This window comes from Zophobas morio, unplaced genomic scaffold (genome assembly GCF_036711695.1).
Source record: "Zophobas morio isolate AGI-343-1 ecotype UQ-CSIRO unplaced genomic scaffold, CSIRO_AGI_Zmor_V1 ptg000030l, whole genome shotgun sequence".
NCBI lineage: Eukaryota > Metazoa > Arthropoda > Insecta > Coleoptera > Tenebrionidae > Zophobas > Zophobas morio.
The window spans coordinates 4,429,099-4,499,300 of NW_026972135.1; the positions used below are offsets into that span (position 1 = coordinate 4,429,099).

Here is a 70,202-nt window from a genome sequence, read left to right on the forward strand (position 1 = left end):
TTCTTTCATCAAGTTCCATAAAAACACTTTCACTTAAAGCTTCCTCGATCACTTTTCCTTCATTTATAATATATCGTTTTTTAACGTTCCTCAAGTACTTCAAGTGATGGGTTGCCAACACTACGCACTTGTCTTTCAAGTACCCCAAAATGCACTCATTGAAGATGTGTTGCGCCACCCTGGCATCAACAGCGGCTAGAGGATCGTCTAATAAATAAATATCAGCATCTCGATACACAGCTCTGGCTAAATTTATCCTCGATTTTTGACCTCCGCTCAACATCACCCCTCGTTCACCGACGAGAGTTTGGTCACCGTTAGCGAAAAGAGACAAATCGTGTTCCAAAGCACACGCTCGAATCACTCTGCGATATTTCTTCTCGTCTTCTTCTTCCCCGAAAAGAATGTTTTGTTTAATGCTTGCGGAAAAAATCCAAGCTTCTTGGGACGCGTACGAAATTTTTCCGCCGACGGCAATCGAGCCTTTTGCTTTAATTTCTTGGAGGATGACTTGCAGGAGTGTTGACTTCCCGCTTCCAGATTTTCCTGATAATCCAACTAGATGTCCAGGAAGGGCTGAAAAGGTGATATTTTCCAACACGGTGGAGGTATCGAAAGTCACGCTGACGTTGTTAAGATGAATTCCATAAACAGTTGGTACAAAACTTTGGTATGATTTCGGACTGCAAGTGTCAGTACTTTTTGATGGCTTTCTCAAAGAAGTTTTTTTGTATCCCGAAAGAAGAAATTCTTGGATACGTGCAACGGAAGTTTTAGCTTCTGTGCAGTAAGCTAGAGCCCACTGAAAGCGTAGCATACCTACAAGATTTAAGTTTTCGTACAGACTAATCAGAGGAAAAATGTACTCAGGTGTTAAAGACACCTTAGTCAAAATGGCGCCCATTACGCACAAAAAAAGTGCAATTTTCGTAACATACATCCTGATAGTGCTGTTATTAATTGTCAATAAATTAGCTTTAATGAGTGCCTTCATTTCAGATCTACAAATCAATTGTTAATTTGGAGATGGTATAAGAACACACAAACATTACCTCCTAGCAACTTTAACAAGTATAGAAAAAGGTGTTTCCCACGTGTACATCTTCACTGTTTGTATTCCACCGATGACGTCATTTACTAAACGAATCCTGTCGTCGCTTTTCAAAGCCACTTCAATTTTTCTCAAAAACATTTGCTTGAAAACAACCACTAAAACATTTTTTTCAGTGAAGATACTACAAGTTCGAACTACAGACACTGTACGAAAAAGAAGCCAACAAGTACCGCAGTTCCTGTAAGTGCTGTGGATCCTAAAAGGGCGTTAATGTAATAGAGAAAAATAAAAAATTTTAAAGGTGCAATCCACAGGTAGTGACCAAAGTTAAAAATTTCATTGAGTCTGTTTACATCATTAAATAAATTTATTACTAGTCCCACAGAATTTTTTTTAAACGACTGTCCCTTCATCTGGAGACAGTTTCTGTAAATTAACGAAGAACAAGCAACTCTAACTTTGATTCCGAAAGAACTAAACCGCAAGTAAATCCAGTGATAAAATAAGACTTGTAGCAGATTTGATAAAGCCATTGCTAAAGTAACCAAATAAATTTCGACCCCGTCGAAGCATTCTTGTTTTGTTACGCAATTCAAAAACTTCATCATGCAATAAGGTTGCAGTAACCTGAAACTAAGACGTGTTGGTGACATTACGTTAACTTTCGAGTCAGCTAACATCACTCCAAGATCAACTGGTAAAAGTATAATGCCTTGCAGTAAATATTCTTTACCAAAGGTTTTTAAAAGAGCTCTTGTTAGTGACGGGTGATTTTGATAGTTTTCTTCTTGCTTCCAAAAAAATTCCAACTTGTCTCCGAGAGCTGTAGCTTTGTGTTCCTTCGCAGCTTCGTACAAGTTATTTTCAGTGAAGGTGCGCGAATTTAATAAAATTGGTAGTTGCCAGCTAAGAAAAGATGGAATTTATAAGGTTAAAATGCTTTTTTAAGTAAGGTACCAGAATAGAAACTGCGACAAAAAATTAGACCTGTCCTTTGGATGGATCTTTTTTTGCCTTCTTTTTTCTTTTTGCTCCATTTCAAGGTTTTGCTAGTGCTTTTACAACTAAATTGTCACTCTAGATACAGTTTGTTGGAATATTCGTAGTAATAGATATAGGAAAATTTTGCCACGTAGTTATTTTAATTACACATTGTTAGAAGTATGATTCTGATAACACACGTTTCTTTAACTGAAGACTCGTGTATTTTAATTAACTGGTTACATCACTTTCATACTCATAATAACGTACTTGTTGCACAATTAGTGAGTAAAATGTCAGTTTTTAATGTCACTTTCAAAGAGAAAAACAAACATAAAACTAAGTTAAAAAACGGCCAGGGTGTGTGCCCTTATCATGATATCAAAAGATTAATGTCCACATTGCCTGATTAGTAGCTTACATATTGAGTTTTTTCTGTTTCAGTAAGTTGTTTAGTGAGTATATCAGTTTTTGTTAAGTACTATCAGCTGACTTTTTCCTCTGTCTCTTATTATTTGTTATTCCGTGGCCTCTCTTGCGCGTCTCATGTTAGTCACCTCGAAGGGCCCCTAGGTGTGAAGTTTGTGTCCCAGTCTTATCCTGTCAGCATTAATAATTTACAAAATGAGTGTCTGTCTTAATAATTGTGGGGATTTTATTAAAGCTAGCGAATGCTCAATTCAATGCGATGTTTGTCAGGGTCAGTTGCATTGGTTTATCAGAAAACGAGATGAAAATTACCAGAAAAACATCTAAATTTATAAAAGTGATCTGCAATTCTTGTAATACTAATTTGACGCAGTTTAAAGATCTGAAAGAAATAATTTCGTCGCTTAAAACTGATTTCGAAACATCTTTAGCAAGTCTCAAGAGCGACTTTGAGTTAAAATTAAACGAATTAAAAGCTTCTCTGACCGAAAAACAACAATGTTCAGGAAGTACAAATTTTGAAGATGTGGTGCAGGAAATCTACGAACGTCAAAAACGCAAACAAAACATAGTAATGTTTAATGTTCCGGAAACTCTCGATGTCTCATTTGAAAATCAAAAAGAACAGGATCGTATTAAGGTTACCAATATTTTAAACGCAATTAATCCCAATGTCTCTACAAATGAAATACGAATACAAAGGTTAGGGAGACTAGATCCAGTCAATCCTAAGTCAAGGGTAATAAAGGTTACCTTAAATCAAGAAAACGACGTCCATCCTATGATAAAAAATGCGAAAGCTTTAAAAAACAATGAACACTTTAGAAATGTATGTGTTGCTTTCGATAAAACCCCGAAACAAATTGAGCATTATAAGCGTCTACAACAAGAATTACAATCTAGGATCTCGAAAGGCGAAAAAAATCTGAAAATAAAATATTACAACGGTGTCCCGTCCATCGCACGTTCAACCAAGTAATACGCCCAGTTATAACTTGCTTCATTGCATTTACCAAAATGTGAGAGGCCTACGTTCAAAATGTGTAAATTTCTATAATAACGTCTCATCGTCTGATTTTGATCTAATAGCATTGACTGAGACATGGGCTACTGATGGTTTACTCTCTGATGAACTTTTTCCCACTCATTTTTCTGTTTATCGCACGGATAGAAATTTGGAATTAACTGGTGTTTTTACAGGTGGCGGAGTACTCTTAGCCGTTAACAATTGTATTGACTCAGTTCAGTTAAATCTATTTGATATCAACGCCCTAGTTCCTACGGTTGAAGTTGTTGGTGCTAAATTAACTGGAAATAACAATTGTAAACTTCTTGTATTTGTAATTTATATACCACCGTCAATTTCATTCCAGGATTTTGAGTTATTCTTTGACCTGTGTAATAATTTATCCTCTATAGAGAACGAAAATATTGCAATAATGGGTGATTTTAATACTCCGAAATTCAGCTCGGTCTCAAATGACCGTCAGAGTATTATTTTAAACAATTTTAGTCAATTCTATAATATTATCCAATTTAACTCCATACCTAACGACCATGGGAGTATTTTAGACCTAGTGTTTTCCAACAAATATTGTTTAGTTGAGAGATCTGACCATTCTCTTGTTCCGGAAGACTCTTACCATCCTGCTCTTTTAATTAGCTTAACATTTAACTACACGAAACTTTCTCATTTTGCTGTAAATGATCAAGCCAAAAGTTTTAACTTCAAGAAAGCTAATTTTCAACATTTGTACAGTTTATTACTTTCGACTGACTGGTCATATCTTACTAGCATAAACGATGTCAATACTGTTTGCTCGGAACTTTATGATATTTTAAATAATGCTTTTAAGGAAACAGTTCCAACTCATAAATACATAGGTAGACGTCACAAGCGTTATCCTCCTTGGTTCAACGGAGTAATATTGTTTTATCTACGTAGAAAATCCTCAGCGTTCAAAAATTATAAAAAATATAAGTCTTCCTATTATCGTTATCTGTATGAGGAATATCGAAGAACCACTAACAATCTTATTAATCAAAGCTACATGAGTTATTTGAGGAACATTGAACTATCCCTTTCTAAAGATCCTGAAAAATTCTGGCCACTTGTTCAAAGTAAAAGAGGTACCTCTAGAATTCCAGGTATAATGAATTATAACAATACAGAAACCAATTGTCCCAAATTGATCGTTGACACATTTAGCGATTATTTCAACTCTGTATACGCAGCTTCAACTCCAATCAATGAGCCAGAATTAACGGACGTTAAAACAACTGGTGTTTCCTTGATTTATATATCAGAGAGGGAGATCCTAGAGGCGCTAAAACATTCCAAAAATTCGTTAAATATGGGATTGGATGGGATTCCATCATTTCTCCTCAGAGATTGTGCTCATATATTTGTAACACCGTTACATCATTTATTTAATTTAATTCTCAGTAATGCAACTTTTCCGGACGCTTGGAAGAAAGCTTTAATTTGTCCAATTCTCAAGAAAGGAAATCCAGCCGAAGTCACAAATTATCGTCCCATCTCCTTATTAAGCAACTTTTCTAAAGTGTTTGAATCGATTATATACAAGAATATTTATTGCAAGGTCAAGCAGTACATTACGCCTCATCAGCATGGTTTCATGAAAAATCGTTCCACCGCTACCAATTTGGCATGTTTCACTCAATACCTCTCTGAAGCTATTGACCAAAAACAACAAGTTGATGCCATATATTTGGATTTCCAAAAAGCCTTTGATCAAATTGATCATTTCGTTATTATGCAGAAATTGTGTCATTATGGATTTTCGAACTATTTACTTGACTTGTTTAAATCCTATTTACTTGGTCGTGAACAGTATGCTAAATATCGTGGTTTTATTTCTAAGGTTATTAGACCAACTTCTGGAGTACCGCAAGGGTCCAATTTAGGCCCACTTTTGTTTTTGTTATTTATCAACGACATTGTAGACACGATTCCTTCGGAGAAATTGCTATTTGCAGACGATGTGAAACTATTTCAAATTATACGCTCTATCGACGACTGCATGATTCTTCAAGCCAGCTTAATAGCTATTGGAAATTGGTGCATAAAAAATCGACTCTTCCTTAACATTAGCAAATCCTGCAGCGTTACGTATACTAGAAAAGTGGTTCCAAAGATTTTTTCATATGCTATTAACGACACAGTAATTAAACGTAGCGATTCATTTAAAGATTTAGGAGTTTTGTTTGATACAAAATTCACTTTCATAGATCACATCAACGATATTGTCGCGATGGCTTTCAAAAATTATGGGTTTATTTATAGGAACTGCAGAGAGTTTTCCAAAATTGGAACTTTACGTACCCTTTTCTTTTCATTAGTGAGGTCAAAACTTGACTATATTGCCTTAGTTTGGTCACCTATATATCAGCACTTAGAATCGGTGCAAAGGACATTTTTAAAATTTCTCTCATATCGAATTGTCTATCCTGTTCGAGGTATAGATCAGTCCCTTTTATTATCTAGGTTCGACTTCTTGTCTCTTGCATCATGTAGAAGGATTATCGCATTAAAGTTTCTGCTCAGTTTGGTCAATAACAATATCGATTGTAATTACTTACTTAGTAAGCTGAACTTCCTTGTACCAAGAAGTAACTCAAGACAATTCCTCATGTTTTATTGTCAAAGGAAGAGAACTAATGCGTCAGTTAAATCGCCAATTAACTTCATGTGCGAATTATATAACAAAATATCTGGAAGCTGTGATCTACATGCTGATTCATTTCACAAAATACGAAAGTGTTTGTTGGAGTGTTCGTTAGAATAGTGTTGGAATTTTTTAGTTTAATTTGATGCCTTGTGCGAATGATTGTTTTGTTTCTTATTTTGTAGTTTTAGGGTATATTTTGCTGTTTCCCTGTAACTGGGTGTATTACCTGTTGGCAATAAATATATTATTATTATTATTATTAGGTGAACCCATATCTGAAGTTGCGGATTGAATACTTAAACCAATTGAAGTGGCTTCATCAAAATATTTTGATTTTCTTTCTAATGGCAATTTTAATACTAGTGTTATTGTTACACTGTTACAAATACTCATACCAATTACCTAAAAACCATGTATAACCCTTTGAACAAAATAGAGTAGAAAAACTATGTTCTGAAAGACAACGTGGACCGCCCTGATCATACTACAGTGCTAGATTTAATGAACTGTTGAATCCTTTTTTGTTACTAAAAATTGATGAAAATAAAACTGTCTAGATAGCTAAGCAAATATAATTTACTATTATTACAGAAAAAAAATTCACTTTTCTACATGTCGCTGTACAGCTTGAGAAAAAATTCCATGTTGATTTATCAACAATTCCTCAGGTTTTCCAAACTCCACAACCCTACCATCATCCAAAACTAATACTTTATCGGAATCCATAACAGTATCCAAGCGATGTGATATCACCAAAATTGTGCAATCCATAAATTTTTCATGAATGGTGGCCTGAATTGCTTCATCAGTTTGCAAATCAACGTTAGCGGTAGCTTCATCCAAGACAAAAATTTTAGTTTTCTTCAACATCGCTCTCGACAAACACAACAACTGCTTCTGTCCTACGCTAAAGTTGGTACCACCTTCGTCCACCAGAGTCTGAAGACCCAGTGGCAAATTTGCTACAAACGCTTTCAAGTTGAAAGCCTCCAAGGCACTCCAAACTTGATAATCACTAAATTCGTCAAACGGATCTAAATTTTTTCTTAAAGGACATAGGAATAATATCGGATCTTGTGGAATGATGGTGATTTTTGATCGCAAAACATTCAGCGGTACGATTTTGGTGTCTACGTTATCTATGAGAATCTGACCTTCGAAATGCGTTAAACGAAACAGAGTGGACACCAGAGAGCTTTTTCCGGCTCCAGTTCTGCCAACGATTCCCACTTTTTCCCCTGGGTGAATTTTAATCTGAATATTTTTTAGTACTAAAGGTTTGTCTGGAGCGTATCGCATCGAAACTGATTTAAATTCGATTTGTCCGACTTGGGGCCACGATGGTGGTGGTACGAAAGTACCGTCGTCTTGTTCTTGCGGCAGTTCTATGTATTCTAGTACTCGTTCTACACAAGTCATGTTGGCACTTAATTCGCTCCACGTTTTCATAACGTATTGGATTAAACCTACCAAGGAATTTGCTTGACTGACTGCTAAACCTATATTTGCTACCGATGTCTCTGAAAGTAACATTTTGTGGACAAACTTCTAGTAAGCACCACGTGGTACTCACCTGTGTTGAAAGTTAAAAAACTGAAAGTCACAATTGTGGAATATATGAAGCATATTAAATCGATCCAAAACGCGTAAGTAAAAAACAAAGACTTAAATAAGTAGAAAACAGAGGAATGAGTGTCTAGGTGGTATTCGAATTCTTCAATTAAAACTTTTTGTTTGTTAAAAGCTCGTATTGTTTGAAGTCCGCGCAACGAAGTAACGACGTAAGTCAGAATAGGACTTTTAGCTGAAACATTACTAGTTTTATAGGATAAAAAGGGAGCTGTCAACTTACAGATTCCTTCCAGCTTTCTTAGATTTCTGTTGAGCGGTTGAAAGAGCCAAGTGGAGAAATAAATCAAAGGAATGGCTGCCAACGTTGGTAATATTAACCAATAATTTAAAATTACTATAACTATCACTGTTCCAAGTGCGTCAAAGGCTGTTCTCACCACTTCGTGCGAACAGATGGGTACAATTACATCAATGCAACCCACGTCTTGCGAGAACCGGTTAAGAATCCTTCCAGAAGGATGCTCGTTGAAGAATTTCACCGGAACTGCCAAAATTTTGTCCAACAAGGAATTGTGTAAATTTTTTGATACAGACATGCAATGTGTCATAAATATCACAGATAGGGTGTGATTAAGCAAGAAGAGAAGAACAATCAGAGACGCAGAAACATATAAGAAACTTTCTAATGTCAAGTTAAAAAAATAGAACGCCTCTGTTTTGTTTGAAATTGCTGGAAAAACAACAAACACAGAGATGAAGCAGCTCAAGGACTGAGTTAATAAAAGTAGCATGATTATCAAACTTGATCGAATCCAGTGGTTTCCAAAAAAACAATACTTCCTGTAAATTTGTTGTGTGCTGTATTTGGTTGTAGCACTTTCAGAAATTTCGGGAGGCAAATTGTGAGATTTGACAACGTCTTCTTCGAGTGTTCCTTTATCAGGTTCCATAAAAACACTTTCACTTAAAGCTTCCTCGATCACTTTTCCTTTATCTATAATATATCGTTTTTTGACGTTCCTCAAGTACTTCAAGTGATGGGTCACCAGAACTACGCACTTGTCTTTCAAGTACCCCAAAATACACTCATTGAAGATGTGTTGCGCCACACTGGCATCAACAGCAGCTAGAGGATCGTCTAATAAATAAATATCAGCATCTCGATACACAGCTCTGGCTAAATTTATCCTCGATTTTTGGCCTCCGCTCAACATCACTCCTCGTTCACCGACGAGAGTTTGGTCACCGTTAGCGAAAAGAGACAAATCGTGTTCCAAAGCACACGCTCGAATCACTCTGAGATATTTCTTCTCGTCTTCTTCTTCCCCGAAAAGAATGTTTTGTTTAATGCTTGCGGAAAAAATCCAAGCTTCTTGGGACGCGTACGAAATTTTTCCTCCGACGGCAATCGAGCCTTTCGCTTTAATTTCCTGGAGGATGACTTGCAGGAGTGTTGACTTCCCGCTTCCAGATTTTCCTGATAATCCAACTAGATCTCCAGGAAAGGCTGAAAATGTGACATTTTGCAACACAGGGGAGGTATCGAAAGTCACGTTGATGTTGTTAAGATGAATTCCATAAACACTTTGTTCAGAACTTTGGTATGACTTTGGACTGCAAGTCTCAGTGGTTTTCGATGGCTTCCTTAAAGAAGTTTTTTTGCGTCCCGAAAGAAGAAATTCTTGAATGCGGGCAACGGAAGTTTTAGTGTCTGTATAGTAAGTTACAGCTACCTGAAAGCGTAGCACGCCCATTAGGTTTAGGTTTTCGTATATACTCATCAGAGGGAAAATGTATTCAGGCGTTAAAGACACCTTAGTCAAAATGGCGCTCATTACACATAAAAAAAGTGCAATTTTTGTAACATACAACCTGATAGTGTCATTATTAATTGTTATTAAATTAGCTTTAATTAGTGCCTTCATTTCAGATCTACAAATTTCTTATCAATTCGGATGTATTAAAAGAACACATAGATATTACCTTCTAGCAGCTTTAACAAGTTTAGAAAAAGGTGTTTCCCACGTGTACATCTTCATTGTTTGTATTCCATAGATAACGTCATTTATCAAACGAATTCTGTCGTCGGTTTTCAAAGCCACTTCAATTTTTCTCGAAAACATTTGTTTAGAGACAACCACTAAAACAGTTTTTTGAGTAAAGATACTACAAGTTCGAACTACAGACACTGTACTAAAAAGTAACTAATAATTATCGCAGTTCCTGTAAGTGCTGTGGATCCTAAAAGGGCGTTCATATAATAGAGAAAAATAAAAATTTTTAATGGTGTAATCCACAGGTAGTGACAAACGATGAAAACATCGTTGAATCTGTTTACATCGTTAAACAGATTTACTACTTGTCCAACAGATTCTTTTTTAAACGACTGTCTCTTCATCTGGAGACACTTTCTGTAAATTAACGAAGAACAAGCAACTCTTACTTTGATTCCAAAAGAACTAAACTGCAAATAAAACCAGTGAAAATATAACACTTGCAACAGATTTGCTGAAAGAATTAACGAAGTAACCAGATATATTTCGATTCCGCCGGCGCACTCTTGTTGTGCAAAGCAGTTCAAAAACTTCTTCATACAATAAGGTCGTAGTAACCTGAAACTAAGACGTGTAGGTGACATGCCATCAACTTCAGAAACAGCTAACATCACTCCAAGATCAAATGGTAAAAGTATAAACCCTTGTAATAAATATTCTTTACCAAAGCTTTTTAAAAGAGCCCTCGTTAGTGACGGGCGCTTTTGACAATTTTCTTCTTCCTTCCAAAAAAATTCCAACTTGTCTCCGAGAGCTGTAGCTTTGTGTTCTTTCGCAGCTTCGTACAAGTTGTTTTCAGTGAATGAATACGATTTTAATAAAATTGGTAGCTCCCAACTAAGAAAAGGCGTTGTGTATAAGTAAAATATTTTTAAAGTAACTTACCAGAATAAAAAGTGTGATAAAAAATTAGACCTGTCCTTCGGGTGGGCTTTTTTTTGCTTTCGCCTTTCATTTTGTTCCATTTCTATTGTTTGCCGAGTGTTTGTATTTTACAACTGAATATTCAAGCTAGACACACTTCGACTATTGGAAGTAGTTGTGATAAGGATACTTTATCACGTAGTTATTTTAATTATACGTGTTAAAAGTATGATAATGGCAGTGGCGGCTCGTGGTGATTTTTGATGGGTGGGCAAAGCATTATAGGTAGGTTATAACATGTATGAAATATATATATGTATAATTAATCATTTTTGTGAGAACGTGTTTTTGTTTTGGTGCTGCATGTCAATCAATATAATATAACAAATATTTTATGTATATTACATATATATTATTTTATAAATGTTACTTACAATGTCGTTCAGCAAGAACCAACGAGAACGTCGTAGACTCTTGCTAGAAGAGGAAAGCGGAGCAAAAAAATGGTTCAGCACATAAATATATTTGTTAGGAGTTTATAGAACTATAAACTCAAATAATTATCCCAACATGTAAAGATTTTGAAATAACATGACGAGAAAACGTTAAATTTTAAATCATTGTAAAAGCAAAATTAAAAATATCAAATGAAACAAAAAATAAATTCTCAAAATACTAACAAAGTTAACAATAACAAATAAAATAAAAATGATACCAAAATAATCGTTCTGATTGGTTTTAGAAAGACCACTAATTACCAAAGACTCCTCCAAAAACTTTACTTTAAGAGAAATTTACGATTCATCTTGTCCCCGAAATGTATGTTTTTGTGTAGCCAAGAAAATTATCATATCGAATAAATTAAAAAAAAATATTCTATAGTTTCACTTCGTTCTCCAAGTAATTTTCGTTTATTCAGATTGGTCATGTTTTGTTCGTAATTTAATTTTATGTTAAATAGCAGACAGTTCCAACAGTTTTGTTTGTTGTTTCACTACCGATCAGCCAATAGGTAATATTTATTGTCCGAATTTTGATTAAAGCCTTTATTACTGCCACGAGAGTTTGTGATGACCAATTGTTTCATTTCGGGACATGATCTTAATTTATAAACAAATAATTCATAAACATCAAGTTCCATACTACTGAATTTATTTATTAAAAACAAAAACTCAATGTCTTTAATACCTTCTTTACCACCTCTCTAATTTTATTTGCAAGCTTACAGTCGGATTTGCCATTAAAAAAAAATTGCTAGAAAGTACCTACTTTGGTACCCGCTTAAACGTTTGGTAATTTGAATAAGCTACATTTTATAATCAAATACAGTATCCACAACGCAGTTTCTGATCTGACTGAATTGAATTGAGTCGTGTCTCCGACGAGGACGAACCATGCCGAGTGCTTCCGATTTTCAGGGTGGATTTGCCCATCCTAGAAGCGCGTAACAAACCTGTGCGGAAAGTCTGAATTAAATAATAAATTAAGCGTATATTTAACTTTTGTTGACTCTGCTACAGTTGTATTTATGAAACAAAAATGCATATGTAATAATAAAAAAATACACATGTCAGATACGTACTGCAATAATAAATGTATTACTTATTCTCATCATTGGTTATTCGGATTTTTAAGTTTATAATTCATTATAAAGTTTACACGGTGTCATAACACAAGAATATGGTTATTACAAATTTTCATTTGATATGAAAAAGTATTTATTAATTATTATGGTGTTGTTCTTTTCTATAACAATAGTATTCAAGAATTTTCGCATAAGATTATTTTCCTTACTACCTTACCCATATTTCAATAGAGTAATAAAAATAATTACCTCTATACTTTTACAATACAGAAGAAGTAAAAAAATCGAAATTAATTTATTGAATCCTTGAATCGAATATCGAGAGATCCGATTCTGCAGCGTTTGAGATATACGTTGACGCCAGGGCGTCCTGCCCCGCTTGAAGCAAGAAAACAGGGATATGCAAAGACGTGCGTTTCGAATTCTTTACTCTCAATCACGTATATAGAAAACCGAACGTATGACGTTGCTTACAATCAAGAGGGTGGACCAGGGTGGACTAGCCCATCGTCACATGAACCGAATAACGCAAAGATCTGACGCACTTTTTTACAACTGCAATTTCTCAGTTGCGGAAACTGAAATAAACCCATACTCCGCCCCGGTACGACGCCTATGGGTTCTCTAGAATGTGCGGGTGAGTCATTGTCAGTCAGGACGGGCGTGCGACGCTAGCATAATAAAAACAAGTCTGTAGCAAGTTACCGGAAGTCTCGATTGCGACGTCCAGGAAAGTCTCGGAGCTGCCTTCGAAAAGCCTGCAAGCGGAAGTCGCGATGAATATTCGAGAAAAACCTCGATCGCAGAATTATGGATTTAAATAGAGGCCACCTTCAGGAACGATTATTATTATTCAACCAGTTGAGTCAAGAGAGTCCAGTGAAGTTGCGCCGGAATTATTTGGTACATAATCGCTGTAATAGTTAGTCGTGTAAATTCGAGTTATTAAGAAATAAATTGTTGAGTTTTACCCACGTCGACTTTATTCACCGATCAATGTAACAATATCTGTAAGCACCAGCGAGCTTTTCTCTCTCAAATTTAAAACTCGGTGTTAACAACCAGATATTTAACAGTCATTATTCATGTGGAAGAAGTGGCAAAAACGTGATGACCGGCCAATGTCTCTTTAAAGTAATAAACATGGGCAAAGTTACATTTTTAGATATACAGTGTTTTGTGAGTTTAGTTAAATTCGTATCTTTTTTTACAACTAAATTCCTCTCTTCGGGTTACGACGATTAAAAAAAATCATCACAATTGAGATAGGGCGGGTGGGCGGGGCTATATTTTGACATTTTTTTCTTAATACATGGAGACTTATTTCGTCAACAAGAAACTTAAAACATGTCTAAAATGGTAAATTTTTGAAGTAATCAACTTAAATCCTCTACTTTTCTTCTACATATAACCCCTTTAAATACGGCACGAGTTGAACATCAAAGTTGCTATCGACGGCAACTTCTCAACGGAGTTTATAAATGACAATTGTCAGCTCTAAAAGAAACAGCACTGTGTCGGAAACTCCAACGTCAACCCCAAGTTTATAAACCTCACTTTACGCAGAGTAGCTGTTTTACTGATAATGGAACAAAATCACTGATGATGTTTACGTACTGCTTTAAAATTTTGAAGATAAATATTATCCCTTTAACTACACGTTCCCTCATATAAGTCAAGGATAAGTATATAGATACTGGTTAGCAATTAATTTATTTGAAAGCACTTACTTTAATGAGAGTTATCTGTATTTACAATTAGTTTATTTTACGTACTAACACACCAGTTTTGAAAATGCTTATTAATTCCCTAACTGTTTTCCAGTAGCTCCAAGAATTTCTTCAAGCTACCGTAGAGTTTTTCCCAACCTTCGACTATAACAATTGTCCAATGGCTCTTCTCGCCTATGTTATCACTGGGCTCGTTATTTATGCGTGTACAATTGTACATAATATTCTGCCCTCGTACTGCCGCGTTCTAGATCGACCAAATTTACTGACCATGATCTCTCGATATCAATAAACCACCCAATAAAGCTCTCTGTTTTCGGTTATATTCGTAAAGAAACTGTCCGTACTTTCCAGAACAGGATAGATAGATAGATCTTGATCTCTTCCACTTTTTCTAGTTGTTAAAATTGACGTAAGTGTTTGAAAACAAAATTGTCTATATAATATGTATTTAACCAAGTACAATTTATTACTGAACAACAAAATATTTCTGTTTCAATTTTCTATATTTCGCTGTAAAGCCTGAGAAAAACTTCCACATTGGTATATCAATAATTCCTCAGGTCTCCCAAATTCCACAACCCTCCCATCATCCATAACTAAAACTTTATCAAAATCCATAACAGTATCTAGTCGATGTGCTATCACCAAAATTGTGCAATCCTTAAATTTTTCTCGAATGGTGGCCTGAATTGCTTCATCCGTTTGCAAATCAACGTTAGCTGTGGCTTCATCCAAGACAAAAATCTTAGTCTTCTTCAACATCGCTCGCGACAAACACAACAACTGTTTCTGTCCTACGCTAAAATTGGTACCACCTTCGTCCACCAGAGTCTCAAGACCCAGTGGCAAGTTTGATACAAACGCTTTCAAGTTGAAAGCCTCCAAGGCACTCCAAACTTGAGAATCACTGAATTCATCAAACGGATCTAAATTTTTTCTTAAAGGACCTACGAATAGTATCGGATCTTGTGGAATGATGGTGATTTTTGATCGCAAAACATTCAGCGGTACGATTTTGGTGTCTACGTTGTCTATGAGAATCTGACCTTCGAAATGCGTTAGACGAAACAGAGTGGACACCAGAGAGCTTTTTCCGGCTCCAGTTCTGCCAACGATTCCCACTTTTTCCCTTGGCTGAATTTTAATCTCAATATTTTTTAGTACTAAAGGTTTGTGTGGAGCGTACCGCATCGATACTGATTTAAACTCGATTTGTCCGAGTTGGGGCCACGATGGTGGTGGCACGAAAGTACCATCGTTTGGTTCTTGCGGTAATTCTGTGTATTCTAGTATTCGTTCTACAGAAGTCATGTTGGCACTCAATTCGCTCCACGTTTTCATAACGTACTGGATTAAACCTACCAAGGAATTTGCTTGACTGACTGCTAAACCTATATTTGCTACCGATGTCTCTGAAAGTAACATGTTGTGGGCAAAGTTCTAGTACGTACCGCGTGGTACTCACCTGTGTTGAAAGCTAAAAAACTGAAAGTGACAATTGTGGAATATATGCAGCATATTAAATCGATCCAAAACGTGTAAGTAAAAAATAAAGACTTAAATAAGTAGAAAACAGAGGAATGAGTGTCTTGGTGGTAATCGAATTCTTCAATTAAAACTTTTTGTTTGTTAAGTGCCCGTATTGTTGGAAGTCCGCGCAGCGAAGTAACGACGTAAGTCAGAATAGGACTTTTGGCTGAAACATTGCTAGTTTTATATGATAAAGAGGGAGCTGCCAACTTACAGATTCCTTCCAGCTTTCTTAGATTTCTGTTGAGTGGTTGAAAGAGCCAAGTGGAGAAATAAATCAAAGGAATGGCTGCTAACGTTGGTAATATTAACCAATAATTTACAATTATTATAATTATCACTGTTCCAAGTCCATCCAAGGCTGTTCTCACCATTTCGTGTAAACAGATCGGTACAATTACATCAACGCAACCCACATCTTGCGAGAACCGGTTAAGAATCCTACCAGAAGGATGCTCGTTGAAGAATTTCATCGGAACGGCCAAAATTTTGTCCAACAAGGAATTGTGTAAATTTTTTGATACAGACATGAAATGTGTCATAAATATCACAGATAAGGTGTGATTAAGCAAGAAGAGAAGAACAATCAGAGACGCATAAACATATAAGAAACTTTCTAATGTCAAGTTGAAAAAATAGAGCGTCTCTGTTTTGTTTGAATTTGCGGGAAAAACAACAAACACAGAAATGAAGCTGTTCAAGGAGTGAGTTAATAAAAGTAGCATGATTATCAAACTTGGTCGAATCCAGTTGTTTCCAGAAAAACAATACTTCCTGTAAATTTGTTGTGTGCTGTATTTGGTTGTAACACTTTCAGGAATTTCGGGAGGCAAATTGTGAGATTTGACAACGTCTTCTTCGAGTGCTCCTTCATCAGGCTCCATAAAAACACTTTCACTCAAAGCTTCCTGGATCACTTTTCCTTTATCTATAATATATCGTTTTTTAACGTTCGTCAAGTACTTCAAGTGATGGGTCACCAGAACTACGCACTTGTCTTTCAAGTACCCCAAAATGCACTCATTGAAGATGTGTTGCGCCACACTAGCATCAACAGCAGCTAGAGGATCGTCTAATAAATAAATATCAGCATCTCGATACACAGCTCTGGCTAAATTTATCCTCGATTTTTGGCCTCCGCTCAACATCACCCCTCGTTCACCGACGAGAGTTTGGTCACCGTTAGCGAAAACAGAAAAATCGCGTTCCAAAGCACACGCTCGAACCACTCTGAGATATTTCTTCTCGTCTTCTTCTTCCCCGAAAAGAATGTTTTGTTTAATGCTTGCGGAAAAAATCCAAGCTTCTTGGGACGCGTACGAAATTTTTCCGCCGACGGCAATCGAGCCTTTTGCTTTAATTTCTTGGAGGATGACTTGCAGGAGTGTTGATTTCCCGCTTCCAGATTTTCCTGATAATCCAACTAGATCTCCAGGAAGGGCTGAGAAGGTAACATTTTCCAACACGGTGAAGGTATCGAAAGTCACGTTGACGTTGTTAAGATGAATTCCATTAACACTTGGTTCAGAACTTTTGTATGACTTTGGATTGCAAGTGTCAGTACTTTTTGATAGCTGTCTTAAACGAGTTTGTTTCTGTCCCGAAAGAAGAAATTCTTGAATGCGGGCGACGGAAGTTTTAGTTTCTGTATAGTAAGTCACAGCCACCTGAAAGCGTAGCACGCCTATAAGGTTTAGGTTTTCGTATATACTCATCAGAGGGAAAATGTATTCAGGCGTTAAAGACACCTTAGTCAAAATGGCGCTCATTACACATAAAAAAATTGCAATTTTCGTAACATACAACCTGATAGTGTCGTTATTAATTGTTAATAAATTAGCTTTAATGAGTGCCTTCATTTCAGATCTACAAATCTCTTGTTAATTCAGACGTGGTATAAGAACATACAGACATTACCCTCTAGCAGCTTTAACAAGTTTAGAAAAAGATGTGTCCCACGTGTACATCTTCACTGTTTGCATTCCACAGATGACGTCATTTATTAAACGAATTCTGTCGTCGGTTTTCAAAGCCACTTCAATTTTTCTCAAAAACATTTGTTTGGAAACAACCACTAAAACATTTTTTCAGTGAAGATACTACAAGTGCGAACTACAGACACTGTACTAAAAAGTAAGTAATAATTATCGCAGTTCCTGTAAGTGCTGTGGATCCTAAAAGGGTGTTTATGTAATAAAGAAAAACCAAAATTTTTAAAGGTGCAATCCATAGGTAGTGACAAACGATGAAAACATCGTTGAATCTGTTTACATCGTTAAACAGATTAACCACTTGTCCAACAGATTTTTTTTTAAACGACTGTTTCTTCATCTGGAGACACTTTCTGTAAATTAACGAAGAACAAGCAACTCTAACTTTGATTCCAAAAGAACTAAACTGCAAATAAAACCAGTGAAAATATAACACTTGCAACAGATTTACTGAAACAATTAACGAAGTAACCAGATATATTTTGATTCCGCCGCATTCTTGTTGTGCAAAGCAGTTCAAAAACTTCTTCATAAAATAAGGTCCCAGTAACCTGAAACTAAGACGTGTTGGTGACGTGACATCAACTTCAGGAACAGCTAACATCACTCCAAGATCAAATGGTAAAAGTATAAGCCCTTGTAGTAAATATTCTTTACCAAAGCTTTTTAAAAGAGCTCTTGTTAGTGACGGGTGCTTTTGATAGTTTTCTTCTTCCTTCCAAAAAAATTCCAACTTGTCTCCGAGAGCTGAAGCCTTGTGTTCTTTTGCAGCTTCGTACAAGCTGTTTTCATTGAAGGTGCGCGATTTTAATAAAATTGGTAGTTGCCAGCTGAGGAAAGGTGGTGTTTATAAGGGTAAAAATTTTTAAAGTGAGGTACCAGAATAGAAACTGCGACAAAAATTTAGACCTGTCCTTTGGATGGATCTTTTTTTGCTTTCTTCTTTCTTTTTGCTCCATTTCAAGTGTTTGCTTGTTGTTGGTGCTTTTACAACTAAATCGTCACTCTGGATATAGTTTGCTGGATTATTCAAAGTGGTAGAGACGGAAATATTTTACCATATAGTTATTTTAATTACATATTGTTAGAAGTATGATACTGATAACACATGTTTCTTTAACTCCTCTATATCAATTAACTGGTTACATCACTTTCACACTCATAATAACGCACTTGTTGCACAATTAGTGCGTAAAATGTCAGTTTTTAATGTCACTTTCAAATAGAACAACAAACAAACATAAAACTAAGTTAAAAAACGGCCAGGTGTGTGCCCTTATCATGGTATTAAAAGATTAGTGTCCACATTGCCTGATAAGCTGAACCCATATCTGAAGTCACTAAAAGAATTTAAAATATCTGCAAGAATTGCTCCTTTGGTACTATCGCCAATGTGATAATATGCTGCTACTTGATTTCACCTAGCATTGGTAGCAATTCTTTCATGCTTCAGTAAAGTAACACTACCAATATTTGTTCCACTTTGGATGTAACAATCCAATTAGGTTTAATGTCCATTTCGTTCACTACGACCATACAATCTTTGCCGAAATTTTGACTCAACATTTCAGTCTTAATTTTCATAAAATCAACTTCATCTAACACTATTCTTTCGAAATTTTAAGCTTCCGTTGTCCGGAAATGGTAATCGCACTTTTTGCAATAGATAATGGCCACTAGATCCGCATGCAAATTTAAGTCCAAGGGTATTGTTACGGCTTGAACAGAATATTTTAATTTTTTTACCTTTAATAAGAATTGAATTCCTATAAATGGTAATTTTAATTCTAATGTACTTGTACACTGTTGTAAATCCTCATACCAATTACTTAAAAACCATGTATACCTCTTTGAACAAAATAGAGTACAACAAAATAATATGTTCTGAAAGACAACGTGGGCCGCAATGATCATAGTACAGTGCTAGATTTAATGAAGTGTATAATATGATTCATTTATTTAACTGTACAAAACATCAACAAAATATACCATTTTCTATCTGTCAACCTTTTTATAATCAGCCCACTCTTCTTTTTTCAAAAGTAAGTTCCGTTACAAACTCCCCCTCTAAACAATACAAACGGCCCTCCGGTGTTGTTTAGGATGAAACATCCTTTTTAGGACGACTCCTCCTCCGTTTTGGTATTAAGGGCGTTAATGTATCACTTCCAGTCCCTTCAACAAACGGAGGATTTGTACAGCTTCCTAACTCGTAGGTTGTAGGAGAAGTAATTCGCAAGATCATATAAGGACCATCTGTTTTTAGGGCAAGCTTTGAAGAGAATCCACTTTTGGAGCAACTGAGAGTATGAGATTTCAGGAGAACCTTGTCACCCTTCTTGAATACAGCTGGTCTTCGTCTGGAATCTAGGCGTGTTTTCTGGACATCTTGTTTCTTGCAATTTCTATCCATTGCCTCAGACAGAGTAGTAGCTAGCTTCTTTAAGTAAGAAGTTATTCTTGGTATGAAATTTTCTGCATTAATCACTTTGCGTAGATCATATACAGGATCATAAGGAGCTCGTATCTCCCTACCAAATGTGAGAAACGAAGGACTATATCCCGTAGAATCGCAACATGTAGAGTTTATGGCGAATCGAATGCTGCTCAGGTGATGCTCCCATTCTGAGTGGTGATCTTGAACCGTTAGTTGTTTTTTATACCCTTTATAACTAAATGTTCAAGCTTCGTTTTTTTCGATTACTTGTTGAAAGTAGTTGTGATAAGAATATTTTATTAGGTGAATTATTTTAATTATGTACATTAGAGGTACGATAGTGATAAGTGATAACATTGATAACACACACGTTTCTGTAACTGAAAGCTCCTGTATAACAACCATTTTTAATTAACTAGTTTCGTCAGTTTTGTATTCTTACAATGGAGACTCGTATTAAAAATAAGTTAAAATAATAAATTATCAACCTTGACAAGGATCAACGTATTTTAGTTCCTCAAAGTCAGTGAAAGTTTTTGGGGACGAAGAATTGTCAAAAACAAGAAAAAACTCCACCGAATTACGACTTATCAATATCATAAATACCACCATGTTATAAAATTATGCATATATAATATACAGCATTTTTGTACTCAGTAAAAACACTAAACCATTTTCAAAATAACACAAAGTCAAAGTTCAGCAATTCACTGTAAAGATTTGATTAAAAAAGCTAATTTTTTTATATTTCATAGTTTGCCTTGGACTGAAAAGGAAAATGCGGTGACGACATGACATGGTGTCAATTTTTGTTTATTGTTTGTAAACTCACAGTTCATGTTAAGATTTCAACACAATTTAATGCTTTTGCATTTCATAAAACTACGTAACTACGTGTTAGGAAATTTACTTAGTCAGGGTTTATGTTTCGTTTATCAAGTTATAACTAAAGTTTCTGGATGTTTTTACTGTGTACATATTACGGACACTTTTTAATTTCTCACTCGAGATTGCTACTAGTTTAATAGTTTATTTCAAGTCTAATTATTTTCTTGCAGGTATAATAATTTTCTTGCGGCTTACATTTGAACCCTTGTCCTCGACGTAAGCCGAGTGTTTCCGAGGTCAGCAGATTTTGATTTTGATCGTAAAGTATACGTGTTTATTTTTTACATCTGTGAATTATAACGAATCACTTGAAATAACATCCAATTTAATCTTATGTAATTTTTTTGCTGTTTAAAGTGCATGGCGTAGATTCAGTCTGAATGTGCTGGTGTGAGTGTAACCACGTGGTAAGAGCTAGGTTTAAATTAGTTGGTTTGGTAGTTAATAAAATGGGAGGAAGCCTTTGTTTAACGACAATCAATCGTAACTGACGTCACTCTTGTTGTCCCCAACCCGCGCGGTTAATTCTTGCGGCCTTTTAATCGGAGAAATGCGGACTTCCGGTCGACGCGAGACACGTGCGGGGGTTATGATATTTTCTTCCCTTAGGTGGTTATCATCGTTATCATGATTAATTCATCGGGGCATGCCTCATAACGCCACAGATTGATTAATTAATCGAGGCATGCCCTCACAACGCTACAGATTGATAGAGGTTCGTCCTCGCGACGCTAAAGATTAATAACATCACCGAGACACTTTTTCCTCGTAACGATTTTAGAATTTACATCACCGACACGCTTTTTCCCTCGGAGCGATGATTGGATATTTTTGTGTTTGTTTATTATGTGTTTTGTTGGGGTAACCAGTTCGCGGTATTTTAAACTCTCAAAGTAAATTGTTTTTTTGATGTAACCAATCACTTAGGTCATGATATAATTTGACATAATGTAAACACTTTGTTTGAATCATTGAAAAAGTGTGGCAATTATTAATCTCATGTAAATTTTGTTAACTCTGCAGATTTTCACCTCATACAATATTTCTTTAATCTCACAATTTTAACATCAGTAATTTTCATTTGTTGTATAATTTTAATTGAACGTAAATTTCATGTTCTACAGTTTTAACCTCACAGAATATTTCTGTTTGTACAAGTTCATTTCACACCAGATCTCTTGTTTCATAAATCCTTGCTAAGTTTTGTTTTGTAAATACTTTGTTGATGAATGTTTCTATCATATAAATTATTTGATGTCCAACAAGAATTATTTGTTGTTTAAAATTTCACAAGGTTGTATGGCGAATCTAAATGTTGTTTATTGCTCTTTGAAACTTTAACACTTATTCAGTTGTTGTTAATACCAGAGTTATAAGAGACTGAATTTTTTAAAAATGGAAATGAGGTTTAATGACACAGAAAACGTGGCAGAAGCGAAGTTCGGTTCCTAGTCGAGCTGGCGAGATTTATCGTGTCACCTGTACAAGTCCACAGGTTTGGATAGATTCAGGGGCGGCCGCCGGTTTGTAGTGCTCTCGACTTGGACCAATAGTCGGGTCTGGCGACCGTAATGGCCTAGTGCCGCAGGGTACGTGCGTAATGGAGATGTGCGTGTGGGGTAGGCTTTGTGATAGATAGAATCACCGTCATGGGAGGAGAACAGCTCCAGACCGGTAGCCCCAAACTCCGCTTATGCTACAACACCCCAGGGATACTTTTGTTGTGCTCCTGTTAACTGCCGTAACTTTAAAAATCAGCCGCCACACACCCGTAATAACTTGTGTACTTGCATCCAGTGACTTAATTCAGATTTTGCTTTGTTTTTATTAAATTTGTGATATTCAAATATTTGCGTCGATTCCAAACAGATGTATAGAATTTTCCGTTTGTTCGTTTTTCATATGTGTATGTGTGTAAATTCGGGTGTTTTTCTTTCATAAATCTTAAGGTGTTTGAAATGTAATATTTCGGTGAATAAAACCCCAGGGGGATTTTGAGAATGAAGACCGATGACGCCTTGGCCCTGCGGAACCACCAGAAAGGCACGCTGAGTCACTTTCGTTCTTCGTTTCTTTGCCCCCTAAGGAAGTATTTCGAACCCTCCCTAATTTTGTTTATTATTTCTTACGCTCTCAACTCACTTGTATGAAAGAACGTCTTCCCGCCTTTTGTCAAAAACAAAAAAAAACATACAACGTAGGTTCCTATTTGTTAGACGATCACAGCCAAGGCCAAACCACAGTATAGATATCAATTGATATCTATACTGTGGTGTAATCACCAGTGTAATTTTTGCATAGGCAACATATTATACACGCGTAATTTTTTTTTAATGCTTGATTTGAGGGAGTTCTTCTATTGGGATATTGCCTGGCATAGCGACGAACAGCAGCATCAAAATTTTTGTCACATTTTCCCAAAATTAATAACATGTCTGTTTTTTTAAGAATTCGAAAACATTTTAAAGCAAATGAAAATTGAAAATATTTGGCTGACAGAAATAATTTACCATAATTTTCATTCTGATTATTGCTATGCGTTTATTATTATTTAGAAATAAAAAATAATCAAAGCTGTTTATGAAACGTAAAATGGATTGCCTATGCAGAAATATTCAGGCGTGACCAGATAAAATGAATACTCTGTATAGTAGTTGTTAATAATGTTCGTAATGAGAGTCTTATTTCTTCAATTTTACATCATTTTATTACCATAATAACTGTCGTAAAGTTGGTACCGTCATTTTAGGACTCGGGATGTTTTAAAGAGATTTCTTGCTGATGTGGCAACCATGGCGACGGCACTAAACGGCAACAAGACAGAAAATTTTAATAAGATAATAAAGTTCTCATTAATTAACAGTTTTAAGGGTGGTCACCAGAATGAAGAGGAGATGGGTGGGCGGGCCTGTTGCTTGCTTATAAAAGACTCTGTAGGAAAAAGTTAAACTTAGCCCCGCCCACCCACCCGTTCTCTCATCAGTTTTTTTTTTTAATAAGAAATATATCTTATAAAAAATAGTACAATAGAAAAAAATACGATTAGAGCTTCTTTTGTTTTACAGCCTAAATCCTATTAATTCACTTCCCACTCTACTGATTTTGGCACTTTTAACATTTTCGAGCATAAGTTTTATAGCGAATAGTATAACAAAAAAGTTACGATTAGCGCTTTTTATTTATTTTTATTACATCCTAGATTCAATTATTGGTTTTCACTCTCACTCGACAAAAGAACATAATTAGCCCCGCTCACCCACCCTGTCTCCTTTTCAATGATTGATTTTATCCACTTTGAATGAAATTAATGATCTTATACAGAAGAGAAATAAAATTAGTCGTTAGAATGAGAAGAGAGGGGTGGGTGGGACTAGTACTTGTTAAGATAAGATTGATTGTAGCAAATAATATACCTTCCAAGAAAATAGAGTGTGGGTGGGCGGGGCTAATACCTGCTACGATAAGACTACTTTTGGCAAATGACAGATACACTAAGAAAATAAAGGGTGGGTGGGCGGGCCAAGTCTTTTTTCGACCATAAATTTTATAGCTAATGGTATAACAAGGAAAGTTACGAATAGGCCACTTTTTTTACATCCTAAATTCTATTATTAGTTTTCACTCTCACTCGACCAAAGAACATTATTAGCCCTGCCCACCTATCCTGTCTCCTTTTCAATGATTGATTTTATCCAGATTGAATGAAATAAATGATCTTATACTGAACAGAAATAAAATTAGTCGTTAGAATGAGAAGACTAGTACTTGTTAAGATAAGATTGATTGTAGTAAATAATATACCTTCGAAGAAAATAGAGGGTGGGTGGGTGGGGCTAGCATTTGCTAAATAAGACTGATTTTGGCAAAGGACAGATCCTCTAACAAAAAAAAAGGGGTGGGTGGGCAGGGCTAGTATTTCGTTACGTAAAACTGATTTTGGCACCTTTAACAGTTTCGACTATAAATTTTATAGCTAACAGTATTACAAAAAAAGTTACGATTAGGGCGCTTTTTTTACTTTTTTTACATCCTAGATTCTATTATTAGGTTGCAGTCTCACTCGTCAGAAGAACATAATTAGCCCCGCCCACCCACCCTGTCTCCTTTTCAATGATTGATTTTATCCAGATTGAATGAAATAAATGATCTTATACTGAACAGAAATAAAATTAGTCGTTAGAATGAGAAGAGGGGGGTGGGACTAGTACTTGTTAAGATAATATTGATTGTAGCAAATAATATACCTTCCAAGAAAATAGAGGGTGGGTGGGTGGGGCTAGCATTTGCTAAATAAGACTGATTTTGGCAAAGGACAGATCCTCTAACAAAAAAAAGGGGTGGGTGGGCAGGGCTAGTATTTCGTTACGTAAAACTGATTTTAGCACCTTTAACATTTTAGACTATAAATTTTATAGCTAACAGTATTACAAAAAAAGTTACGATTAGGGCGTTTTTTTTACTTTTTTTACATCCTAGATTCTATTATTAGTTTGCAGTCTCACTCGTCAGAAGAACATAATTAGCCCCGCCCACCCACCCTGTCTCCTTTTCAATGATTGATTTTATCCAGGTTGAATGAAATAAATGATCTTATAATGAACAGAAATAAAATTAGTCGTTAGAATGAGAAGAGGTGGTGGGCGGGGCTGGTACTTGTTAAGATAAGACTGATTTTGGCAAATGACAGACCCTCTAAGAAAATAAAGGGTGGGTGGGCGGGGCTAGTATTTGAAAAGATAAGACTGATTTCGACACTTTTAACATTTTCGACCATAAATTTTATAGCAAATACTTGGTATAACAAAAAAAGTTACGACTGGCGTTTTTTTACTATTTTACATTCTAGATTCTATTATTAGTTTTCACTCTCACTTGACAAAAAATATAATTATCCCCGCCCACCCACCCTGTCTCCTTTTGATATCTATACTGCGGCCAAACTTTGAATTTTTAAAATTTTCGCAGGTCTTTCAAACTGTTTCAAGGTCAATTTAAACGCGGGAAGTTTGGGTTATTACAACATTTTGAAAGGTAGAAAGTTTTTTTTGCTGAGAACTAAGGGGTCTTCAAGTTGGCCAAAATGCACTTAATCGCAGCTTTTCTTTCTTGGTCAGGACGGAGGATTAAGCGATTTTGGTCTTTCATATTTTGTTTTATTTTTTTTATGAGAACACTTATAAGGCAAAATAAAGATATGTATGTAACGTTAAAGTAAATGGGAAGCGTGCAGGGCTTGTCATGACGTCATCAACATTTTTGTAAATACACTTATATCTCCTTGGATAACAGTATTGTATTCCCAAATTTTGCAAAAACTAGGTAAGCCGTTCCCGATTTAATCAATAAAATAACTTGACTCCTTCATTAATTTAATTAAAAACTTTAGAAGCAATGATAAATCACAAGTATATTTGCACATTTTGGAGGATCTATTCGGCAAAATTTTGAGATGATGTCATCAATTTTTTGGGAGGGTCTGAAAATAAAATTGTCTGGAAAATTAAGCAAATATTGTGTTTATTACACGAAAAAATGTATCTTTAATTTTTTCACACTTCTACATTTCGCTGTACAGTTTGCGAAAAAATTCCATGTTGATTTTTCAATAATTTCTCTGGTTTCCCAAACTCCACAACCCTACCATCTTCCATAACTAATACTTTGTCGGAATCCATAACAGTATCTAGTCGATGTGCTATCACCAAAATTGTGCAATCCGTAAATTTTTCTCGAATGGTGGCCTGAATTGCTTCATCCGTTTGCAAATCAACGCTAGCTGTGGCTTCATCCAAGACAAAAATCTTAGTCTTCTTCAACATCGCTCTCGACAAACACAACAACTGTTTCTGTCCTACGCTAAAGTTGGTACCACCTTCGTCCACCAGAGTCTGAAGACCCAGTGGCAAGTTTGCTATAAACGTTTTCAAGTTGAAAGCTTCCAAGGCACTCCAAACTTGAGAATCACTGAATTCATCAAACGGATCTAAATTTTTTCTTAAAGGACCTACGAATAGTATCGGATCCTGTGGAATGATGGTGATTTTTGATCGCAAAATATTCAGCGGTACGATTTTGGTGTCTACGTTATCTATGAGAATCTGACCTTCGAAATGCGTTAGACGAAACAGAGTGGACACCAGAGAGCTTTTTCCGGCTCCAGTTCTGCCAACGATTCCCACTTTTTCCCTTGGGTGAATTTTAATCTTAATATTGTTTAGTATTAAAGGTTTGTCTGGAGAGTACCGCATTGATATTGATTTAAACTCGATTTGTCCGACTTGGGGCCACGATGGTGGTGGCACGAAAGTACCGTCGTCTTGTTCTTGCGGCAATTCTATGTATTCTAGTACTCGTTCTACAGAGGTCATGTTGGCGCTCAATTCGCTCCACATTTTCATGACGTATTGGACTAGACCTACCAAGGCATTTGCTTGACTGACTGCTAAACCTATATTTGCTACCGATGCCTCTGAAAGTAATATCTTGTGGGCAAAGTTCTAGTAAGTACCACGTGGTACTCACCTGTGTTGAAAGTTAAAAAACTGAAAGTCACAATTGTGGAATATATGAGACATGTTAAATCGATCCAAAACGTGTAAGTAAAAAATAAAGACTTAAATAAGTAGAAAACAGAGGAATGAGTGTCTTGGTGGGATTCGAATTCTTCAATTAAAACTTTTTGTTTGTTAAAAACTCGTATTGTTGGAAGTCCGCGCAACGAAGTAACGACGTAAGTCAGAATAGGACTTTTAGCTGAAACATTGCTAGTTTTATAAGATAAAAACGGAGCTGCCAACTTACTGATTCCTTCCAGCTTTCTTACATTTCTGATGAGCGGTTGAAAGAGCCAAGTGGAGAAATAAATCAAAGGAATGGCTGCTAACGTTGGTAATATTAACCAATAATTTACAATTATTATAATTATCACTGTTCCAAGTCCATCCAAGGCAGTTCTCACCACTTCGTATAAACAGATGGGTACAATTACATCAACGCAACCCATATCTTGCGAGAACCGGTTTAGAATCCGACCACAAGGATGTTCGTTGAAGAATTTCATCGGGACCGCCAAAATTTTGTCCAACAAGGAATTGTGTAAATTTTTTGATACAGACATGAAATGTGTCATAAATATCACAGATAGGGTGTGATTGAGCAAGAAGAGAAGAACAATCAGAGACGCATAAACATATAAGAAATTTTCTAACGTCAAGTTGAAAAAATAGAGCGTCTCTGTTTTGTTCGAAATTGCTGGAAAAACAACAAACACAGAAATGAAGCTGTTCAAGGAATGAGTTAATAAAAGTAGCATGATTATCAAACTTGGTCGAATCCAGTGGTTTCCAGAGAAACAATACTTCTTGTAAATTTGTTGTGTGCTGTATTTGGTTGTAGCACTTTCAGGAATTTCGGGAGGCAAATTGTGAGATTTGACAACGTCTTCTTCGAGTGCTCCTTCATCAGGCTCCATAAAAACACTTTCACTCAAAGCTTCCTCGATCACTTTTCCTTTATCTATAATATATCGTTTTTTAACGTTCCTCAAGTACTTCAAGTGATGGGTCACCAGAACTACGCACTTGTCTTTCAAGTACCCCAAAATACATTCATTGAAGATATGTTGAGCCACCGTGGCGTCAACAGCAGCTAGAGGATCGTCTAATAAATAAATATCAGCATCTCGATACACAGCTCTGGCTAAATTTATCCTCGATTTTTGGCCTCCGCTCAACATCACCCCTCGTTCACCGACGAGAGTTTGGTCACCGTTAGCGAAAAGAGACAAATCGCGTTCCAAAGCACACGCTCGAATCACTCTGCGATATTTCTTCTCGTCTTCTTCTTCCCCGAAAAGAATGTTTTGTTTAATGCTTGCGGAAAAAATCCAAGCTTCTTGGGACGCGTACGAAATTTTTCCGCCGACGGCAATCGAGCCTTTTGCTTTAATTTCCTGGAGGATGACTTGCAGTAGTGTTGACTTCCCGCTTCCAGATTTTCCTGATAATCCAACTAGATCTCCAGGAAGAGCTGAAAAAGAGACATTTTCCAACACCGTGGAGATTTCGAAAGTCACGTTGACGTTGACAAAACTTTGGTACGACTTTGAGTTGCAAGTGTCAGTGCTTTTTGATAGCTGTCTTAAAGGAGCTTTTTTGTGTCCCGAAAGAAGAAATTCTTGAATGCGGGCAACGGAAGTTTTAGCTTCTGTATAATAAGTTACAGCCCCTTGAAACCGTAACACGCCTATAATGTTTAGGTTTTCGTAGATACTCATCAGAGGGAAAATGTACTCAGGCGTTAAAGACACCTTAGTCAAAATAGCGCTCAGTACGCATAAAAAAAGTTCAATTTTCGTAACATACATCCTGATAGTGTTGTTATTAATTGTTAATAAATTAGCTTTAATGAGTGCCGTCATTTCAGATCTACAAATCAATTGTTAATTGAGACGTGGTATAAGAACATATTGACATTACCTTCTAGCAGCTTTAACAAGTTTAGAAAAAGGTGCTTCCCACGTGTACATTTTCACTGTTTGTATGCCACCAACGACGTCATTTATCAATCGAATTCTGTCGTCGGTTTTCAAAGCCACTTCACTTTTTCTCACAAACATTTGTTTAGAAACAACCACTGAAACAGTTTTTTGAGTGAAAATATTACAAGTTGGAACTACAGACACTGTACAAATATAAAACAAACAATTATCGCAATTCCTGTAAGCGCCGTGGGTCCTAAAACGACGTTCATGTAATAAAGAAAAACCAAAATCTTTAAAGGTGCAATCCACAGGTAGTGACAAACGTTAAAAACGTCGTTGAATCTGTTTACATCGTTAAACAGATTTACCACTTGTCCGATAGAATTTGTTTTGTGTCTCTTCATCTCGAGACACTTTCTGTAAATTAACGAAGAACAAGCAACTCTCACTTTGATTCCAAAAGAACTAAATTGCAAATAAAACCAGTGAAAATGTAACACTTGCAACAAATTGACTAAAACAATTGACAAAGTAACCAGATAGATTTCGATTCCACCGACGCACTCTTGTTGTTTTAAGCAGTTCAAAAACTTCTTCATACAATAAGGTTGTAGTAACCTAAAACTAAGGCGTGTAGGTGACACGACATCAACTTCAGGAACAGCTAACATCACTCCAAGATCAATTGGTAAAATTATAATGCCTAGCAGTAAAAATTCTTTACCAAACGCTTTTAAAAGAGCCCTTGTCAATGACGGCTGCTTTTGACACTTTTCTTCTTTAATCCAAAAAAATTCCAACTTATCTCCGAGACTCGTAGCCCTGTGTTCTTCCGCAGCTTCGTACAAGTTGTTTTCAGTGAAAGCGTGCGATTTAAATAAAATTGGTAGTTCCCAGCTAAATATATGAAATATATAAAAGTAAAACCAATTTGACAGTAAATTACCAGAATAAAAACTGCGACAGGAAATTAGACCTGTCCTTCGGATGAGATTGTTTTTGCCGTCTTCTCTCTTTTTGTTCCATTTCGAGTGTTTGTTGGTTGTTAAACCTTTTACAACTGAACAGTTACACTTTTGTCTATGTATTTATTCAAAGCAGTTTTGATAAGATCATACATGTTACCAGAATTGAAGACCCATGTATTATGTATACATTTTTATTTAACTACCTGCACCACAAACCGTATCAGCAAGGATTGACAGTCGCAAACTATTCAAAAGCGCAAAAACTAAAAACAATATTTTAAAATAATTATAAATTTAAACCATAAAACATTACTGACCTCCTATAAAAAAGACTCCACTTATAGCTTATCACAGGCATATTACGTAGTTTTACAACGTTACATAAAAATATATGTTGTATTTATACTGAAACTTGTTCTAGAATTACGACCGAGTTGAAGAGGGTGTTTGTTTAAAAGACGCTCCTTCTTAAATTTAGATTTATTATCTGAGATACTTTGTACATAGCTTAATTAATAGTAATTAATCATAGTATTATTGTAATTAATAAATATTTCTCACTGTTTTCTTAAGTTATATAATTTCTAAAATATTGCATTTTATTTTACATTTATAGTTTTCTGTAACGCTATTTTACTTTTCATGTTTTTATCTTTAATAACTATGTAGTAATGACGAGGTAGCGCAGCGAGCCACTCTGCCCGGCAGCCTCCCCAAAAGCAAGTCTAATACGCCTACAAGATTTCAAGTTGTTGAACACACATTTTAAGTCGGAAATCTGTGTTTTAAAATTACAATTGCGCGGCAATTTTAATTTTAAAAACACATTTTTCGCCGCTATCACAAAAATTTGGCTTATCATAGCTCACATTTCAGTTTGTATTTTGTAGTTGGCGATCGCCAATCAATCGTGTCTTAAACTACGACTACATGTTACAACTACAACTTTTATGCACAACCGTTTTTAGAGCATTTCTTTTTTTACGAAATTTTTCCATTTTTGGTTATATACAAACTAAAATTGACAAAGTTACATATTGCTCTTAATTGTTTTTTGTGAGGGGGCGTTGGGTGATCTCCCTAAACCTACAAAATTAAAAGCTACGTTGGCCAATAACGCAACGAAAACGCTCGCATCGATAAAATTTCCAAACATCAACAAGTATATCAACTAAATAGGTATTTACAAATTTTTAGATTACTTTAATACAGGTACAATGTTAATATACTTCAATAAGAAAAGACTCGGTATTGTCCGACTAAATGTAAGATAAACAATTCGTTTTGTTTGTTTTTTTCAATGTATGTATGACAACCTAACTAAACGTGTAATAGTTTTGGCCAAGATTTTTTTTATGAACTATGACACCTAAATATCTACACTACTTAATAAATTACTATCTTAACCTAGAGATCTTACTCGCTAATCTTAAAATACTTTCTTTGGAAAAAAAATCATAACAAATTTTAGGCTCTTTGAAACTTTTTTTTTGTGTGTAACAATCTGTCCCGTGAAAAATTTTGAATTTCGAAACAACTCCTACAAATTCAACAATTTAACGTCACAGCCTAAAATTGAAATATTACGAGACTAACAGGAGAACGAAACAACTACTACCAAGGTGGTGTTTATAGGAAAGAAGATTTTTTGTTTTTGTTTGTTTTTTAGAGAGCCGATAGATTCACTCGATTTGGACTAAAACCGATGGCAGCCTTTTTGAGCAAAAATCTCACTTTGATTTTAAAGTCAATTACAAAGACTGTTAAGGGAAAAAATATCAAAAAACTAACCTAGATTGATACAATGAAGAACGTACAATGAGAGGAAATAAGGCAAAAAACTGTTCAGCTCTGACGACCAAACTGGATGCCAAGTACTTTACTCGTTTTTTGTTTTCTTTGTATTTTCGCAGTAATCAGTAGGACATGCGCACTATCGTAAAGGACTTGACAGACGAACTTTCCCCTCTACTAATACGATTGTTGCGAATAGAGTCATCGAGTTTAAAAAATAATCAAAACTAAACTAATTTATACACATCCTTATACATTAAATAACAATTGCTTGTTAAAAATATTTAGGACTTAGTTTTTTTCTTTTTATGTATCTACAAAAAGAATCCTAACCTAGGAAAAAGTCCAAAGCTAAACGGGCTTCTCTCACTTTCGTGTTAATAACAATAATATTGTCGATTATTTAAATAATATTGCATTTTTATTCTTGTTTTGTTTTTTTTATATACAAGCAAACATTTTTATTATTTTTTTTATAATAAATAAATTATCCCTTTTCTTAAGTGTCAACAACAAACCTCTTAATCACATTTTCAGCGTTTCCATTTTTTTACAGGTATCAGAAACGTCGTTGTTCGGAGGGAGAGGGAGCGGCGCGTCGCCGGCCCCGATCTCGCTGAGCGAGCCGCCTCCAGGCTGGACGTTCCGGCGCGTCGACCTCTTGTTCCTCCTCGCCGCTGCCGCCGCCGACGACGCTACCGTCGCCGACGTCACGACGAAGTTCTGCTGCCCGTTATTCCGCACCTGTTGCGAAGGGACAAAACTTTTACTCTTATTGTTATTATCCCCGTCCTTCTTGGCGGCGGCGGCGGCGGGCGGGCCGTGGCCGCTCCTCCGGCCGAGCGAATTCTGGTACGTCCTCGTGCCGCCGTTGTACATGTGGAAGGTGTTGTGCGGGGGCGCCGCCGCCGGGTGCGGCGGCAGCGGGGGCGGCGCGTCGTCCGCGTTCGCCGACGAGTTCGAGTCCGTCCGGAGACTCGACCTGCTCGAGCCGTTCTCGGGTTTGCGTGTCGCGTTGAAGTTACGCGTCTTCCGCCAGCCGTTGAGCTTGTACGGGGGCGGCGGCCCGCCAAAGTTATAGTGGTAAAGCGGCTGCGGCGGCTGGCCCTGGGCGAAGTGCGGCACGACGAGAGGCTGCGGCGGCGGCGGGGGCGGCTGCAGCTTGACGCGGCGGCCGCCCTGCATCGAGACGAGGTCCTTCTCCTGGTGTTGCTCCATCGACAGCAGCGAGACGACCGGCGTTTTCGTCTGGCGGCCGGCGTCGGCGTCGGCCGGAGAGCGCGCGGGGTCGAGCGGGGGCGGCGCCTGCGGCGGCGGTTCGTGCGGATCGACTATGTCTTGGGCGGGCGGCGGATGGTCGGCCACAGGGTAGGGGCCCTGCACATCCGCGCCAGCGTCAAAGCCGGGGGCTAAGAAATCGCCTACGATCTGACTAACCTCAGGATAACCGCCGTTGGCCATCTCCAGACCTTCGGGGTAGACGGAGACTGGGCCGCCCTCGAGCGGGCCCCCGTAAACGGGCACGTTGTAGTAAACGGGGTCGGGGGCGTAGGGCGGTAGTTGGGCGTTGTAGCAGGGCGGTCGGGGAGGGCTGCTGGAGGGAGGCATCGGACCGGGGGCCTGGGACGATCCGGCGGCGGCGGCGGCTGCTGCTGCTGCTGCGGCGGCGGCTGAGCCGCTATTGCTGCTGGGACCGTTCTGTCCACCGACCATGTACTGGGGTCCTCCGTTGTTCGGGTAGTAGTTGTACTCGTACTATCATCAGAAAAATATCTCAGTAAAATGTTTACGATTAAAGGGAAAAACACGGCTAGAGCGTTGAATTATTATTATTATTATTATTTTTTAAATCGTGTCGACATCCAGAAATCGAGGATCGCATCTTCGAAAAGGCGGAATTTCGAAGTTTCGTCACGTCTTGTTGTTGTTTAATTTCTTCTTCATAATTTCAACCTTCGTTCTAAGCATGTGTGACGATCAAATCTACATTATCATTATAATTCCTTCCTATCGGTATACGAAATATAGCGCTTTCGGTTTAGCCGGAAATGAACGCAACTTTACCTAACAAAAAGACATTATGGTTTTACGTTCTGTAAACGTCTGAATATTTTTGATAACAGAATAAGAAGAGTTTAAATCTCCCTGGCTAACTAAGATCTAGCATCTTTGATTGATTCTCCTAACCTCAAAAATTGTCTTTAACGAACCACAGTAAAAGCTCATCTTTTTGTTGAAGAGGCTGTGGTTTTGATTGATTAAAGGCAACAATTTTGTCCATTTTGATAATTTACAAAAAAATAAAATGTTTTTGTGGAGAAAAAACTGACTCGTTTTTTTGAAATTATATGCCAAAAGAATTTTGAAGAGCATAGTAGCAATTCCCACAAAAGAAAAAAAATAACTACGTTGACAATGCCTTTAAAATTTGTGTGTAATTTACGTTGTTCTTTGAATTTTTATATTTTGAATTTTAGAATTTTTCTGAGGATGAGTTTGGAGACATACCTAAAAGTACTTCGGCTAATAATTAAAAATTTATTTAAGTCGATTTGCTCAATCAAAAGGAAGCAGAAAATCTAACGTAAAAAAAATCTTTTTGTCATAACAAGTTTTGAGATGACCATTTTGGCATATATTACACAAATTTTCGGAAAAATGGAGTGAGTCACCCTGTATAAATAATTCTAAAAACTCTGATTAATGCATTGATAAACCACAAGTATACTCATGTTTTGGATATTTTAGGCCGAATTCATTGGTCAAAATTTGGACATGACGTCATCAATTTTTTGACAGGAGTAAACGTAATGATTTAGATTAACGCTTTACCATGCTTATGATAACCTTAAAACGTTTGCAAAATTCCAGAACATCCGGGTTCGTAGTTTCAAAGTTAAATTGCAAAATATTATAATTTTCATTTTTTTTTTTTCACAAATCTGAATGTGCCGGGAAAAACTCGACACGGATTCATAAACTACACATGTAGTAGTGATATTTATAAAATATAATTCTTCTTTCGATATCTCCTTTTATTTTCAAAAGAATGAATTCCCTACTTTTTCTCAAAATACTGCGCCCCAGGGGTGCGATTTTGTTTCTCGATCGAAAAAAACTCGATAGCGATAAAATCTCATTTGCTGATTGGTTGAGATGCTACATTTCTCGATTCTGTCACGAATCAAGTCTTCATGGAGTGATCTTTTCTCGATAGCTCTGAGTAAAGTGATAAATTTTGGAGACATAACCTCGAAATTTATGTCAAAATAGAAGTTCAAAATCGTAATTCTGTGTTATAAGTTCTTAAAATTAAGGTAATTGTAAACTTTTGAGCATTTAATGAATATATGCAAAGAATAAATGCAAACTTTTGCATTCAAAAGCTACGCAATGACATTTATCGCAAGTGATAATTTATCACTTCGATTTAGAAACACTCGATAGCGATAAAATCTCGTTTACTGATTGGTTGAGATGCTACATTTCTGTCACATTTCTCGATTCTGTCACGAAATCAAGTCTTCATGGAGTGATATTTTCTCGATAGCTCTGAGTAGTGATAAATTTTGGAGATATAACCTCGAACTTTATGTCAAAATAGAAGTTCAAAATCGTAATTCTGTGTTATAAGTTCGTAAAATTAAGGTAATTGTAAACTTTTGAGCATTTAATAAGCTTATATGCAAAGAATAAATGCAAACTTTTGCATTTAAAAGCTACGTAATGACATTTATCGCAAGTGATAAATTATCACTTCGATCGAGAAACAAAATCGTACTCCTGGTCTCACGACGAATAAAAAATTAATCACAATTGAGACGGGGGTGGGTGGGTGGGGCTTATTCTTTGACTTTCTGCTCATAAGATACGTGGTCTTCTTTCAACAATAAAATATTTAAAACGTCAAATGGTATATTTGAGGTTAGAATCATGTCCAGGTGAATCACCAAAATTGCCCCATCTACCAATTTACCCTTCAAATTTACTGAAAAGTCAAGTTGTGAATACTATTTTTTTTAATTTTTGGGTATTTTTTCTACTTTTTAGCATATCTCCTTTTACTTTTGAGAGGATAAGAATATTATTCATTCCCTATTTAACCTCAAAATAGTTTATTTCAACAATACGATAACATTTGCAACATGTTTCACTTGGTAATTTCTTGTACAGAAATACGAACTTTGTAATAAACTCCGCCCCCTCTGTCTCACAATGAATAAAAAATTCATCACAATCGGGATTGGGGCGGGTGGGCGGGGCATAATATTCGACCTCAATTTCTTAATATATATGGTTTTTTCTTTCAACAACACGATACTTTGCAATTAAGCTCCGCCCTTGGTCTCACGACGAATAAAAAAATTAATCACAATTGCCAGGGTGGGTGGGGCTTACATGGTATTCTCGTGTCTTTGTTTTAGAACATAAAACTTTCTCGGGGCTCCAACTGTCTTTTTTTTAGAATGGAAAAATGTGAAATTTTGTCGAGGGTCTTAATCATCTTTTTTCTTAATTTGTAATAAGCTCCACCCCCTGCTCTCACAACGAATAAAAAAATTCATCACAATCGGGATTGGGGCGGGTGGGCGGGGCATAATATTCGGCCTCAATTTCTTAATATATATGGTTTTTTCTTTCAACAACACGATACTTTGCAATTAAGCTCCGCCCTTGGTCTCACGACGAATAATAAAATTAATCACAACTGACAGGGTGAGTGGGGCTTACATGGTATTCTGGTGTCTTTGTTTTAGAACATAAAACTTTCTCGGTGCTCCAACTGTCTTTTTTTTTAGGATGGAAAAATGTGAAATTTTGTCGAGGGTCTTAATCATCTTTTTTCTTAATTTGTAATAAGCTCCACCCCCTGCTCTCACAACGAATAAAAAATTCATCACATTCGGAATTGGGGCGGGTGGGCGGGGCTTAATATTCGGCCTCAATTTCTTAATATATATGGTTTTTTCTTTCAACAACACGATACTTTGCAATTAAGCTCCGCCCTTGGTCTCACGACGAATAATAAAATTAATCACAACTGACAGGGTGGGTGGGGCTTACATGGTATTCTGGTGTCTTTGTTTTAGAACATAAAACTTTCTCGGGGCTCCAACTGTCTTTTTTTTAGGATGGAAAAATGTGAAATTTTGTCGAGGGTCTTAATCATTCTTTTTTTAATTTATAATAAGCTCCACCCCCTGCTCTCACAACGAATAAAAAATTCATCACAATTGTGATCGGGGCAGGTGGGTGGGGCTTCATTTTCTTTAAATGCAGTTAAGCTCCGCCCCCCACTTTCACATAAAACCCATTTACTAATTACAATTTTAAAGTGACGTCATCACATTGTTGGTGGGGACGATTAGACAAAATCGCCACACAACGGTGGACAGACAGATAGACAGACAGACGCACGGAAACGGACGTCAGATCTTAGTTAGCCATGACATCTGATTTTAGTGGCGCCTTCTGTGTGTAAAGAGAACGACTACAACTGAGATTCAAGCGGTTTCCTACAAACTGCTTCCATCGAGCGAATGGCTTATCGTCCACAATACGCATTTTCATTTATTTTATTTTTTTTTGTTTACCTAATCCAATTGTCGCTACTTCGATTTCTGGACTCGATACCGATCTTTTCAAGCTCCATTCGCCACACACCATAACATTTTTCTCGTATACTTAAAAAATAAAAAACTAAAAATTTCTTTCGCCACGCATGCTCAACAAAACCATAAGCTTGATAAACTGAGACGTTACGCAACAAATAACGAAATAAAAAAACAAAAACATTAACTATAAACGTTACGTATAACAACGAATAAGAAATTAATAAATGAAACAAAGAAGAAATAAACACAACAAGGCCTCGTGCAAAAAATCAAAATACAGACGTTTCGGCGTGCGATCAGAGACCTTAAGAAAGGGGCGGGGAGAGACGTGGGGAGCCCTCAGTACTGCAGGCCGTCCAGCAACACGTAGGCAGGCTGGGTGACTGGATACAGCCCTTCCGATATGTAGTTGCTGGACTGAACATACACACTATTTATACACGAACATTAAACAATTATTGTTTTTTTTTCCTATTGATGCTCGCAGCGAAACCAAAACAACAGTTATTTGTCCAAAATAAACAAGAAATCAATCATCGACAGTGTTTCAAGACATGGACAAGAATTTAAAGTGTGCCAAACATAGACATTTTGTTTTTGCTTAAAACGTATCAAGTTCTCGTTTAGTGGCCGTCACTACGGTTGGTGTGGTGGCGACTTCACTCCTGGTCCAACATTGCGACCCTTACAGTTCTCTAAAAACGTGAGCGACATTGTAAGCGAGTGAAATCACCAGTTAACACCATTTTAACATTTTGTTTTTGTACACAGTATGATGGAAAAAATACTCACCGGCATCGGTGGCATGGCGTACTGTTGTGGCATGTAAATATGATGAGGGAACATCATTGGCGAGTAAGTAGGGGCCTGAGGTGGGCCGGTTTGGGCCGGATACACAGGGGGTGCTAAAAAATACACACAATTAGTAATACTATAATAAATCAAAACTATCAACTTGTATTTAAAAACAAACACGGTACATTTCGTTACGCACCGAATGTTATCGTTTGAGAACTGTGATTACAGACTAAACAAAAGAACACAAACACTTCATCGCTGCTGCCAATATTTTATAACATAAAACGAGTTGTTTACTTTTCTAAGGAAATAATTGTGGAGGGTCTCTCGACTTGATGATTCGAGAGAATAAACTCGTAACAAGCACTATTTGAAAGTGGATATTTTCAAAACAAACCATGAGTAATGAATTGCTTGAGTAGTCGAGATTTATGCCGAAGTCAACAAGTCGGTTTTATGGGGGGTTTTATTACGACGCGCTCGATGTATCATAAAATTCTGGTGGGACGAACAGGACTCTTGCTTATACAGTGCGAAAAATGTTGTAGCTTATTTAACAATTTTACAAGACAGTAAGATATATCAAATGTTTATAAACGAGTCGGTAAAACTAAAAAATCAAAATATCCAGAAATCGAACAATCCAAAAATTGAAACGTTGGAATATCGATAAATCGAGAAACCAAAAAATTTTAAAACTGGAAAAATTGAAAGATCAAAAAAACGGAAATTTAAAAAATCGAGAAATTGAAACATTAAAAAAATGGAAAAATTGAAAAATTTTAAAATCGAAAAATTATATTATGTACATAGTTGAAAAATCGAAAAAAATCGAGAAATGGGAACATCAAAAAATCGAGAAATTGAAGCTCGAAATGGTAAAAATCAAGAAATGGAAAAATTGAAAAATCTAAAAATTTTAAAAATCGAAATGAGATTTTTTTTGCAATCGAGAAATCGGAAAATAAAGTTGAAAAATCGGAAAACTGAGAAACCGGAACAACGCAACATCGAAAAATAGAAACGTTAAAAACTGAAAAATGTAAAATTAAAAAAAAAAACAAAAAGCAAATCGAAAAATCGCGAAATTGGACAAACAAAATGTTGATATCTCGATAATTCGAACTAAAAAAATTGAAAAACCAAATTATCTAATGTCGAGAAGTCGAAAAATTCAGAGATCCAAAAATTGAAACATCTAGAGAAAATTAAAAAATTCGAAAAACTGAGAAATAGAAAAAACGAAACATTAAAAAATTTCAAAATTCAACATTAAAAATCGAAAAAGCAAACAAATCGAGAAAAAGATGAGTTAAATCAAAAAATTCAAAAATCTAAAATTTAAAAATTGAAGAACCAAGAAATCGGGAAATCGAAAATCTAAAATTTTAAAAATCGAAAAAATGAGTAATAGAAACTCCTAAAATTCGAGAAATCGAAGAATAAAGACGTTGAAAAATCGAAAAACTGAGAACCGGAAATAAAATCGAAAAAGAGAAACGTTAAAAATTGAAAAATGAAAAAAAAAAGGTAAATCGACAAACCATAAACTGAACAATCAAAATGTTGAAATCCCGATAAATCGAGGAATCGAAAAATTGAAAAATCAAAAGGTTTAAAAATTGAAAAATCAAAAATTTTAAAAACCGAAAAATTGAAATACCAAAATAGCTAAAACCGATATGTCGAAAATTTAAATCCAGAAATCGAAACATCAACAAAAAATAAAAAATTTAAAAATTCGAAAAATAGAAATATCAAAGAACCAAAAATTTGAAAAACAGAAATAGAAAAATCGAATAATTAAAATATCGCAAAATTAAAATATCGAAAAATTGAGAAATCGAAACATTTAAAAGTCGCGAAAATGAGAAATTAAAAAATCAAAAAATTTAAAAATTCAAAATTCGAAAAATTGAAAAATCTGAAGAATAGAAAAATTGGAAAATCGAAAAGTCCGAAAAGTCAAAAAATCGAAAAATTGAAAAATCGAGAAACTGCACAATCAAAATGTCGAAATCTTTATAACTCAGAGAATCGAAAAATCAAAAATATTGAAACACCAAAATATCTAAAACCGAGAAGTCGAAAAATCGAAAGATGCAGAAATCGAAACATCAAGAGAAAAATCTAAAATTTAAAAATTCGAAATAGAAATATCGAAGAACTGAAAAATTTGAAAAACTGAGAAATTGAAAAATCGAAAATTTTAATAATTGAAAAATTAAAATATCGAAAAATTGAAAAATCGAGAAATCGAAACATTAAAAAAATCGAAAAATTGAAAAATTAATAACTCCAACATTAAAAATCGAAAAAGTAAAAAAACGAGAAACCGAATAAAGAAAAAAATCGAAAAATTGTAAAATTCAAAAATTCAAAATTTAAAAGTCGAAAAATTGAAAAACCAACAAATCAGGAAATTGAAAATTCAAAATTTTAAAAATCGAAATACCCGAAAAAGTTGAAAAATCGGAAAACTAAGAAATCGAAATATGGCAAAATCGAAAAACAAACGTTAAGAATTCAAAAATGTAAAATTAAAAAAAAGGTAAATCGAAAAACCATAAACTGAACAATCAAAATGTCAAAATCCCGATAAATCGAGGAACCGAAAAATTGAAAAATCAAAAGGTTTAAAAATTGAAAAATCAAAAATTTTAAAAACCGAAAAATTGAAATACCAAAATAGCTAAAACCGATATGTCGAAAATTTAAATCCAGAAATCGAAACATCAAGAAAAAATCAAAAATTTAAAAATTCGAAAAATAGAAATATCAAAGAACCAAAAATTTGAAAAACAGAAATAGAAAAATCGAATAATTAAAATATCGAAAAATTGAGAAATCGAAACATTTAAAGTTGCGAAAATGAGAAATTAAAAAATCAAAAAATTTAAAAATTCAAAAATCGAAAAACTAAGAAATCGGAAAATCAAAAATCCAAAATTATAAAAATCGAAAAGTTGAAAATTCGGACAATTGAAGAATGAAAAAATTGGGAAATCGAGAAGTCCGAAAAGTCAAAAAATCGAAAAATAGAAACGTTGAAAACTAAAAAATGTAAAATAAAAAAATTGGTAAATCGAAAAATCGAGAAACTGCACAATCAAAATGTCGAAAATAATTCAGGGAATCGAAAAAACAAAAAATCAAAAATTTTAAAAATCGAAAAATCAAAAATTTGAAAACCGAAAAATTTAAAAATTGAAAACTTAAAATATCGAAAATTTGAAAAATTAAAATATAGAAAAATTTAAAAATGGGGAAATCGAAACATTAAAAAATCAAAAAATTGAAAAATTGAATTAAAACTCGAAAAAGTAAAAAATCGGGAAAACGAAGAGTTACATCGAAAAATTAAAAATTCTAAATTTAAAAATCGAAAAACCAAGGAATCGAATGGAAAAATTGGAAAATCGCAAAGCCCGAAAAGTCGAAAAATCGAAAAAATGAGAAATAGAAACATTCAAAAATCGAGAAATCGAAAAATAAAGTTGAAAAAAAAAACAAACGTTAAATATTGAAAACAAAAATTGGTAAATCGAAAAATCTAGAAAAAAACAATCAAAATGCCGAAATCTCGATAATTCGAGGAATCGAAAAATTGAAAAATTTAAAGGTTTGAAAATTGAAAAATCGCAAACTCAGAAACTTTGAAAACTGAAAAATTAAACACCAAAATAGCTAAAACCGAGATGTCGCAAATCGAGACATCAAAAGAAAAATCTAAAATTTAAAAATTTGAAAAATTGAAAAAAGTATCGAAAAATTGAAAAATCGAAACATTAAAAAATCGAGAGAACGAATAATTAAAAAATCAAAAAATTTAAAAATTGAAAAATCGAAAAACTAAAAAATCGGGAAATCGAATATCCAAAATTATTAAAATCGAAAAATAGAAAGGTTAAAAATTGAAAAATGTAAAATAAAAAAAAATAGCTAAACGGAAAAATTGAAAGATGAAAAAACTGAACAATCAAAACGAACAAATCTCGATAATTCGAGGAATCGAACAACTGAAAAATCAAAAAATTTCGAATTTGAAAGGTTTAAAACATTTTTGAAAAACCACAAATCGAAACATCAAGAGAAAAATCTAAAATTTAAAAATTCGAAAAATTGAAAAATAGAAACATCAAAAAACCGAAAATTTGAAAAACAAATGGAAAAATCAAACATTTTAAAAATAGAAACATTAAAATATCGAAAAATTGAAAAATCAAGAAATCGACAACATTAAAAAATCCAGAAAACCAATAATTAAAAAATCCAAAAATTGAAAAATTCAAAAATAAATTTAAAAATCGAAAAACAAAGAAATCGGGAAATCGAATATTCAAAATTATAAAACTCGAAAAATTGGTAAATCGAAAAATTGAAAAACCAAAATATCTAAAACCGAGAAGTCGAAAAATCGAAAGATCCAGAAATCGAAAAATGGAAAAATCAATAAATGTAACATCAAAAATCGAAAAATTAAAAAAAAACGAAAAACCGAATAAAGAAAAAATTGAAAAATTGTAAAATTCAAAAACCCAAAATTTAAAAATTGAAAAATTGGAAAACCAAGAAATCGGGAAATTGAGAATCCAAAATTTTAGAAATCGAAATGCCCGAAAAGTCAAAAAGGCGAAAAATAAAGAAGTTGAAAAATCGGAAAATGGTAAAACCGAAAAATAGAAACGTTAAAAATTCAAAAATGTAAAACAAAAAAAAAACAATAGGTAAATCGAAAAATTGAAAGATGGAGAAACTGAACAATCAAAATGTCCAAATCTTGATAATTCGTGAAATCGAAAAATTGAAAAATCAAAAAACCTAAAATTTTAAAGGTTTAAAACATAAAAATTGAAAAAGCAAAATGTTTAAAACCGAAAAGTCGAAAAATCGAAAGATCCAGAAATCGAAACATCAAGAGAAAAATGTAAAATTGAAAAATTCGAAAAATTGAAAATTTTAAAAACCAAAAAATTAAAATATCGGAAAATAAAGAAGTTGAAAAATCGGAACTGAGAAACTGAAATAAGGCAAAATCGAAAAATCGAGAAATGAACAATCAAAATGTCGAAATCTCGATAATTCGCGGAACTGAAAAATTGAAAAATCAAAAAACTGAAAAATCCAAAGGTTTAAATTAAAACCCGAAAAATCAAAAACTTTAAAAATCGAAAAATCAAAAATTCTAAAAACCGAAAAATAGAAAAACCAAAATAGCCAAAGTCGAGATATCGAAAATTAAGGATCCAGAAATCGAAACATCAGAACAAAAATCTAAAATTTAAAAATCGAAAAATGAAAAATCGAGAAATTGAAACAAAAAAAATCGAGAAAACGAATCATTAAAAAATTAAAAAATCAAAAAATTTTAAAATTCAAAATTGGAAAATTAAAAATCGAAAAACTAAGAAATCGGGAAATCTAAAATCAAAAATTATAAAAATCAGACAATTGAAGAATGGAAAAATTGGAAAATCGAAAGGTCCGAAAAGTCGAAAAATTGAAAAATCAAAATATCTAAAACCAAGAAGTTGAAAAATCCAGAAATCGAAACATCAAGAGAAAAATCTAAAATTTAAATATTCGAAAAATTTGAAAAATTAAATATAGAAAAATTGAAAAATCCAACACTAAAAATCGAAAATTCAAAATTTTAAAGATCGAAAAATTGGAAAATCGGAAAACTGAAGAATGGAAAATTTGAAAAAAGTCCGAAAAGTGGAAAAATGAAAAAACGGAAACAGTGAAAATAGAAAAATGTAATATAAAAAAAAGGTGAATCGAAATATTGAAAAACCAAAATATCTAAAACCGAGAAGTCGAAAATCGCAAAATCCAGAAATTGAAACATCAAGAGAAAAATTTAAAATTTACAAATTCGAAAGAAGGAAAATAGAAATATCGAAGAACTAGAAAATTTGAAAAAATGAGAAATGGGAAACATTAAAAAATCGAAAAATTGTAAAATTAATAAATCCAACACTAAAAATCGAAAAAGTAAAAAAAGAGAAACCGAATAAAGAAAAAATCCAAAAATTGCAAAATTCAAAAACCCAAAATTTAAAAAACGAAAAACTGAAAAACCAAGAAATCGAAATAAGGCAAAATCGAAAAATAGAAAGATGGAGAAACTGAACAACCCAAATGTCCCAAATCTCGATAATTCGGAAAATTGAAAAATCAAAATATTTAAAACCGAAAAGTCGAAGAATCGTAAGATCCAGAAATCGAAACATCAAGAGTAAAAATCGAAAAAGTAAAAAATCGTAAATTTAGAAATGTCAAAAACTGAAAAATCGAAAAATGAAAAAATTGAATAATTGAATAAACTGAATAGACATTTTTGCGATAACTTTAAAGTTTGCAAGATTTCAAAGCATTGGATTTTGTAATTTTAAAGTTAAATTACACAATTTTGATATTTTTTCCAAAGATCTGGTGATCTGGTTGCCCAAGGTAAAAACTCAAGACGGATTCATAAACCACAAATAGAGAAGTAAATTATTTTATCAAATTTAAAACATTCGCCATTATCCTTAACTTACCCTCCGAAAGTAAAACTCATCTATAACAAAAATTATTTAAATAAAAATAATTCAGTTTCATAAAAAATCGACGTGTATCCAGACGACACGAATTACGTCACACACTTTCTTTTATGTTGAGGCTGCAAAATTTATGTACCAATTCTCATAAAAAACGGCTTCATTTGCATCCACTTGCAAACTACGACCTTGTGGTTTACCACAAATCGCACGTAAACGAGTCATTCTATCACCGCGAAAGGAAAAATGCAACAAAATATTATTTCCTCGGACACGTGTTGATTAAAAAAAAAAACAGTAAACGGAATAGAATGATGCGGAAACCAAAAATAACTTCACAATCTAAACATCATTAATAAACTCGTCACCCTAGAACGAACTTTCCGCACCACCTTCAATAATTAATTTGGTCCCGGTAAAATCCAATAAATTTTAAATAACCTCCACTTAAACCGTCGTTTAGTTTAATGACTCAATTAAGGCTCGAATCGATCATTGTTTTATAGCGTCTTTGTAAAGATAGTTTTGGTTACTTATCGCAAAGGCGTAAATTTAGTGTCAATTAAACTACTTGTAAAACTCGTCACGGTAAAATTTGACGGTCGTCAAACGCTGAACAACGCCGTATTCAATCTATTCCTTGAACATTAACTTGTAGTTTCTCATGCTTATTCTATCAAGTATTAAAAAGAAAAGGTCGCAACAATTAATTTCGAGCTTAAAAAAATTGGTCGAAGCTATTATTTCGACAGAACTTCGCTCATCCTCGACAATTTCGAATGATTTACTTTGCAAAATTTTACGATGACGTCATCAGTTTTTAGAGGGTCACAGATTAACGAGGACCATACTTAAGTTATACACGAAATAACGGTTTTTAAGTCACCTTATTTAGATTAAGTTTGTAATATTCTTATTACCTTCTCAAACAACTTCTATTTACAGGAGACATTATTTTATGTATAGTAACAATTAGAAACACGTGAGAACTTGTTTCTGTTGCTATGGCTTAGATTTAACTTGGTCCAATAAACTCTCTCATTAAACTTGTGCTTGTATTTGATGTCACGACCTTCTTAGGAAACAAAAAAAATAAAATAAATAAAATTCGCCAAATCAAATTTTATAATTTTTCGTAGTTGGATTGTTCTGGGACGAGGGAAGTTCTCTCAAAATAACCGAAGACCATTAATTATTCCTCATTTATATTTAAAATCAATTAAATATTCATCAGACTTCTTCCATGGCGTCGTCTCTCGACTCACCCTGATAGACAGTCGTCGGCTGAGAATTGGGATCCCCGGGAGCGGCCGGCGGCTGCTGGTAGTAGGTCACACCTCCTTGAAAGTACGGAACTCCGGCAGTAGGAGGGAAAAAGTACTGGGCAGTGTTGCCGGGAGCCACGGTCGACGGACTTGAAGCGTCAAATGCCCGATTAAACGGCTGCAACACAAAATCGTAAACTCCTGGATCGCCCAAGGCGCGCCTTCTCCTCACTTGTTTCTTAATAGCTGGAGCGATATTAAGTTTTCTTTCCCTGAGCACTATGTTGTCTGCATCTTTCAGAGGACGTTTGGCGTCGTCCTCGCTCTCGAACGTGATGAAACCGTAGCCCTTCGAGACTCCCGCCCGGTCCTGGATGATCTTGGCGGCCTTCACGGTGCCGTAGTTGCTGAAGAGCTGGAGGAGCTCGCCTTCGGTGGTGTTGGCCGAGATGCCACCGACGAAGATTCGGTTGGGGACGAGGGTGCCTAAAAATTTATTATTAGTATTTAATATTTATTATAAGTTTTTCTTTAATGTCTACAAGCAAGTTCGGTTAAAGCACGTCATTATGTCCTTTGAATTTTTAATCAGAGACTAGTTATTAATAGACGCATTTTGTAGATACTTTTATTTTTTCCTGGTTATTTTCTTGACATGCATATTTAACGAAAATAGCTTAGAAAAGTTCCAATAACGAGCGTAATTATTAGTTTCTATCAGCCCTTGGTTAACGGCTATCAGAAACCCACTAGATAAGACTTACTATTGGCACAAATGCACTTTAATCGCTGGCTGGTTTGTATTGTAAATTGCAGTAAGGATTATATTTTATTATAAAATAAATATAAAAAGTACTCTCTTCTCTCAGGAAGGAGAGCACAATCTGTTGTTTCTCATGTACTAATTTCCGTGAACTCAACGTAATGACAGTTATTTAAAAATCAACGTGGATTTAAAACTCACCTTGATTACCGAATTACGTGAACAGTTGAAATACACTGCTCACACGACAGTTAGATCTAGTTACTGTTTCTAGTAATACAAAAAGTAACAATATTTATGACTAATAACTAGAGCTGAGCGGTTGAAATTTACGTGCTACGAATTAACCCCTCCCTCGGCGGACCAGGGGCGCGCAGCCGATGTTACTGCCGCGACGAAAATTATGAGAAAAATAATGTTATTTGAACGTTAGGTGATGATTTTAAAATCCATATCCATGAAATAATACGAATTATGTTAATACTTTTCAAGTGTTGGTTTCGTTGAAAAGAAAACTATTTGCGTAAATTAGCATCAATGTTCGTAAATTTGTATGTGTTAGTGAAGTTCTTTTTGACGTTAACAAATCGTTCAACAAAGAAAATGACCTTTCTACGTCTACACTAGTAACAGGCGGATGATCGAAATATTTTATAAACGGTTGATAACGTGTATCTATGGCATTTTCTTCTTTAGAAACAAATTGTTGTAGTATATGAAAATCTGGATTTTTAGTAAAGATTGCTTCGATTTTCCGTGTTAGTTGGACACCAAAATTTTCGGGAATGTTCTTCAACTCACTTAAAATAACGTTTAACTTTGTTACCGCTTCGATTAAAGATAGATTTGGGGTTTCAAAATATGTTATTGTAGCCGGTAACTCTTTGAAATGTCTTTTAATATACTGCAGTTGTTCTTTGCATCTAGGTTTTTTGAGTACATCTTTGCATTGCGTAATGCTACGAGCATCGTCGTTTAAAGCAAATACAACTTTTTGTATTGCTTCAATATGGTCAGCATAAAATAAACTGGCTTCTAACCATGTGCCCCATCGCGTAATGATTGGTGAGGGCGGCAAAGGAAGATCTGGGCACATTTCTTTATACAAGTTCACTCTTTGCGGGGCCTTTAAGAATATCTTTTTACATGTACTTATTAATGCATCGACATCCGAAAAGTGGTCTCTGATAAATTCGCAAACACGATGGAGTGCATGTGCTATACAAGTAATATGTAGCATATTTTTATACCAATTTTTTAATAAGTTACCAGTCTTTATCATGTATGGGGCAGCATCGGAAACGAATAAAAGTACTTTGCTGCGTTTTTCGTCCACATTATCATCAAAAATATAATTTAAGCATTCATCAATAATTGAAAACATAATTTCACTATTCACTTTATCTGACACATGGCAGTCTATCACATAAGGTTGATACACTTGTGTTGGATGTAATATGCCTATTACAACATTTACAACACAACGTCCTAGAATATCTATAGTTTCATCGGCCGCAACCCATATATAATTTGACCCGATTTTGGACTTAATTTTTTCCATAACACTAGAATAACATTTTGGCATATAGTATCTTCGCAGTGTTGATTGATCTGGAATGTGTCGCTGTGTGTATTTTGCTAAGAAGTTTTTCAAAATAGGGTTTTGAAGTTTATTTAACGGGATATTCGCAGCAGCAAAAGCGGTACATAAGTCTGTGTAAAAATCACCTTTTACAGGCTGATTCTCGGCTTCTATGTGTTTTTGTGACCTGACGTGGTTTGCTAAAATACATTTTTGGCGACAATGTAGATTTAAATCGCAGACGAGGCATTGCACTACATCATCTTGAATAAAAACAAAAGTATTCCCGAACTCTGCAATCCAGTGATGAATATGTTTCGCGTAATCGGTTGCGTGAGCCATTGTACAAAATCAAAAACTAAATCAATGTAAAAACAAATTAAATCAAACTCAAAGTTTATCCGCGAATAAAATAAAACGTAACAATAAATTAATTTATAACTTAAATGCAAAACAAATTATCCAAATTCAAATCAAATATAACAACTTAAATAACGTGACAGATTATGCCCTTACTACACGGTTTTTAGTAGCAGAAATAAAGGAAGGAGGTTGTCAGGTCGATAGGCAAATAATAATTGTACAGCGGGAATCGGACAAGGCAAGGCTGCAGCCGGCCGGCACTGATCGCGATTAGTGGGGGTAAATAAATTTCAACCGGACAGCTCTACTAATAACATACCATCTAAGATCATTGATTTTTGTTTTTTTTTTAAATCCGATTTTTTTCCTACCCTGGTTGCTAAGATAAAACTGAACAATATTAAGAGTAGTCACTGGAATGAAGAGGGGGTGGGTGGGCGGGGCCCATTGCTTTATTATAAAAGACTGTAGGACAAAGTTACTTAGTTCCGCCCACCCACCCTTTCTCTCATTTTTTTCTTCAGAAATAAGAAATATATCTTATAGCAAATAACGAAAAAAGTACAATTAGCACGGTTTTTTTTCTTTTTTTTTAATAGTCCAAGTTCTGTTAGTTTCCATTCCCACTCGACCAAGGAACATATAACTAGCCCCGCCCACCCACCCGTCTCGTTTCACTGATTTATTTTATTTAGTGTGAAGATGGATCTTTTACTTAGGGTGAATGTAGTACTTGGTAGGATAAGACTGATTTTGTTAAGTGACTTATCGTTTAAGAAAATAGCGGGCGGGTGGGTGGGGCTAGTATTTACTAAGATAAAAATGGAAAAATTGTAAAATTGAAAAGTCTAAAATTAAAAAAAATCGACAAGTAAATCGAAAAATTGAAGAATCGAAAAATCAAACATTTTTAAAAATCGAAAAATTCAAATACCAAAATATTTTAAGTCGAGAAGTCGAAAAATCAAAGTATCGAGAAATCGAAACATCTAAAAACTGAAAAAATCTAAAATTTAACGATTCCAAAAATTCAAACATCCAAGAACTAAAAAATTGAAAAACCGAGAAATCGAAAAATCGAAAATTTTAAATATTGAAAAAATTAAAATACAGGAAAACTATGAAATACAAACATTAAAAAAATGAAAAATCGAAAAAAAATTAAGAAGTACAAAACGAAATATTGAAAAATTCCGAAACTGAAATATCGAAAAATTGAACAATGGAAGAAAAATTGCAGAATTGAAAAAGTGAAAAATCCCAAAACTGAAACATCGAAAAATTGAATAATCGAAAAATGGGAAAATCGAAAAGCCGCTTAATCGAAAAACTGAAAAAATCGGAACATACATATGTATAATTAACAATAAAAATTAATATTAAGACTGGTCCCTGTAATCAAGACGGGGTGGGTGGGCGGGGTTATTACTTTCTTATAAAAGACTGTACGAAACAGATAAACTTAGCCCCGCCCACCCACCCATTCTCTAATGAAAAGTGGATCCTATACTAAACACAAATAAAATCATTAGAATGCGCGAACAGCGCGGGTGGGCGGGGCTAGTATTTCCCAAGATAAAACTAATTGTGGCTTATCACATACCGTCTAAGAAAATAGCGGGCGGGTGGGTGGGGCTAGTGCTTACTACGATAAAAAATGAAACATTGGAAAATTGAAAAATCTAAAATAAAAAAAATCGACAAGTAAATCGAAAAATTGAAGAATCGAAAAAACAAACATTTTTAAAAATCGAAAAATTCAAATACCAAAATATTTTAAGCCGAGAAGTCGAAAAATCAAAGTATCGAGAAATCGAAACATCAAAAAACTCAAAAAAATCTAAAATATAACGATTCCAAAAACTGAAACATCCGAGAACTAAAAAATTGAAAAACCGAGAAATCGAAAAGCCGAAAATTTTAGATATTGAAAAAATTAAAATACAGGAAAACTATGAAATACAAACATTAAAAAAATGAAAAATCGAAAAAAAATTAAGAAGTACAAAACGAAATATTGAAAAATTCCGAAACTGAAATATCGAAAAATTGAACAATGGAAGAAAAATTGCAGAATTGAAAAAGTGAAAAATCCCAAAACTGAAACATCGAAAAATTGAATAATCGAAAAATCGTTTAATCGAGAAACTGAAAAAATCGGAACAAACATATGTATAATTAACAATAATAATTAATATTAAGACTGGTCACTGGAATCAAGACGGGGTGGGTGGGCGGGGTTATTACTTTCTTATAAAAGACTGTACGAAACAGATAAACTTAGCCCCGCCCACCCACCCGTTCTCTAATGAAAAGTGGATCCTATACTAAACACAAATAAAATCATTAGAATGCGCGAACAGCGCGGGTGGGCGGGACTAGTATTTCCCAAGATAAAACTAATTGTGGCTTATCACATACCGTCTAAGAAAATAGCGGGCGGGTGGGTGGGGCTAGTACTTACTAAGATAAAAATGGAAAAATTGGAAAATTGAAAAATCTAAAATAAAAAAAAAATCGGCAAGTAAATCGAAAAATTGAAGAATCGAAAAAACAAACATTTTTGAAAATCGAAAAATTCAAATATGTACCAAAATATTTTAAGCCGAGAAGTCGAATAATCAAAGTATCGAGAAATCGAAACATCAAAAAACTCAAAAAAATCTAAAATATAACGATTCCAAAAACTGAAACATCCAAGAACTAAAAAATTGAAAAACCGAGAAATCGAAAAGCCGAAAATTTTAAATATTGAAAAAATTAAAATACAGGAAAACCAAGAAATACAAACAATAAAAAACCGAAAAATCGAAAAAAAATTAAGATGTACAAATCGTAATATTGAAAAATTCCGAAACTGAAATCGAAAAACTGAACAATGGAAGAAAAATTGCAGAATTGAACAAAGTGAAAAATCTCAAAACTGAAACATCGAAAAATTAAATAATCGAAAAATGGCAAAATCGAAAAATCGCTTCATGGAAAAACTGAAAAAATCGGAACATACATATGTATAATTAACAATAATAATTAATATTAAGACTGGTCACTGGAATCAAGACGGGGTGGGTGGGCGAGGTTATTGCTTTCTTATAAAAGACTGTACGAAAGAGTTAAACTTAGCCCCGCCCACCCACCCGTTCTCTAATTTGTTTCTTCTGAAATAAGAAATATATCTTATAGCAAATAGTATAACGAAAAAAGTACGATTAGCACTTTTTTTTCTTTTTTTTTTTAACAGTCCAAGTTCTGTTGGTTTCCATTCCCACTCTACAAAGGAACATATAATTAAACCCGCCCACCCACCCAGCCTCCATTTCAGTGATATATATTTAATTTAGTCTGAATGAAAGGTGGATCTTATACTGAACACTAATAAAACCGTTAGAATGAGAACAGTGCAGGTGGGTGAGTGTAGTACCTGCTAGGATAAGACTAATTTTGGTAAATGACTTACCCTTAAAGAAAATAAAGGGTGAGTGGGCGGGGCTAGTATTTGCTAAGATAAAACTGATTGTGGCAAATGACATACCATGTAAGAGAATAGTGGGCGGGTGGGTGGGGCTAGTACTTGCTAAGATAACACTGAACAATATTAAGAGTAGTCACTAGAATGAAGAGGGGGAGGGTGGGTGGGGGCCATTGCATTCTTTGAAAAGCCTGTAGGAAAAAGTTAAACTTAGCTCCGCCCACCCACCCGTTCTCATTTTTTTTCTTCTGAAATAAGAAATATATCTTATAGCAAATAGTACTCACTGGAATCAAGAAGAGGGGGTGGGTGGGTTGGGCTATTGTTTTCTTATAAAGGATTAAATCACATACCGTCTAAGAAAATAGCGGACGGGGCTAGTACTTGCTAAGATAAAAATGGAAAAATAGGAAAATTCAGTCATCAAAAGATTGAGCAATCGAGAAATCGAGAAGTCGAGAAGTCGAAAAATTGAGAAATCGAAATAAGCCAAAATCGAAAAGTTAAAACTGAGAAATCTAAAATGAAAAAAATCGATAAGTAGATCGAAAAATTGAAGAATCGAAAAAAACAAACATTTTTAAAAATCGAAAAATTCAAAAACCAAAATATTTTAAGACTGAATTAAGGGTAGTCACTGGATTTTTTTTTCCACACTTAATCAATAAAATAAATTCATTAATTTTTTGAACCACCGATTTAAGCAAATCTAAAAAATAGTAATGCAATGATAAATCACAAGTAAAAACTCGCCATATTTTGCACATTTTCGGTAGAATTTATTCGGCGAAATTTTGAGAAGACGTCATCACTTTTTTTGGGGGAGTAAACAGATATATTTTTATTAAAAAGTGACCATGCTTACAACAACTTCAAAACATCTGCAGGATTTCAAAGTATTAAGTTTTGAAATTCTTAATTTAAGACTCAGTCATTAATTTTTTTGAGACAGCGATAACCAAAATTTATCTGATTACCCTAATCAATATTTTGATGACGTCACCTAAAAACTTTGCACAGTAAATGCCACTAAAATTGTATAAAATACCAATCCTACTTGTAGTTTATGAATCCGCCTCGATTTAATTTACAAGAGTTACCATGAAAAAAAAAAGGTCTAATGTTATTACAGTCGAACACAAGCGACTTCTTCGGAAAATTATAAAATTTAATTTTGCGAATTTTATTTAAATGGTAAACCCCAAAAAGTATAAATAATATTAAAAACTATCAATTTGGATTGTTTTTTTTTTTTTTTCAAAAATCTGGATGTCAAAGGTAAAAACTCAACACGGATTCATAAACCACAAGTGCAGGAGTATCTTACTTTATAAAATTTAAATGAAAATTCGTAAAAACAGATTCCATCATTTTTCGAAACTGCATTTGTTGAACCGTAGGTACTTCAGGAACGAAGGAAATTCTGTCTACTACCCCGGACCAATTTTAAGCCGATATTTTCCAACTTTGCTCTTAGCTACAGGGGAATTTGAAGTAACGTCATCAATTTTTGAAGACGGATAAATTTTGATCAAACAATTTTAAGATATTTAAAAAACACTCAGTCCGGTAGTTATTGGTATGGAACTACACGACTAACATTTTCGTATTCTACAGATTATGAAATGTTGAGATAATATAAAATTAGACATTCTCAAAATAATCCGTAAGTAAACTTTAAGAAAAAAAAAATTATTTACAAATTATGCACAAATATACCGAATCTACAGAGAGCAATTAAAAACACGATCCAAGACAACCATGGAATTTTGAAGGTTTGTCTTTGATGGAATTTTCGTCTTGTCAGATTGCCGTGAATTTGAAAGTTTGACGATAATTTAATTTCTTCGAAAAAAGTATGTTTAATTCGGTTTCATTTTGGCAATAAATATAGAAAATAATAATGATATACAGGTTGACAAAAAAAAATGACGCGCCAACTCGAAGGACACATCATTAAATTCAAAAGTTCGCGAAAAAACATTAAACATACTTTATACAGGGTGATGAAAAATGAAATATAAACTTGATGGTACGTCGCTAATAAGGCTCTGGAGAAGTTGGAAAAAATTAACTTCGTAATTCTGATTTGTCACCCTGTATATTAAAAAAAAGATTTCTTTTTTTTTTTGGACATAAAATGAAAACAAAATACGACGAAATATCGAAAAGAAAAATTAAACTTTGACGGCCTATAAATCCCATATAATATCTATAGGATTTTTTAAAATATTTTTCCTTTATTCAATAAACAGTTTTTAACGTGTCATAGAGTCAGTGGACAATTTTTGATCACCTGTATTTTTCAAAGATTTGAAACGCTTTTACTTATTCATGACTAATTTTATACAGACTCGAAAAGATTTATTTTTAAAAGCCGTAAAGAATAATAACGCTATACAGGCTGATCAAAAAACTACGCATCAAATCGACACTGTCAAGTCCACAAGTTCCAGAGAAATCATTAAAATATTTTATGTAATAGGAGTATTAAAAAAGTGAAAAAGTAACCACTGTTGCCATATTAATTCTAAACAATCTTTATATCATATATTTTACATAGTTCATGACGTCATTTCAAATAAGATAATTTAGTTTTTTTTTCCATTTTGAAAACTGCGAATTTCGGATCTTCGCCTATGGAACTTTCCCGAAATGTTATAATTTCTCTTTGACCGACTTTCAATTTTGTGAACACGTGTTTTTTCTATCTCCGTTTTAATAAAATACAATAATTATATAATCAAATACATCAAACACAATGTCGAAAAAATAGAAATATGTAAAATATTTCCCATCAAGTGTTGAAATGCGAAAAATATTTCCTCAATTAAAAAAAACTGTTAAAAATCCCGAAAGCAAATAAAACACTAAATAAAAAAAATATATAATCTTTAAATTTAAACACACAATATGAAGAAAAACGGCTTCATAGAAATAACCAAAAATTTTTTGCTCAAGACTCGCTTCGTTCTAAATACAACGACAAACTAAGACAGTATTGGTCTGAATTTACAAATAAAGAGAAATTTCTACGTTGACTGTATTAGATCATCACTGTAGAACTTTACTCTTACCAAGACTGTTATGAATAATAATGCCGCACATTTATTTAGGTCTTGTGACTAGAGATACAAATTATATTAGAAGCATTTGTCATTTTTTCAACAGAATGATGTATCACATAAATGGGAAGTTTTGATAATAAAACTTCACAAAATTGCAAAATTGTCGGACAACTCTTTATTTCAACCCCCAGTAGAAACCGTTCTTATTTATTTATTTATTGCTTCTAAATTGTTTGAGGAGTTTTTGTACCACGACATTACTAAAACTCCCTTATTTTTCTTTTAAAACCCGTTTCCTACATGCTAGTAAATTTTCCTTAAACTTTGGAAATCGAAGACTTACTTATTTTGCATACTTAACTGAATCAACGCCCCGTGGGGTTGGCTGTTTTAGGCAAGTAAGCAAAAACCATCTCACCGTATTTGGGGGCGTTGTTGTTAGGGGGCGGCGGGGTGCTCTGGGAGATGGTCTGCGAATTGCCATTCGTCACCGGGGTGCTGGCTGGGGTGTTCACGGCCGAACTGTTGGAGCTCTTCTTGCCGTTGGTTTGCGTGGTGGAGGCCGACATTTTTACTGATTACCAAGCGAACTCTCTGAGGAAAACTACCTGGGGGCAGCGAAAAGTGAGGTTAGAGTTGCAAACACACTAGAAAGCGGGGCGCATTTTCGCGGATCGTGCTTAGGGGGTTGTCTAGCGGCGGTCGGGGTTTGTTCGTTCGTGAAAAAGCGAAAATATACAATGATGTGTTTATCGCCAATTTGACAATAAATACAAACAAAAACTTTTCGGGATTTAGTGGGGAAACGCCAAAAGTCCCTAGGAAATGACCTAGATTGAAAATTTTGGGCCCTTTCGAGGGGGGCTCGGGAAACGCACGGAAAGCCCGTAAATCGAAAAGACGGCGGGGGAAAGCGGAAAAGCGAGAGCGTCGGGAGGGAAAATCCGGGAAAATCGTGCACGGCCGCGAAACGCGCACGGGAAAAGTCCCGCGAGGCCAATCGGGGCCAATTGGGCCAAAATCGGGTTTAGTTTCATTCAGGCAAGCTTTCCCCGACGAGTTTCCCCCGAAAAATATAAATAAAACCCAGGTAAAAAAATACCGCAGTGGGACTGCAGGACGGTAGGATAATGTATGAAAAACCGCCACGGCGCGCCCTCTCCGCACAAACAAACTTACTTGTGGCAACAACACCGTGGATTTATGAAGAATCATTAGTGATTTTGAAGAAATGAACACAGAAATTATTAAAAACTAAAGTCGTTTTCACTACAAAACGGAGCCATCGATAAAATGGCGTCGACCAATGAAAATGCGCGATTTCGTGACGTAACGGTTGGCAACATGAAAAACGAAAATATTGAAAATTTATGCGCCGAGGGGCAGACACTCACCTTGCTTATTGCGGTTCTTATTCCGAAAACCATGCGTTTATACAAGTGAACACTTTGTTTTGTAAAAAAAACTTAACAAGGAAAAAAATTAATTCTGTCAATAAATCAACAAAGTTAACTGTCAAACAACGTCACCATGGCAACGCGACTTTCGGTTTCAAGCGCCAGTGGCGGAACAGCCAGGCGGAGAATGACCGAAAAAAACTCAAACGAAGCTGGCAAATATGGCCCAAGAGCACGGCGGTCTTGATCTCACGAAGAAGATTCAAGAACTGATGGTAAATGGGGCCCTCGGTACTCAGAACCCTTTGGCTTTTAATGAGGCTTAAAAATTACGCAAGCGCAGTAGTTCATACCCCAAGCTTTTGAGTTTGGAAAGGTAGAAACGGGAAAAATTTCGATTCAAAACGAAACCCACACAATGGGGTTCTTAATCCCTTCAACTAATATTTGGTGATAATTTCTTACCTGCTTCTTAGGCATCTGCACGTGAGGTTTTCGAGTTGGTGGAGGGAAATCTGTAGAGACTAACCCAACAAATTACAATAATTTAATCGAAATTAAGTACCTATTGCTTTCAGCTACAAACAGCGTTCTAATTTACCTCTGACTTTACAAATTTATACATTTTGGACAGAAAATTTGACAAATTAAATTAAAAAAAAATGATTCAAAGTTATTTGATGATTTTTTAATATTGTAAAATCAAAAATTTCCAAAAAGCAAAGTTATTCAATCGTTCCGGGACTTTATACTAACCCTGTATTTACCGCTATTGAAAAATATCTGTAAGCGTTTTGTACATTGTCATAAAGAGATTTTATATTTTTCTAATTTTAAGGCTATACAAAAATTCTAAAATTGCCACATCCATTTCGATATGAAGGAATTAATTAGGTAATTGAAATACAAACTTTGTGTACACCGAATGCAATCAAAGCTTTGAATTGTTGAACCATCAGCTTGACACAATAAACGGAGTATATATGTGAGCATAAATTATAAAAACATTTATACCATGCCAGGTATATTAGAAGTGACAAATTTTTAAAACCGTCACACAAACTTTCTCTTTTGGGAGGATTAGTCTCAAGGTCGTCGAACTTGCCAGTGTAAGACAAATTCCAAAAAAGAAGGTAAAAACAATAAAAGGATTAACAGTGGGCATTCAGGTACTAGAAACCGTATTTTTCACTCAAAACCTTTTGCCGATCGTTTTAAAAATCCTGGAAGCCTCCGATCGTACAATAAAGAAATAATTCTTCAGCAAAAACATGTTTTAGCGATTTTTTGAGGGTTAAAATCTGTCATGGAAATCAAAACCAGCTTTTTAAAACTAACAAGTTAAATGAAGCGTATTACTGGTTGCATAACTGATCATTGTTAGTTTACGTAAACAAATTATAATTTAAATTACCAACAATTTATATGGGCGAATATGAGTGTTTTTAAATGACTCAGAGCTTTTTATCAGGCAATTTTGTGCATATGATTTGTTGAACTTTGAGAAATAAATTTAATATTACCATTTATAGAGGGATTTGTTGACTCATTTACTATTGTATTTTATACAAAGAATTGCCAGATAAGATATGACATCAATTTTACATTTTAATTATAATCACTGTTGGAATAGAGCGGCAAAAATTGTCACACATCAGTGCGATATTTATTATTTGTTTGTGGTTTCCACACTTGTTATCAGAAATGTTGCGTAAGGTAAAAGAAAACCGTAACAGAATACAGAACAGTCAGCGTTTTCATAATGTGAAGGTATCCTCTGACAAAACGCCGAAACAAAATGCATATTTTCGGAATGTGAAGCAAGAGTTACAACGTAGAGAAGCTGAAGGGGAGAGCGATCTTCAAATTAAGTTCGTCAAAGGTATTCCGCGCATTATAAAAGTATCCAATCATTTAAAATCGTAAAGCCCAACATTTCATCTACTTCTTTATATTATCAAAATACACGGAGTATCCGAAACAAACTAAGCCAACTTTCAATTTCGGTTTTAGATTTAACTTATGACATTATTTGCATCACAGAGACTTGGTTACAAGACTCTATTTCTGATTCCGAAATTTTCCCTCCTCACTTATACACAATTTTTAGATGTGACCGTAATTATAATGCATTGAACTTGTCCAGAGGAGGTGGTGTTTTGCTTGCTTTGAGAACCCATATACCTGTGACAATTGTTGATTTAAGTCAATTACGGAATGATCTAGATATGATTGAAATTGTAGGTTGTAAATGTTTTTTAAATGGTACCTTTTTACACATTTTTGTTGTTTATTTTTGTAGAACTCCATCACTTAATGAGTTGTTAAGGTTTTGTGAATATTTTGAAGATAACTTTAATACAAATGAAAATTTCTTATTACTGGGTGACTTTAACGTTCCAGAATTCATAATAAACAATGATAATATTCTTGTTAATACTCTTAATAATTTTTGTAAATTTTTAAATTTAGAGCAATACAATGTTATTAAAAATAGAAACAGCAGGCTACTAGATCTTGTTTTTGCCAATGTTGATTGTTCTGTCAAACACGATGATTCCCCTTTAATTGTAGAGGACAGCTACCACCCTGCTCTCTCTATTGTGGTTAACATAACTAACACTACATTTAATAGCTTCCCCACTAATAATTCACCTAATACTAGTGTATATAACTTTAAAAAAGCCAGGTTTCACTTCCTCTATCATGATCTGTGTAACATTGATTGGTCAGTTTTAAATACTTCTGATGACATTGATATTCTAACCGAGCGTTTTTATGACATTTTATATCAAGTTTTGGATAAGCATGTTCCAGTATATCATAATCATCAAGATAAAGTACAGTATCCACCTTGGTTCGATCTCTCTATTATTAAAAATATTAAATTTAAATCTTATTATCACAAAAAATTTAAACAGTCACTTAACGAATTTTACTACTCTAAATTTAAATATTACCGTAAGATTATTAAAAACCAAATAAAAGCTGCTTACAAAAAATATACTGACTCTATGCAAACAAATATTTCCAAAGATCCTAAAATATTTTGGTCTTATGTTAAATCAAAAAAAGGTCTTACAAGAATTCCGGGTAAGATGGCTTACAATGATAATATATTAAATTCACCTAATGACATAGTTAATGCATTCGCTATGTATTTTCAGACTTCTTACACTTCGTCGCAAAATTCATCGTCACAAAAATTTACAACTGGAGTTCACTCTCTTCCCATAAATATCAGTAAAATCACTGATAAAGACATCTTGTCTGCTTTACGTAATATTAAAAATTCTTTTACAGCAGGGCCAGATCAAATACCAAGCTTTCTATTACGTGACTGTGCAGGTTTGTTTGTCCAGCCTCTGTCAATAATCTTTAATGTTGCTCTTAGTACTGGTACTTTTCCCTCAAAATGGAAAACCTCTAAAGTTACCCCGATATTTAAATCAGGTGAAAAATCGAATGTCAGTAATTATCGACCAATATCCATAATTTCAAACTTCGCTAAAATCTTTGAGATAGTTCTGTACTCGCATATCTATTTTCATATTCAGAATTACATAACACCTCAACAGCATGGTTTTATGAGTAAACGCTCCACTGAAACAAATCTCACATGTTTTTCACAATTTCTTTCAGAGGCACTTGACAATCAGTCCCAAGTTGACACTGTTTACACAGACTTTGCAAAGGCCTTCGACCGAATTGATCACAGGTTATTATTGTTAAAGTTAGAATCGTACGGTTTTTCTGGTAAACTTTTGGAACTTATAAGATCATACTTAAGTGATAGATTGCAATACGTTTTTTACAATGGTTTTTCATCATTCTTCTTTAAGGCAGTATCCGGTGTTCCCCAGGGCTCCAATCTTGGGCCCCTACTTTTTTCTGTTTTTATCAATGATCTCCCTGATTCACTGAATTGTCACATTCTATTATATGCAGATGATGCTAAGCTTTTTTGTATTATAAATGATCTTAATGATGCTTTGCAACTTCAGGAGGACTTACATAAACTTACAATTTGGTGTTCTAATAATAACTTCTTCTTAAATATTAGTAAATGTAAAATTGTGTCATTTGGTAATAAAAAATCTCTTATTGTATTTGATTACACGATAAATGGAGAACACGTCACCAGGTGTGATGTTGTAAAAGATTTGGGAATTTATTTTGATTCTCGGCTCTCTTTTCGGTTCCATATTGATGAAGTAGTAAAACATTCACTCTCTTTGCTTGGGTTTATAATTAGACAATGTCGGGACTTCACTTCTACTGAACCTATGAAAATGCTGTTTAATACGTACATTATATCACGCTTACAGTATGGTTGCCTAATTTGGTATCCAATCTATTATTGCTATATTAATGTCATCGAATCAGTTCAAAAAAAATTTCTTAAATATTTATGGTTTAAAAAATATGGCACCTACCCTGCTAGAGGATGTGACAATTTGATACTTCAAAGAGAGTTTAATATACCGTCTTTACATGCTAGAAGAGAAGTTAGTGCTGTAATGTTTCTTTTTAAAATCGTCAATTATAAAATTGACTGCAGTGAACTTTTGGCCAAAATCTTCTTTCATGTACCACGTGTAAATAACAGACACTCTTTACCTTGGCATCTATCCACCGCTCGCACAAATATTTTGGTAAAAAGCCCGATTAATGTTATGTGTAGTAATTTTAACAACAAACTGAGAGATTGTGACATTTTTAATATAAATCTAAAAGATCTTAAGTATTTAGCTTTAAGTATCTTCACAAGAGAGTAATTATTAATTATCACTTATGTTTAGAATTATTATTATTATTATTATTATTATTATTTTTTTTTACTTTATCTTATCTTTTTCGTCTGTTTTCTACTTGCTAAGTAACTCTTAATTTAGACTTATTATTCAGGTATTCGGTATATTTATTTGTATTTATTTATTTACTTTTCTTTTTTTTTTTGTATTGATAATATACTTTAGTTTGTATCAATTGCTCTGTAATAGGTTCATATGAGCTGTTGGGCAATAAACATATTATTATTATTATTATTATTATTATTATTATTATTATTAAATACTAATGAAGTGATGATTTCGAAATCGGAACCACTTAGTTATTTAATAATGAAAGTAATGGTAATGATAATGGTAATGACAATAATGTAATAGTAGCACTTATTGTGAGAATATACCAAGAGCACGGTTTTCTTCTACTTTGCATGTTAATCACACAACTTGTGTAATATGTTAATATTTGCGTCCGACCTTGATTCTAAATTGCTAAAGTTCTAAAAAATTTAAAATTCTACTGTACATTTCATGAGTAATTCGCAAATACCTATACAGCAAATGCAAATTTTTCAAATCAATGTAACTTTGTTTTTAAACGTTCAGTTTATTTAAATTTGCTGTTTATGTTGTCACAAGGGACTTTACACACCGGGTATCAAGATATAAACATTAAAAAATATATATTTATACAATTATCACCTTGAATGTTAAATAAAAAATGTTAAAAAAAATAAAAATGGACCTCCAGTTCCATCTTTCATCATGTGATTAGTTGCTTGAATTGTTCTTTTTACGGATCTTACTTAGCCCTAACAGTGATAACAACAATTGGTGAACGCTTGTATTGCCAACTCGGTCCTATAAACATGTCAACTAAGGTAAATTAGTTTTACCTACAATTCTTCTCACAAACGTTCCGCCAGCTGAAGTACTAATTTCCGTTCAAGACAACTTATTATCTTCAGGAATGTTAGGCCGGCTATTGCTACCGAAATTTTAAGCCTGTTGATACCAAAATTTGCACGTCTCAGAATTACTCCAACTTGAATGGGGAATTTTACCGACAAAAGGTGGTCTGGTCATTAGGTAAGAAATCCGTCGGAGCCCTATTTATGGTCCATTGAGGAAGTATAAACTCAACGTTTAATTTATTGTTTTAGATGTGTAACATGTGAATATGCTTTTAAATCGAGTTTCTTAGGTAAATGATAAAGCCATTACCTACATGATTTAATATACAGTGCGTTTCAAAAAAATACAACCCTCAGGGCTTATAACGCTGAAATTGTATAAAAATAACTAAGTCATAAAGTCAAACAATTGATTCATTCAATATCGCTAACATGACTTTAAATTTCTTGAGCGAAAAAAATGTCAATACTTTGGGCTGTTACCTGATTCCAATCCATTTACACCCCGTGTACATCTACAAAAACATAATTAATACTGAATAATTGGTTAATAATTTATTTCAAGGTCCACTATTTCTAAAAAAAATACATATTATCAAAGCTCAAAAGTACATCTAATCATCCCCACCACTAATGTGATGACGTCACTTCAAAATTGTACATAGGAAATGGATTTTTAATTGTATCAAATAACATAGTCTTACACATGCAGTTTATTACTCCGAATTAAGATTTTACCCGAAACGTCCAGATTTTTGGAAAAAAAATCAAAATTAGGAAACAACATTTTAACATTTAATTTGGAATCTGCAAAACCGAATGCTTTGAAATCTTGCTGATGGCTTACAGTTATGATAAACATGTTTTTATTCAAAATACTTACTTACTTGTTCCCTCCAAAAAATTCATGACGGCACCTGAAAAATTTGCCGAATAAATCCTATCTAATAATAAAATGTAGAAAATATGATGAGTCTGTACTTATAATTTATCAATCCATTAATATTGTTTGGATTTACATATACAGGCTGACTCAAAAAAATTAATGAATGTGTGAAAATATTTTATTTAATCAGGAACTACAAAACCGAATGCTTTGAAATCTTGGAGATGTTTTACAGTTATCATAGGCATGGTAAATTTTTAGTCAAAATATATTTCCTCATCCCCCGCTAAAAAATTGATGACGTCACCTCAAAATTTTGCTGAATAAATCCCATCTAAAATGTACAAAATATGATGAGACTGTAGTTGTGATTTATCATTCCATTCATATTTTTTGGATTTGCATATGCAGCATGACTCAAAAAAAATTAATGAATGCGTAAATTTATTTTGTTGATAATCAGGAACTACAAAACCGAATGTTTTGAAGTCTTGGAGATGTTTTAAAGTTATCATGGTAAATTTTTGATCAAACTATATTTGCTCATCGCCCCTAAAAAATTGACAACGACACCCCAAAATTTTTCCAAAAAAATGCTATCTGAAATGTGCATTGGGCAAAGTAACTATGATGAGTCTATAATTGTGATTTATCACTGCGTAAATATTTTTTAGATTTACCCTTCTGGGGGTGGGGGGAGGCAGATGTATTTTTTTAATGTTAAACCTCCCCGGGGCCGTCAAATGTATTTTTTTTAAGAAAGTGAAACCTCGGGAGCGCCAAATGTGAAATCTTCTCGGGGGTCCCAACGGCCTATTAAAAATGTAAAACCTTCTCGGGGGTCCCAACTGTCTTTTTTAAAAATGCAAAATCTTCAGGGAGGCGCCAAATGTCTTTTTTCAATAATGTGAAACCTTCTCAAGTATCCCAACACTGTTTTTTAAAAATGTAAAACCTTTTCGGGGGCCCCAAATGTATTTTTTTAAGAATGTGAAACCTTCTCGGGAACGCCAAATGTCTTTTTTAAAAATGTAAAACCTTCTCGGGGGCGCAGAATGTATTTTTTTAAGAATGTGAAACCTCGGGAGCGCCAAAAGTCTTTTTTTTTAATATGCAACCCTCTCGGGGTCTCAAGGGTCTATTAAAAATGTAAAACCTTCTTGGGGGGTTGGGGGGTAAATGTCTTTTTTTAAAATGTAAAACCTTTTCGGGGGCCCCAAATGTATTTTTTTAAAATCTAAAACCTCGCGGACACAAAATTTCTTTTTTTAATGTGAAACCTTCTCGGGGGTCCCAACGGTCTATTAAAAATGTAAAACCTTCTCGGGAACGCCAAATGTCTTTTTTAAAAATGTAAAACCTTCTCGGGGGCCCCAAATGTATTTTTTTAAGAATGTGAAATATTCTCGGGGTCCCCACTGTCCTTTTTAAAAATCTAAAACCTCGCGGACACAAAATATCTTTTTTTAATGTGAAACCTTCTCGGGGGTCCCAACGGTCCATTAAAAATGTAAAACCTTCTCGGGGGTCCCAACTGTCTTTTTTAAAAATGCAAAATCTTCAGGGCGGCGCCAAATGTCTTTTTTCAATAATGTGAAACCTTCTCGTGCGTCCCAACTGTCTTTTCTAAAAATGTGAAACCTTCTCAAGTATCCCAACACTGTTTTTTAAAAATGTAAAACCTTTTCGGGGGCCCCAAATGTATTTTTTTAAGAATGTGAAACCTTCTCGGGAACGCCAAATGTCTTTTTTAAAAATGTAAAACCTTCTCGGGGGCGCAGAATGTATTTTTTTAAGAATGTGAAACCTCGGGAGCGCCAAAAGTCTTTTTTTTTAATATGCAACCCTCTCGGGGTCTCAAGGGTCGATTAAAAATGTAAAACCTTCTTGGGGGGTTGGGGGGCAAATGTCTTTTTTTAAAATGTAAAACCTTTTCGGGGGCCCCAAATGTATTTTTTTAAAATCTAAAACCTCGCGGACACAAAATTTCTTTTTTTAATGTGAAACCTTCTCGGGGGTCCCAACGGTCTATTAAAAATGTAAAACCTTCTCGGGAACGCCAAATGTCTTTTTTAAAAATGTAAAACCTTCTCGGGGGCCCCAAATGTATTTTTTTAAGAATGTGAAATATTCTCGGGGTCCCCACTGTCCTTTTTAAAAATCTAAAACCTCGCGGACACAAAATGTCTTTTTTTAATGTGAAACCTTCTCGGGGGTCCCAACGGTCCATTAAAAATGTAAAACCTTCTCGGGGGTCCCAACTGTCTTTTTTAAAAATGCAAAATCTTCAGGGCGGCGCCAAATGTCTTTTTTCAATAATGTGAAACCTTCTCGTACGTCCCAACTGTCTTTTTTAAAAATGTGAAACCTTCTCAAGTATCCCAACACTGTTTTTTAAAAATGTAAAACCTTTTCGGGGGCCCCAAATGTATTTTTTTAAGAATGTGAAACCTTCTCGGGAACGCCAAATGTCTTTTTTAAAAATGTAAAACCTTCTCGGGGGCGCAGAATGTATTTTTTTAAGAATGAGAAACCTCGGGAGCGCCAAATGTCTTTTTTTTTAATACGCAACCTTCTCGTTGTCCCAACGGTCTATTAAAAATGTAAAACCTTCTCGGGGGCCCCAAATGTATTTTTTTAAGAATGTGAAATATTCTCGGGGTCCCCACGGTCCTTTTTAAAAATCTAAAACCTCGCGGACACAAAATGTCTTTTTTTAATGTGAAACCTTCTCGGGGGTCCCAACAGTCTATTAAAAATGTAAAACCTTCTCGGGGGTCCCAACGGTCCATTAAAAATGTGAAACCTTCTCGGGGGTCCCAACGGTCTATTAAAAATGTAAAACCTTCTCGGGAACGCCAAATGTCTTTTTTAAAAATGTAAAACCTTCTCGGGGGCCCCAAATGTATTTTTTTAAGAATGTGAAATATTCTCGGGGTCCCCACTGTCCTTTTTAAAAATCTAAAACCTCGCGGACACAACATGTCTTTTTTTAATGTGAAACCTTCTCGGGGGTCCCAACGGTCCATTAAAAATGTAAAACCTTCTCGGGGGTCCCAACTGTCTTTTTTAAAAATGCAAAATCTTCAGGGCGGCGCCAAATGTCTTCTTTCAATAATGTGAAACCTTCTCGTGCGTCCCAACTGTCTTTTCTAAAAATGTGAAACCTTCTCAAGTATCCCAACACTGTTTTTTAAAAATGTAAAACCTTTTCGGGGGCCCCAAATGTATTTTTTTAAGAATGTGAAACCTTCTCGGGAACGCCAAATGTCTTTTTTAAAAATGTAAAACCTTCTCGGGGGCGCAGAATGTATTTTTTTAAGAATGTGAAACCTCGGGAGCGCTAAAAGTCTTTTTTTTTAATATGCAACCCTCTCGGGGTCTCAAGGGTCTATTAAAAATGTAAAACCTTCTTGGGGGGTTGGGGGGCAAATGTCTTTTTTTAAAATGTAAAACCTTTTCGGGGGCCCCAAATGTATTTTTTTAAAATCTAAAACCTCGCGGACACAAAATTTCTTTTTTTAATGTGAAACCTTCTCGGGGGTCCCAACGGTCCATTAAAAATGTAAAACCTTCTCGGGGGTCCCAACTGTCTTTTTTAAAAATGCAAAATCTTCAGGGCGGCGCCAAATGTCTTTTTTCAATAATGTGAAACCTTCTCGTACGTCCCAACTGTCTTTTTTAAAAATGTGAAACCTTCTCAAGTATCCCAACACTGTTTTTTAAAAATGTAAAACCTTTCCGGGGGCCCCAAATGTATTTTTTTAAGAATGTGAAACCTTCTCGGGAACGCCAAATGTCTTTTTTAAAAATGTAAAACCTTCTCGGGGGCGCAGAATGTATTTTTTTAAGAATGAGAAACCTCGGGAGCGCCAAATGTCTTTTTTTTTAATACGCAACCTTCTCGTTGTCCCAACGGTCTATTAAAAATGTAAAACCTTCTCGGGGGCCCCAAATGTATTTTTTTAAGAATGTGAAATATTCTCGGGGTCCCCACGGTCCTTTTTAAAAATCTAAAACCTCGCGGACACAAAATGTCTTTTTTTAATGTGAAACCTTCTCGGGGGTCCCAACAGTCTATTAAAAATGTAAAACCTTCTCGGGGGTCCCAACGGTCCATTAAAAATGTGAAACCTTCTCGGGGGTCCCAACGGTCTATTAAAAATGTAAAACCTTCTCGGGAACGCCAAATGTCTTTTTTAAAAATGTAAAACCTTCTCGGGGGCCCCAAATGTATTTTTTTAAGAATGTGAAATATTCTCGGGGTCCCCACTGTCCTTTTTAAAAATCTAAAACCTCGCGGACACAAAATGTCTTTTTTTAATGTGAAACCTTCTCGGGGGTCCCAACGGTCCATTAAAAATGTAAAACCTTCTCGGGGGTCCCAACTGTCTTTTTTAAAAATGCAAAATCTTCAGGGCGGCGCCAAATGTCTTTTTTCAATAATGTGAAACCTTCTCGTGCGTCCCAACTGTCTTTTCTAAAAATGTGAAACCTTCTCAAGTATCCCAACACTGTTTTTTAAAAATGTAAAACCTTTTCGGGGGCCCCAAATGTATTTTTTTAAGAATGTGAAACCTTCTCGGGAACGCCAAATGTCTTTTTTAAAAATGTAAAACCTTCTCGGGGGCGCAGAATGTATTTTTTTAAGAATGTGAAACCTCGGGAGCGCCAAAAGTCTTTTTTTTTAATATGCAACCCTCTAAGGGTCTCAAGGGTCTATTAAAAATGTAAAACCTTCTTGGGGGGTTGGGGGGCAAATGTCTTTTTTTAAAATGTAAAACCTTTTCGGGGGCCCCAAATGTATTTTTTTAAAATCTAAAACCTCGCGAACACAAAATTTCTTTTTTAAATGTGAAACCTTCTCGGGGGTCCCAACGGTCTATTAAAAATGTAAAACCTTCTCGGGAACGCCAAATGTCTTTTTTAAAAATGTAAAACCTTCTCGGGGGCCCCAAATGTATTTTTTTAAGAATGTGAAATATTCTCGGGGTCCCCACTGTCCTTTTTAAAAATCTAAAACCTCGCGGACACAAAATCTCTTTTTTTAATGTGAAACCTTCTCGGGGGTCCCAACGGTCCATTAAAAATGTAAAACCTTCTCGGGGGTCCCAACTGTCTTTTTTAAAAATGTAAAACCTTTTCGGGGGCCCCAAATGTATTTTTTTAAGAATGTGAAACCTTCTCGGGAACGCCAAATGTCTTTTTTAAAAATGTAAAACCTTCTCGGGGGCGCAGAATGTATTTTTTTAAGAATGTGAAACCTCGGGAGCGCCAAATGTCTTTTTTTTTAATATGCAACCCTCTCGGGGTCTCAAGGGTCTATTAAAAATGTAAAACCTTCTTGGGGGGGGGGGGGCAAATGTCTTTTTTTAAAATGTAAAACCTTTTCGGGGGCCCCAAATGTATTTTTTTAAAATCTAAAACCTCGCGGACACAAAATGTCTTTTTTTAATGTGAAACCTTCTCGGGGGTCCCAACGGTCTATTAAAAATATAAAACCTTCTCGGGGGCCCCAAATGTATTTTTTTAAGAATGTGAAACCTGGGGAGCGCCAAATGTCTTTTTTTTTAATGTCCAACCTTCTCGGGGTCTCAACGGTCTATTAAAAATGTAAAACCTTCTCGGGGGTCCCAACTGTCTTTTTTAAAAATGTAAAACCTTTTAGGGGGCCCCAAATGTATTTTTTTAAGAATGTGAAACCTTCTCGGGAACGCCAAATGTCTTTTTTAAAAATGTAAAACCTTCTCGGGGGCGCAGAATGTATTTTTTTAAGAATGTGAAACCTCGGGAGCGCCAAATGTCTTTTATTTTAATATGCAACCCTCTCGGGGTCTCAAGGGTCTATTAAAAATGTAAAACCTTCTTGGGGGGGGGGGGGGCAAATGTCTTTTTTTAAAATGTAAAACCTTTTCGGGGGCCCCAAATGTATTTTTTTAAAATCTAAAACCTCGCGGACACAAAATGTCTTTTTTTAATGTGAAACCTTCTCGGGGGTCCCAACGGTCTATTAAAAATATAAAACCTTCTCGGGGGCCCCAAATGTATTTTTTTAAGAATGTGAAACATGGGGAGCGCCAAATGTCTTTTTTTTTAATGTCCAACCTTCTCGGGGTCTCAACGGTCTATTAAAAATGTAAAACCTTCTCGGGGGTCCCAACTGTCTTTTTTAAAAATGCAAAATCTTCAGGGAGGCGCCAAATGTCTTTTTTCAATAATGTGAAACCTTCTCGTGCGTCCCAACTGTCTTTTTTAAAAATGTGAAACCTTCTCAAGTATCCCAACACTGTTTTTTAAAAATGTAAAACTTTTTCGGGGGCCCCAAATGTATTTTTTTAAGAATGTGAAACCTTCTCGGGAACGCCAAATGTCTTTTTTAAAAATGTAAAACCTTGTCGGGGGTCCCAACTGTCCTTTTTAAAACTGCAAAATCTTCAGGGGGGCGCCAAATGTCTTTTTTCAATAATGTGAAACCTTCTCAGGCGTCCCAACTGTCTTTTTTAAAAATGTGAAACCTTCTCGGGGACCCCAAATGTATTTTTTCAAGAATGTGATACCTCGGGAGCGCCAAATGTCTTTTTGTTAATACGCAACCTTCTCGTTGTCCCAACGGTCTATTAAAAATGTAAAACCTTCTTGGGGGGGGGGGGGGGAGTAAACGTATTTTTTTTAAGAATGTGAAATCTTCTCGGGGTC

The 70,202-nt window shown here is 34.7% G+C and overlaps 5 protein-coding genes across 9 annotated transcripts in view; all 5 read right to left on the bottom strand.

Annotated features, from left to right (window-relative positions):
* Positions 1–2,091, bottom strand: part of LOC135138407 (probable multidrug resistance-associated protein lethal(2)03659) — a 3,990-nt gene extending 1,899 nt beyond the window's left edge. Inside the window, exons 1-5 of the mRNA XM_064068378.1 lie at positions 2,042–2,091; positions 1,429–1,960; positions 1,253–1,310; positions 1,053–1,209; positions 1–1,001 (exon numbers count right to left, since the gene is read on the bottom strand). The exon at positions 1–1,001 is cut by the window's left edge and continues 129 nt beyond it. Of these exons, the coding sequence (XP_063924448.1) occupies positions 1–1,001; positions 1,053–1,209; positions 1,253–1,310; positions 1,429–1,960; positions 2,042–2,091 (1,798 nt within the window). The remainder of the gene's footprint in view (positions 1,002–1,052; positions 1,210–1,252; positions 1,311–1,428; positions 1,961–2,041) is intronic.
* Positions 2,092–6,738: 4,647 nt separating this feature from the next.
* LOC135138197 (probable multidrug resistance-associated protein lethal(2)03659) lies at positions 6,739–10,807 on the bottom strand. Of its 3 annotated transcripts, XM_064068116.1 has the most exons (7): positions 10,668–10,807; positions 10,392–10,619; positions 9,916–10,340; positions 9,712–9,868; positions 8,009–9,660; positions 7,730–7,960; positions 6,739–7,676 (listed from the first exon to the last, which is right to left on the bottom strand). In XM_064068116.1, exons 1-7 carry the CDS (start codon positions 10,745–10,747, stop codon positions 6,757–6,759), a joined length of 3,693 nt encoding a protein of 1,230 aa, XP_063924186.1. In that variant the 5' UTR covers positions 10,748–10,807; the 3' UTR covers positions 6,739–6,756. The 3 variants fall into 3 exon arrangements, with proteins under 3 accessions (XP_063924186.1, XP_063924185.1, XP_063924187.1); XM_064068115.1 differs by having other exon boundaries at positions 9,916–10,619; XM_064068117.1 differs by lacking the exons at positions 10,392–10,619; positions 10,668–10,807 and having other exon boundaries at positions 9,918–9,965.
* Positions 10,808–14,456: 3,649 nt separating this feature from the next.
* Positions 14,457–17,461, bottom strand: LOC135138409 (probable multidrug resistance-associated protein lethal(2)03659). Its single transcript, XM_064068379.1, has 4 exons — positions 17,412–17,461; positions 15,709–17,360; positions 15,430–15,660; positions 14,457–15,376 (listed from the first exon to the last, which is right to left on the bottom strand). Exons 1-4 carry the CDS (start codon positions 17,459–17,461, stop codon positions 14,457–14,459), a joined length of 2,853 nt encoding a protein of 950 aa, XP_063924449.1.
* An 8,898-nt stretch (positions 17,462–26,359) lies between these two features.
* LOC135138410 (probable multidrug resistance-associated protein lethal(2)03659) lies at positions 26,360–29,175 on the bottom strand. Its single transcript, XM_064068380.1, has 3 exons — positions 27,612–29,175; positions 27,333–27,563; positions 26,360–27,279 (listed from the first exon to the last, which is right to left on the bottom strand). Exons 1-3 carry the CDS (start codon positions 29,173–29,175, stop codon positions 26,360–26,362), a joined length of 2,715 nt encoding a protein of 904 aa, XP_063924450.1.
* Positions 29,176–30,725: 1,550 nt separating this feature from the next.
* Positions 30,726–57,033, bottom strand: LOC135138004 (basic salivary proline-rich protein 2-like). Of its 3 annotated transcripts, XM_064067816.1 has the most exons (7): positions 56,702–56,820; positions 55,941–56,130; positions 46,510–46,763; positions 46,278–46,455; positions 38,462–38,574; positions 33,492–33,809; positions 30,726–33,431 (listed from the first exon to the last, which is right to left on the bottom strand). In XM_064067816.1, the coding sequence occupies exons 2-7, from the start codon at positions 56,089–56,091 to the stop codon at positions 32,580–32,582; spliced, it is 1,866 nt and encodes a 621-aa protein (XP_063923886.1). In that variant the 5' UTR covers positions 56,092–56,130; positions 56,702–56,820; the 3' UTR covers positions 30,726–32,579. The 3 variants fall into 3 exon arrangements, with proteins under 3 accessions (XP_063923886.1, XP_063923884.1, XP_063923883.1); XM_064067814.1 differs by lacking the exon at positions 56,702–56,820 and adding an exon at positions 56,917–57,033 and having other exon boundaries at positions 30,726–33,809; XM_064067813.1 differs by having other exon boundaries at positions 30,726–33,809.
* Between the last annotated feature and the right edge of the window lie 13,169 nt (positions 57,034–70,202).

Bases quoted from the DNA above. Each gene is read 5' to 3' on its own strand.
- LOC135138197 (XM_064068115.1), bottom strand. From the start codon at position 10,747: ATGGAACAAAATGAAAGGCGAAAGCAAAAAAAAGCCCACCCGAAGGAC. The intron at 10,620-10,667 runs GTAAGTTACTTT...GCCTTTTCTTAG, and splicing joins TTATCACACTTTTTATTCTG to TTGGGAGCTACCAATTTTAT. The intron at 7,961-8,008 runs GTAAGTTGACAG...GTAATGTTTCAG, and splicing joins AAGAAAGCTGGAAGGAATCT to CTAAAAGTCCTATTCTGACT.
- LOC135138409 (XM_064068379.1), bottom strand. From the start codon at position 17,461: ATGTACACGTGGGACACATCTTTTTCTAAACTTGTTAAAGCTGCTAGA. The intron at 15,661-15,708 runs GTAAGTTGGCAG...GCAATGTTTCAG, and splicing joins AAGAAAGCTGGAAGGAATCT to CCAAAAGTCCTATTCTGACT. The intron at 15,377-15,429 runs GTGAGTACCACG...TGTTACTTTCAG, and splicing joins TTTTTTAGCTTTCAACACAG to AGACATCGGTAGCAAATATA.
- LOC135138410 (XM_064068380.1), bottom strand. From the start codon at position 29,175: ATGTATGTTACGAAAATTGAACTTTTTTTATGCGTACTGAGCGCTATT. The intron at 27,564-27,611 runs GTAAGTTGGCAG...GCAATGTTTCAG, and splicing joins AAGAAAGCTGGAAGGAATCA to CTAAAAGTCCTATTCTGACT. The intron at 27,280-27,332 runs GTGAGTACCACG...TATTACTTTCAG, and splicing joins TTTTTTAACTTTCAACACAG to AGGCATCGGTAGCAAATATA.
- LOC135138004 (XM_064067814.1), bottom strand. From the start codon at position 56,091: ATGTCGGCCTCCACCACGCAAACCAACGGCAAGAAGAGCTCCAACAGT. The intron at 46,456-46,509 runs GTGAGGAGAAGG...TTTGTGTTGCAG, and splicing joins CTCCAGCTATTAAGAAACAA to CCGTTTAATCGGGCATTTGA. The intron at 33,810-38,461 runs GTGAGTATTTTT...TTCTGATGATAG, and splicing joins ACGCCATGCCACCGATGCCG to TACGAGTACAACTACTACCC.